General features: G+C 45.6%; 1 long non-coding RNA gene across 1 annotated transcript; it reads right to left on the reverse strand.

The window, feature by feature from the left end:
- Positions 1-39,016: 39,016 nt before the first annotated feature.
- Positions 39,017-60,446, reverse strand: LOC119381367 (uncharacterized). Its single transcript, XR_005181412.2, has 2 exons — positions 60,047-60,446; positions 39,017-39,198 (listed from the first exon to the last, which is right to left on the reverse strand). It is a non-coding gene; the product is annotated as an uncharacterized LOC119381367 (long non-coding RNA).
- Positions 60,447-71,643: the final 11,197 nt, after the last annotated feature.

The raw sequence follows: 71,643 nt of genomic DNA on the forward strand, positions 1-71,643 counted from the left end.
CATCGATATACATTGAAGCTCACTAGCGCATTGTTATTATGGTGTTTAACTTTATTTTTGTGTTTGGTAGTTGCAAAACCGTTCACAATTTGCGACACAAATGTTAGTCCTGTTGTGAGTCACAACAGGACTAACATAGGATGGGCTGCATGCGCCTTGTGATTTAAGTTATCACTGTTAGGAAAATTTTTACATTCATTTCCACTTGATAGTTATATTAATTGCTTGTCTAGTTAGTGTTGGCTAGGGGAGATTTAAGGTAACAGCAAGCAGTAAGCAGCATATAAAATTTTCAGTATGCACGCATTTCATAGTTGGCAGAAGCAGGATGGTGCAGTGCTTACAGGCAGGTGCTATGTGCACAGCTGGTTTAGTCCGAAGTGCTGTGAGAAAGACATCTAGATGTTGCTTTGGCATAAACAGAGCTTTATATTTAAATGTAAATTAAAAAATCGAGGCTGTCCACTGTGGCATGCCTCATAAGTACTATATATCTATATTTTGTCCCGTCTAGCCTAGGATTTTAAATAATTTATTTGGGAGAACTTGCACTAAGTTTTGAGGATAAATGAATTATTTTTGTAATAGGAGTTGCCTCCACAAAACAACAAGCAACACTGCACACTAGCTATTGTACCTTGTTCTTTTGCTAGGTGTATAAAAACATGGCAGCAAAACATGGACAAGCAATTGAGCCTCGTCTTTCTGTATTATAATGCTGCGTCTTTCTAGATATTACAAGAATGAAAGTGTGCTGCACACTCATTGCATATCTCACAAGAAAATACTTGGCAGCTTCTTAATTTTGAATTTTTTTGTTTTTTCGGAAAAGTCTGCAGTAAGAGAAGACAAGTGGGTATTTTGTATGAATGCAGAAAGCTTAAGACTTCTTTGCTTGATATCTTTTTCAGGGAGACTGAACACTTTTGGCAAAGCAGCAACAGTTCTGGCCCCCCTGTTTGTCTACAAGACGGTCTCTTCTGTGAACACTCCTGTGCCTTACAGTATACTATACTGATGATCTTGTACATCTCTCAGTATTTAGGATTGTCAGCACTTGGACTGCTGCACTGTGTTATGCACGGTGCTGAGTCCAAACTTTCCAATAACAGTGTGCATTTGAAAATTTTACATGGCTTGAAAAGATGCTGAATGTAAACTCATTTAATTTACTAAGCATGGTTCTTTACTGTTTTACAGCCGTTATTTATTCCCTGTTCAATTTTTATTCAACCTCATGGCATGTCCAGTCCTTGGCTCTAATGTGCCAAGCCACCACCAGTATTGATGGGCAATTTTTAATTCAAAGCGTGTTATTGCCTAACTCCGAGGTAACTTTCCTGTCACGGTATTCGCGGATTCATTTTCAATGTGGCACTTCTGCATGAGCCATAAATTGAGCTGTTGAGGGTGACGAGGAACCAATTTTCCAGTCGCATTTCATGGCACTAGCTGGCATGTAAATATTATAACCATTGGTCTACTATTTATGCATAATAATGCGGGTGAATAGGGTTGCGAAATAATGCCATGTTCCCAAGCTTAACTTTATAAATTTACATTATTTCTTAAAAATATGTGAATAAAGGCGACTGTGTTTACAAACCTTGGCAGATGGATCGATGTTCGACACCACAGGTCTTTATACAAAACATTGAACTGCACAATCATGCGTAACATGTTTTCATGCCTGAGGGCAAACTAATGCTATATATAAGAAAAATGGTACACCACCATGCCTAAGTGTTGCAAGCCTTTATTACTTATCGAGTTGCCTTCATGTGTAAGCAGACACCATGTTCTCTGTGCATCAGAGGCATAGGCAGAATTTTTTTTTTTTTTTTTTTGGGGGGGGGGGGTCGTCTCCTTGATTTGAAGTGGGAGCCGGGCAGGCAGATGTGTTCAGTTGTCATTTTGGGCTCTGTATGCCATAGCAAAAGAACATTTCGAGGGGGGGGGGGGGAGGGATGCCCGGTGTGCCCCCCTGGCTACGCCACTGCTGTGCATGCCATCTCTTTGGATTGTACTTGCATACTGCCATTTCGAAGTGTATGTGTCTTGCTTTGTGATGAATTTTCGAACTATGCTTTCATAATATTTTACTGCTGTGAATTAGTGCTCAGGTTGCATTGTGTATGTTGTTTCATCTGTTCAATAATGAGCATAGGTTCTGTGGTAGATGAGAATGTATAATTTACATTGACATTGTGAATGTTATTGTTTTGATCCTAATAAAGTGCTACAACCAGCATTTATTGTATCATTTGAAGTTTTAAGAATTTGTAATGAATTCAAACAAAAAAGTCCTTGTACATGTAAAAGAAATTGTTCAGGCTCTTATACAGGTCGTGGTTCTCAGCCATGGATGTTTTGGAGACCCCTTGTGGACTGGTGGAAGTGATGAGGGACCCCTTGCAGTGAGAAGTAAGGAGGGGGGTGTGAGGGCTTATAAATTAGCACAACATGCAGCGTGAAATAGGTGCCTTGCGTTTCTCCGTGGCAAAGAATGGTCAAACTAAAGTGCCACGCCAATTCAATCTCAACAGCTTGTCACTAAGTTGTGCGATCTGCTGCCACATTTCAGCTGTTTCTCGCTACGCTTTCTCTTCAAATATGCAAGCCTGGAAAAGCACATGTGGTAGAAAATTGCAGTAAAAGCTTTACAGCCATCTCATGGAAAGCATAAGTCAGCTCCGCCGCAATGCATAACCGTTATGCGGTGAAGCAAAACAAAAAATAGTGGGGGCCGCTGTCATTGGACATATTGTTTCTTCAAAAAAGGCGTATTTTCTTTTTTGTTCGAAGATGCGTTTCGCGGACCCCCAGAAATGGCTTCGCTGACCCCCCCCCCCTCCTTTAGAACCACTGCATGCTATAGATAATGCTTGCGTTACCAGATGGGTTTACCGATGATTCTTGCAAAACATCGTGCAAATAAGCGACAGGCAGTAAACGGAAAGAGATCAACTGTGATCGAACATTGATGGGTTGATCACTTATCAATGGTCGCATAATTTGTAGATTTGGAATCAACTACAGGTACACGAGGTAGTAGGAGTGCACATGGCACCCACTTTTTTCAGGTTTTATTTATCTGCTGCACTCATGTTCGTGCTATGTGTAATCCTGAATCACGAAAAAGTCAAGTTGTGCCCTGCCGTGACAAAAATATCCTAATTAAAATGACACCTTATTTTCTGAAGAACAGCTGTTTCACTGAGGCATACAATAATGTCTTTTTTTTAATAGGTACTGCACAATCTCTTCAGGAGTAGTGCCAACTACACGCGGACGTTCGCAATACAGAGGCGCAACAGTATTTTCTTTTCTATTTTAAGGGAGACATGTCACTCGCGAATTAATGGACATCGTGCTTAACCTTGGTGGACGCCTTCGACATACATTTGAACGACGGCGTGATACGGAAGAGTAAGAATTACTTAGTAAAAGGTAGCTAGTCTCCGAGTATAAAAGCAAATAAATACTGACTATTACTAATTCAGAAGCACTGTATGTCGTGCTTCAGCGCGCGTAAGTGCTCATCACGCAAATATTCGTCTAACTGCTCAGAGGTGCCGCTGACCCTGCGTGCAGATCGCAACAGCACCTACACGCGCAATAAATGCACATGCTTGTATAGGTGCACGCTAAAATACCCTTGGAACTCTGACATCGACGTATGTAACAAAAATATGCGACATATGATGGTCTTCGAACAGCTGAGAACGCACTGCCGACACTTGCCGCTCGCGGCAAAAATAACCAAAACTGCTCCAACAGTACACGCTCGTAGAATACACATACGTGAGTTTTGTTATCTAAAGGTACTTTTCACGCCGGTATGGGCAAATGTTTGGGCGAGCGAGACATCCACGATGTATGGTGAACACACAAAAAACACACGTTTATCATTTCTCTTGCGGCACGACAAACGACGAACAGAAGTTGGAGCTGAAGGTGCTAACGGTGGCCTTCGTGAGTTCATGGCGCCGCGCTAACTATTTACTAACCCAACGTTACTAGAACAAACTCAGTTTAAAAGCTCCGCCGGAGAGGCGGTCCACGTGGCGGTCGTGGGAACTAGTGGCGCTGCAGTCACGTCTAGCTCCCGCGGCTGGCGCTTGTGATCGGCGCCGCCGATGTACGAGCGCACGTGGGTTACAGCGTCGTATGCGCTTTGTTAGCTCGTCATTTTTGCGACTGTTGACCAGGCTTAGCGTCTTGTACGAAGACACGTGCATGATGTACGAAGCGTAACGAGGGCGAACAGATTCACAGTGCGGTATGCCGACTTGCTTTGCGCCGGGCTGCAAGAGCGCCTACCGCAACGACGACTCCGCTTCACAACACTTCTTCGGACCTCCAAAAGACCCTACGCCATTCAAGCTTTGCATCGCAAAGATAGAAAGCTTACTGCGAAATGCAAGGTGTGTGACGTTCATTTTGAGAGTGACGACATTGTAAAGCACTATCGTCGTGTCGTTGCGGGACAAGACGTTTTGATCCCACGTGGAAAGTGGGAACTCGCGCCCGGTGCCGTGCCGCGCTTGTTCCCAGCACTTCTACGCCACATTTCAAAGCCAAAATGTTCGGGACCGAGGCGCAAATCCCCCCAAAAACGCACGGCGTACCGCGAAAGTCCAGTGCCCAGCTTGGAGGAGCCGCCAGAAATAGAACAGCAAAACGAAAGGCAGGCGATTACCTATATACGCTACCGAGACTGAGAGTTGCATCACACTAACATTCGATCAGTTGTCAGCTGTCGCTATGCCTTCAAAGCAGTGGATTTTCGAGAGATTTTACGACGAAGTATTGAACAAGATGTGCGGAATATTTTACACTCGCCGGCTCGGGAACGGGCTGCTCAGCGCAAAAATTTGACACGATACACATAGAAAAGACGAGGACCAGCGCTGGTCCTCGTTTTTTCTATGTGTACCGCGTCAATTTTTTTGCGCTGAGCAGTTTAATAATAGAATATCAACTAGCCCAATCCCACACCATTCTTCGAAAACGCAGACGTACTTGTGCAAAAGATAATTGTAGTTGCGTAGTGAACGGCTACAGCACGAAACGCAAACGGCTGTCGCACAGTGTAAAGTGCTGCGGGCATGGAACATGTGCTCGGTGAAGTTGAAAAACTGAAATTGAATACTGACGACTCTTCTAGCGACAGAGTACGCGCGAATAACTGCTCGGTGTTCACATCACGGCCGATCTGTTCGAATTGTTTAAGGCACCGTAGAAGGATGCGACGTAGAAAGATGAGACACCGAAAATACAACTATCCGCTGAAAAAATTGCTCAGAGACGACATCTATTCGATGTAATCGCACAATGAGATTTCATTTACCGAGTTCTCGTAAAATTTTCCGATTTTGGGTCAGTATCCCTTTAACCGTCGCGAAAACGTGTCTTGTAAACATTGCAAAGCATTGGTGATGTTTTTCGAGAAAGTTTTTTCAATAAATTGTAGCAACATGAGTACTGTTTTTCTAGAACGTTTTTGTATCTCGAGTAAGTACGCTTCTTTGTGCACTATAAATGCTTTTAGAAACGTGTTGGGTTGTTCTTGGTCTAGATAAGACGGCAGCCGCTAAAATTGTGGTGGTAGTTATAAAAATTACTCTGAAAACCCTCATTCGCTTAGAAACTCCTATGCTTGGAAGTTAAGCGCAATGTAGACAGCTCAAATATTGTCACAGGGTCGTGAAGTCGACGAAGGCAGCAGTGTCAGCAGGCCAGAGATGAAACTTTTTATTTGGCCGAACTTGTGGCCGGGAAACAAAGTCAAACTACAGCAATACACTGATAGCGGCGAACAGAGCGTCGACCGTCGATCAACTGACAAGCGGTCAAGTGCGTCGGCTTTTATACAGGCGCTATCGAACTTTCCAGCGATATCGCTGGTGGCGGCATTATCTCTCGACAAAGCTGGAACATTCGCGTGCAGCGCGCAATCTTACCAAAACGATCTATTACAATCGCGGAGCTTCTCGAACACTGCTTCGCGGACAGCGTCGAGCGTTGATAACCGTCCTTGCTGGTCAAACCCGAATACATCAAAATAAAACAAGAACTGGGCGTGGCAATATAGATCGAACATCGATTCTTAGCCAATCAATGAACAACGCACGCGGGCCAATGCATACAGACGACCTTATGCATATCCACCTAAGTATCCACCTAACTAGTACAATAAGAAAGTTGCCGCACAATTGCCGCGAGCAACTGCGCGGCGGACCGGAGCGTTATGCCGTGGCAGCAGACGACGCGCCGATAGTGGCGCAAGACGGAACTGCAGCGCCGCTAGTTCTCGCGACCGCCGTTCGGACCACCCTCCTCCGCTGGCGGAGATACGGAGCTTTGAAACTGAGTTTGTTCTAGTAACGTTGTACTAACCTAATCCACGCGCAAACACACGCCGGTGATACAAAAAAAGAAGCAGCAAGCTCCGCCCTCTCGTTGCAAACCACTTGGTAAATATATAAGGCCGTGAAAAGTCAACGAAGCACGCGGTGGCTCTGTGGCGTAGTAGTTAGAGTGTCTGCTTTCGGTGCTTGTGGTCATGAGTTCGATTCCTGTGTCGTGTGCGATTTGTATGTGTTGTCATATGTGCGTGTTTACATTGATGTCTATTTTCTAATTACCCCTAGAGGTGAGCATTACAGAAATTATTCCGTGAGACGCTGTTCGAGTGCCAAAATTTTTCTTTTTCGCAGCCGCTTTGAGTGCCGTAGCTGCCACCACGTCAAGTTGCGCCAGCTATGGAGGATAAAAACAACTAACCGATACATAATGTATGACCTTCGAGATTCCGGGATTTTCACTCGCTAAGCCTACATCGTTGATTATTTGAGTATGGCTCTCGAAAACGGTGCCGAATCGACACGAATACCTTGCTGTCGAAGCTTCAGGACGTGAACCTAAAGCAAATAAAAGCATCAGTTCGGAGATAACGAGCGACAGAGTGCGCGACGACCACTTGATAGATTCGAGGTGGACGGCAATCGCTTTCAGCGGCGCGGTCATGTTTACCGGGCGTGCGTATGCGCAGTTCACACCTGGTATTCCGGTGCCGGACAGACTAAAATCCTCTAATGTATGCGTTTCGGTTGCGAGCGCTCTACGTGTTTTGGTTGCGTGAATGTGTGCGCGTATGAATGTGCCATTTTCTGTGCTCGATTAATTTTATTTCAAAGCTGTTTCAACGTGATAGCTTTACTCCCTCGGAGGAGTGCTTTCACTCTATCGCAGACGGAGTACTGTACTCCATGAGGAGGCGTTGAATCACTCCCTGTCTAGAGGGAGTTGTTTCACCCCGGAAAAGGGATTGCCCAGCGGGACAAGCCAAAACTCTCACAAAGGGAGTGCCCCGATGCCCTTTCTTCTAAGAGTGTTGGATTGATCAAAGTGAATCCGAACCTGAGCTTGCACTAAGCTTTCCCTTACTTTCTCGAAGGCAGCACCCTGTTGCCCTCTCCACTGCCATAATATCTCCTTTTCGAGGAGTTTGCTCAGACATTTTTCGCAAAAATCTGGCATAAAACATTAGCATTCCTGAGAAGGAGCGCAGCTCACAAACGCTGTGTGGGCGAGGTGCCTCAACAATAGCCTCCAAATTTTTCTCGGTGGGAAGAAGACCATCTCTTTCTATTCGGTGGCCGAGATGTGTGACAGATGGCTGTCTAAAGCTGCACCTGTCGTGCCTTATCTTGACTCCGTATTCACAGAAACGTTCTAGCCCATTTTTCAGGCGTTCACTTCCGTCTTTCTGAAGTACCGGCACAATGGGAGTGGACCAATAGGAACGTTGGACTGCCGAAGTACGCCGATAGCTACCAGACGGTCCAGCTCTTCCGACACGATGTCCCTTAGAGCGTGGAGTATGAATGTTGTCTTACAGTATTTCGGCACGGCTGACTACTTCAACTGCAAGGTGGCTGGAGGCCCCTTTATCAGGCTGAGATCCCTGGAGAGCACGTCGTGGTAGTCGCCAAAAATGTTAAGTGGTCTTGTGGATTCTTGCGTGGAGTGCGGCGAGTTTTTGGCGACGGCTGTAAAGCTTGAGCCCCCACTCTGTGAAGCAAGGATATCAGGTCACGGCCACAGAGATTAGGTCCCGAGCAGCTCAGTACAATAGGCGTGCAGTGCAGAGAGACAACCTTGTATTGAACACAGAGTTCCAATTGCCCCATCACTGGAATAGTCCAACATGACAAGTTCACATGAGATCGTTTAAGCGCCGGCCACTGTTCACGATGCTTGTCAAACACGTCCCGCGAAATTAGGAAGACAGGCGAGCCAGTATCTTCTTCCATTGTAAGTTTCACACCGCTCCATGTGAAATTGCGCCGTATACGCGGCTCGAGGCGTCTTTTTCGTGCAGAAACTGAGGTCCATATGTGTGTCGCTTCATTATCGTCAACTTCAGTTACAGCTTCTTTGATAGTCAAAGCTTTCGCCTGCGTCACACGCGGTGCGACGCGGTCCTTCATTACTGGCGATACGGCACATCTTTTCAAGATGACCGTGGCGGCCGCCGCGGTAACACCTTGCTCTGATCCAACGACACGTTGCCGTCGTGTTTGCCGCTTCCACATCTATCAAACTGCTGCGGCACATCACGAACACGAGAAGCTTGAACCATGTAGGCCTCGGACGGTCGCAGCTTAAGCAAAGGCATCGATTCTGATGTCATGCTATCGGCTTCGTTTTCAGCGGCTTTGGCAGAAGCTACGCATGCTTCGGCCTCTTCTAGAGTTAAATCCTTTTTTCGGCAAGATTTGTTTTCTCAATGCAACGGAGCGTACGCCGCAGACAACGCAATCCTTAAGCATGCGGTCAAGGGACCTGGCGAAATTGCAGTTGTCTGCTATTCGGTGCACAGCAACAAGAACATGGTAAAGCTTTCGCCTCGAAGTAGTGAACGATTGATGAAGTTGTAGCTTTCGGTTATCTCGTGCTTCTTAGGATCAAAGTATTCATTCAAGCTCTGCCCGACTTCCTTGTAAGTCAGTTCATTTGGTGCACGTGGGTAGCCCCACGCGAACCAAATGTAGTGCTCTCTGAGACGAGCCCGTTACGCTGTGCGCTTCGAAATGCGCTTGTGTTCTGACAAAGTAAGGCTTCCACTTATCTTTACTTTCATCGTATTCCGGCAACTGTAGGCCGGCCGTGGTGGTCGTTCCGGGGTCGTCTCACGGCAGGAACTTAGGAATTCCTCTGGTATTTTGAGTAAAAGCAGAACTCGTCGCCACTCTTACATAGCCGGCGGCGCAGCCCCGGCAAGGATACGCAGAAAACCGGCTGCCAGGAAAATGATAGTTTATTCCCTTATGCAAGCTTACTTTGTTACTTAACCTAGAATGGAGGGAGAGAGGAAAAGGGGATGAAATGTATCGTTTTTTTTAAATCTTGCGTCGTAGTATTTTCCAATTCCGTCATTTTTCGAGCTGCGTTGCAAACGTATTTTTTATATGAATTCGTTTTTAAGATTGTGACAGCTATGTACGCGAAGATTGTGCCTTGTAGGCGCTTCGTTTATCGTGCGCAAGAAACGCACCGTTTTGTTCACCATTCTCACGCGCGTATCTTTTCTACTTGTTGAACTGTAATATTTTCTGTTTAATTTTGTAATTGTTTCTTTTCCATTTCATCCAATTTGATAGGTACATATATTTTGCGTATTGCCCCCTTACTCAAAACCCCTCATGGGGCGTATAAGGTACCTTGAAATAAATAAAAATAAACTGCTATCGCTTCAACCAGCGACAGAAACATGGAGGGGGGAAGGGGGACACAGCAGTGGCAGAGCGCTGTTTACAACACTAATAAGGTCCCGTCAAAATGTGACGTGCGCTAATGTTCGAATCTGGAGCTGGAACGGTTATGCTTCAACACGCATGCACGAAAGCTTGGCTCAGGTCATGTAATTTCTAAACTTACAGCCATGGAAACATGCTCAGTGCCAGCTTTAACGAAGCGGAAAGTGTTTTAGCTGCTATTTCATGTTGGCAATACCTTCGATGAAGTATTTGAAGCTCTTTTGGCTTTGCAAGCAATAAACTGCGTGACGACGCCAGCCGGCTACGGACGTCTACGGAATTCAAACCTACATTATACGCGCGCATCCAGCGCGTCCTCTATTTTTCTGTGCCTGGGCGAAGGAGCGGAGCGCAATGGGAACCGACCGTCGGCGTTAGTGCGGCTTTTAGCCGCCGGGCGCCGCCACCGTAGTAGACCTGCCGTCGCGTCGTCGCTCGCGGAAACGAATGCCGTGGCTGCATTCGAAGCTGCTGTATGGTTCAGTTTTCGGCTGTATTCGCGTTCTTTAAAGTATAATGAAAACTTGTAAACTGGAGTCATGAAGCACTTGTCGTTCTGGGCAACCAGCCCATTTCGAAGGCATGTGCCTTTCGCGGCTATTTGATCGAGACGCTCGCGCGTCGTCTGCTAGCCCGACTCCAGAGAGCGCATGCATGCCAGGGATGCGCGGACAATTGTTTTGTCACGGTTACGTTCGCTTCACTGAGAGTCGGTTATTGACTGTCTGAAAGTCGATTTTCGAAAGCAGCATTTGCCAAGAGCTAATACTGAAAGCTTGGGCGCTTAAAGTTCACCGATGCGTACTACCGTCTACTGGTGTAGCACACTATACGCAAGCCATGAGTTCATGCGCTAAATAGCATGAAATGTCACTAAGCTGCTTCCAGTGACAATGCACATAATGATGATAGTTGTTTTGCCGGTAGTGCATGTAGTGTCCATAGGCTCCGATTCTTCAGCTTCGGTACCTAATGTCAGCGCTGCATGCACATGGCGGCGATCGCGAGGCAGCGTTGCTACTGGTACTACATGCATTCGTTGACTGTTCGGACGCAACACGGTCACGTTTAGGGATACTTGCCATGCTTGGTTCAGTTGTTACCTTGGGCTGCAAACGTGAAGGGTAGTCTGCAAAGAGTGACGCTACTGCATTCTTCGTAAGCCGCCGCTTCTTATATTCTATGAAATCTTCGTGTCGTAAACGACGGCTGCATATTCTAGTGTAGTTTGAAGATGTATTAGGAGACCAATTATCCCGCCTAATTACTGCAAGCCACCTCTACCGAACACCAGCCACAGCTGGAATTTCATGGAACGAAGGCCGAATAGTGTATCAAGGCGAAAACCTTAGATGCCTAAAATCCGAAAATTGACCATCGGCGGCGTCAGCACGAGTGATGCAAAAATAATTACTTGATAACGTCATCATATGACGTCACAGATCATAAATTTTTGTGACATCGTCGTGACGTCACCTAACATGACGTCGTCATATTACATCTTCGCTTGGTAATAATGGGCCGATCACGGAGGCAGTGCATGCCTCCGCTGATGTGCAGAAAGCTTGCACTGCCTCCGATTCTTGAGGCTGTAAGAAAACCACGTTAGGCGTAGAAATATCTCGGAGGCAGGCAGGGAATGTTCAATACATTGATTAGAAGATAAAGAAGAAGATGGCTTTCGCCTTTCAGTCGTCTTATATGAATGCTTAAGGGACCCTGTGAGATTTTGTTTCATTATCAATGAAGGGAAATAAAAAAAAGACAATCGTGATTTCTTTCAGTTCCATTTGAAGAGTGGAACACAACAGTATGACGTACTAAGGCATTGGGGCGGTTGCAATGGACTAAAATAGAAAATAAAACGCGAATACTATCAAACCCGAGTGCAAGTATCGAACCGCAGCACGGCCTGACAGTCTGCCTGCGGAATACTTACAGCGGGGATGGAAAGACACGCGAACATGCGGAATCTGCATTCTTTGCTGTTTCGCATCTATTTTCAAGTAGTTATAGCCTGGATGATTGTTGAAAAGACGACATCATCCATGACACAATAAAAGACCATCTAGCATCTTTTTATTGCCACCACGGTTAGAGCGTGAAAACAGCGCGCAGCTATGTCCGCGTTTCTTTCCATCCCCCTGTACCTGTGAAAGCCTGCAAGAAGCACAAATGCAATTAAACTCGGATGTATACATGAATTCGTAAGCTTGGTGATACGCGCGGCCGTTCAGCGCCAGCTTCCCGTAGTCTACTTGCACAGCGCCACCACGCGGCAGCGGTGAGCGGACGCGGAGCGCGCGCTCGACGGCCCGAGGAGAGCGTTCGCCCAGGCACTGAAAAATAGAGGAGGCACTGGCGCATCTCACTTAAGCTACAACCCAGCTTTTAATGGGTTAATAGATTAAGTGCTCAATTGAGTGTACACTGGCACGTCTATAGAAAGTGGAAACTTGGGCAAATTATGGAGTGTCTAATATATGTGAAACTGTAGTGTACTTCGCAATGTATTCTAAGAGAGGATGTTTTAATTATAGTGGTAGATGCATGGCTTCTCAAATATTAATGCAATAGCGTTAAGAGCCCGTGTCGCAGAAATTCCGGCGTCGTTGGTTACGAGCGAAAAATCATCATTTTCCTTGATCGAAAGATGACCGTGGACGCAAATAATAAAACATGAGGTACCCGAGGTGGAATAGAACCCAGGCTTTCGGCGTGACAAGCAAGTGTTCCACCACAGAGCCACGTCAGTGCTTGGAACTACGCTGAATGCAACTGTCATTCTTCACAAACATAGGCGTCCTGTGTACAGGCATCGCAGCGAACTGCATCACGAGTTGGTGGTTTAAAGGAACACTAAAGGCAAATAACAATTTATGTCAGAGTGAAAGCTCAATATATGGCAACTTCTAAAACGGCAATATTATCAACAGCAGTGCCCACTTGCCGAGAAATTAAGCTAAATGTATCACACGATGAGCGCCACGAGTGGGACATTTTCGAAGGGATCCAGATGACGTATGAGAGTCTGCCTACAATAAATCACTAGTAATCAAACTAGCAGCAATAAAAAAAGAACCTTCCGTGCATCAAAAGACGTAATAAAATGCTGTTTATTCGTTTCCGTTTGATTCATAGAAAAAAGAACCTCTGTGGCGTTGCCATGGGGAACGGCGCTCGTGGTTCAAAAGTTCCGTTTTCGCCGCACTGCCCTTCGCCCGGTACCCTGCTTCGCTCACGCGGTCGCGTCTCAGTGGTAGTTTCGGGATCGCGTACTGCCGCGTGCGTTTTGCGCGCCCGTGAAAGTCGCAGGTCCACCACAGCTTCGTCGCCCGACACCGCACGGCTGGTTTCCTCGCTGCTTTCGCGCTCGGGCTCGGGAGAGTCGCTGCCGAGGCTACAATCGTAGTACGCAACGACGCTGGCACTACGAGCCCTCAGCAGCATACCGCGTTCATCGGGGCTCAAGTCACTGAATTGGAGCCAAGCGTCGCGATCCAATGTCTCGTTGTCAAGTTCTACGTCCACGTTCATTGCGGCAAGCTTCAATGGCCGTTGTTGCTCCTGTGGGTCCCGCTACTTTCGCTCTGCCGGTACTAGTGTCGGCGGCCGCGCAGTAAAGGCGGGCAACGTAGGGCACGGCAGCAGTGACGTATGAAAGTCGGATTTCAGGCGGGTGATTTGAAGAGCGCTAACGTGATGCCGACCACTAAGACGTGGTTTTATTTTTAAAAAAAGCACTTCCTTGGCATAAAAGTAGCACTACGAGGTTTCTGGACCGCTATTTCAACAATCAACGTCGATTTAATATTTGCCTTTAGTGTCCCTTTCAGGGCGGCCACCCATTACTAAAGGCACACACATTACTGCGCGTATTCCCCTACCAACACGTAGTGGAGGCGTCTCAACTTCGAAAAACTTGAGTCTCATTATCACGCGCGTAATTGCTGCTGGTTTAATGCATGCCACCCAATACAAAGGGCACATCCATTAGTGCGTACATTATCTTAAACACACGTAGTGGGTGCACTGTTGTCATAAAAGTGCTGCTGAAGATGGCGGAAACCTTAACCTTGACTACAGTTATGTCGTGCGGGTGTGTGGCTGGCTGGGCGACTGAACATAATGACAAGCAAAGCAGAGCGCAATGAGGATGGGGACGGATATCGCTATCGCGTTCAACGCTTGAGGACGAAGCTTAAGCATCCCCCACCTTTTTCAGTGCCTATAATGTATTTAAGATTGCTCTTTGTCGTATTCACTCAATAGAAAATCGCAGTTCTTTCTCTGTATATGGCTAAGTGATGAAAATGAAATGAAAGTTTGTGCCAGTACCATACAGTTTCATTCTTTTCAGGAGTGAGCACGAGATCAACATGCCTGTATTTCTCATGAAATAAACATCTATTCTATTTTATCTATCCTATTATTTACCATGATGAACAACAACAACAGTATTTCGCCTACCTTACGGTTGATTTGACACATTCTCTTGCATTACGCTCCAGGGCGTCTTCTCGGCGGTCGTCGTAGCATTTGAAAGTTTGCCTGTGCTGCCCGTCTGGCTTGAAGTTGCGCTATGTGACCTTGGTTGGGTATTTGATTGTTTCTCCGTCCGGGCGGTGCGTTGTGCTGTCCGTTTAGTGGTTGTTGTCGATATATGGTCTGTTGAACGCAGCGACCAACGCATCCCCCAGGACTTGGAAATGCAAAAGCTATTGAAGGTCCCCTCTTCCCTGTCAAAGAAACAGGAAATGCGAACGAAGCAAATACGAGAAGAATGCCGAAATAACAATATTGCCTCATATTAAAGAAACTTTGCCTTAGAAATGGCGCTTTCTATTCTCCAAAATTGTGCTCCAGTGTACAAAAGAAACCTAAAGAGTGACGCGTGACTTCCACTTCACTACTTTATCTGTACTGCAATGATTTCTTTCTCGGTGCCAATGAATAGTTGTGGTGAGGCCAATTTTCCAGATCGCATACCGTAACATCAGTCATGTTAGTTTTAAACACTGGATGACATCGATTTATCATAGTGCCAAATGTAAGAGCTGATGCAACATCGCTACTTAAACAATACATTGCCAAAAAAGCTCTGCTAAAGCATTAGCAATAAAACTTCCTGTTGTAGAACATCTGGATATATCAAGATACTACATTAAGAACTATTGTCTCAGTAAGAATCGTGCCCACATCAATTCTTGCACAGCCGCTTCCGTCCGCCAGCACTGAATTGAGTACATCGTTTTAGTGCACACGTATGATATCAGAAGGAAGTTTTTAGCGCAACAGATGGCATCTTTACGTACTTCATAGTCGTCACTTATCATTACTTCACAATGAGGTCCCATAGTAAAAGTCTGTCGGGTGGCGGGGGGGAAGGGTCTTCCTGTTAGCCATTTCACAGCCAGTAAATAATGTCCGACATGAGCATACACGCCGACAATAAAATAAATATTCAAGTACAACGGTACTTACAATAACTGACGCTTGAGACAAGTACAAGCAACTGAGATAAATACTGCACGTGGTGAATAAATATGTAGTAATTATCAGGCTATAGAAACATAAGAACGCCAATTTAGTGAGCATTAAGTTAGTGTAGCAAATAAAAAAAATAAAAGTATCCTTATAATATATGAAGTAAAATATGTCCTATGCAACAAAATATTTAAATATAAAAGAATCGCAAGCATGACAAAGTGCGTAAATCCAGAATAAAAAAAAACAATAACTACGAAGGAAAATACCCATCCATACAAACAATTGAATATATTGGGCAATATACATATATATATATATTCATACTAGCACGTATGTAACCAGAACTGCAATAAGTAAATACAAATTCGCATCTCTTTTGAATGTTGTTGTGCAACAGGCTTTAATATGGTGCGGTAGTTTGATGCAGTATTTATTGGCCTAGAAAGGGCAGAAAACATTCCATTCAATGATTACAATTCGCTCAGTCGAGTAAATTCTTGTTGTTTTAGGAAAACCTTGTACTGTTAGTGTTTGTAAGAGTAGCTATATTAAATCTATTGAAATTGATTTCATGATTTAGAGTGCAGTTTACTAGGCTGGAAAATTAAACATAATGGTTGTATTTTAGGGAAGCGTCAGTTACGGCTGTCGGAGGCATGTAACTAAATCAACTGATGGTCTTTAAGCATTCATTTTGTAATGTAGATGTGTGATGTTCGTAGAGTATGTGTTTCGCAAACTGAGATCAAATATAGTTAGTGGCAATGAATAAATGCGAAGTAAAGTTATGTGTTGTGGAAACTACGAGCGTATTAATATTAGTAATCTTATTTTAAAAGCACTTTAAACCGTGTAAGCAAGCAAATTAAACTTAAGATGACAGTCAAGATTGACGTCAAGAACGACCACTTCATGTGCAGGTGTAAGAACGTGAGTTGGTGACAAGTTTTGTGTATGAAACATACACATAAATATGACACGTTAATGTGTATGAAAATGAATAAACCGCATGTTGCAAGGATTGATGAGAAGTTTTTAGTTGCGCACCACGCAGATATGTTGATTAGGTTCAAACTTAGTTGGTCTAATGTAGCACTTACGCATTTGCTGTTCGTAAACATAGCTGTGTTGTCTGCATATATATTAGATGACGTACTGGTTAAACAGAAAAGGACGTAAGAGCGAGCCTTGTGGGACAACCTAAGAAACTGATTGAGTACGCGAGAGTGAAGCTCTGAAACATATCACAATTTCTTAAGATAATGGCCGTCGATTTGATATGTGATGCATATGAATGTAAATCGAATTTGTTTAGGCGACCTGTTTTCGCCAACATTCACAATGATTTACTTCAGTATACGCTAAACTTTGAAGGATATCAATTCGTTGTTGGAGAAGGCAATCAAAGGTTACCCCACGCATAGAAGTCCCTCAGTAGTGAGTGGTCCTGCATTAACCACGAGACACATTTCTTTCTTCTTGTCTCCTAATCGCTTTTGGATTTTTAAGCTCACAAAATACAGAAAAAAAAGTCATCTTATGCTTGTGCCTTTGAATATCAATTCTGGAGGCGCACGCGGTAGCCAGGCTTCGAATGCTTTGCGGAGAGAATGAAAATCTTAAAATTTTATATCTCGCATAGGCCCACAAGTGTATCAGATAGCCAGATTTAAATGGCGTTTCTCAACAGGCTCACAATCATTTTCTGTCGATATTATTTTCCACCAAAGAGACACCTTTCTGCGGATAGTCGGTATTAGTGGTGTTTAATTTCGGCACGTTGCAGCGGCGATCTCGCCACTGCCACCATTTGTTAGATTTAAGGTAGGTGTGAATATCAGCAGCCCCTGGTCGGAGCTCGCAGCGTGTTGATCATCGGAGAGTGTAGGGCAGGGCAAACTGGGCAACGTAGTAAAAACAGCCGAAGTTTAAAATATTCCTTCGCGGGAACGGTGCCTTCCGAGGAGCATTAGAAAAACGAATGGCATACTTCCACCTAAGCGCGCGCGCAGAAAGAAAAGGAGAGCTGAGAGCGAAGGTGCCCTCTCATCCTTTAACATTTTCTTGTTAATCCAGTGCTTTCTGTGTCCCGATAGTCACGGCCTGATCTGAGTCTGAGTCTGAGCGAGCCATAACAGGCACTCCCGCCGCGGAAGGAGGTACTTATGGACAGCGTAAGACATACGCTGTCCTGAGGGATGACAGTGGTCACTTCTAGCAGCCTTGTTGTTTGTCGCCGAGCTCTCATGAACACGAAAGTTAGACGAGAGAAGGGGGATTCGCAACAGCAGTCCCGTATCGACGTAATGAATTTTTATAACGCATCCTCTGTCTCTGCTGTGAAGATCGTCTTTCTTGCCCCACAGATTACGCGGTAGACCCTGCGCGGTGCCAGCCGCCGATCCAAAGCTTTCGCGCTATGGGCTCTGATGTTGCAGAGGAGACCAGCAGCGCTGAGCACATGTTTTATAACGGAAAAATATTCTGTCCTGTTTCTATGTTCTTCCATCAACATCAAAATTAAATATCCGGTGACGTCAGTCAGGACGGGCTAACGCAGCCAGCCGGGTTGTAAACCATTACAAAAGGCTCACTCATATTCCATCATCGTCATTATCAGCCGCCGAATCAACATAGCGTGCAGCTATGAAGGGGCACACTTTGCCTTAGCGACGCCTATAGGAGAGTTCGCCACTTCGCATAAGTATGGTAAAATATGCCATAGCGAGAATTTCGCAACTGTATTTGCATCAAGCGACCTAAACGAGCATACAATAGACTCCAAGGCCCCTCCTCAGCCTTGCGCTGTGACTGGTCTACGTTCTGCGCGCAACACTGGCGTTCCTTCTCTTTTTTGCGATGAATGTTTCAGGCTGTTGAAAACCCAACCTAAAACTGCAGTCAGAAGCTTTTGTATTACAACGTTCCATCTTTATATATTTTTTGTCTTCCATACCATAACCCACTCCCCTCTTTAGTATCTCTGACCGTGAAAAATTTCAATAGTAATTACATAAATAAATAAATGAACAAATAAATAAATAAATAAATAAAATAAACGCTTTACCTGCTTGCATAAAATTCTTTATTTCTCACTACGAATGCGAATAACGTGTGGTGTGGTGCATCTCGCCGGCTGTTGTGAGTCGATGGGTGCGAATATGTGCAGGCTTGCAGTTTGGCTCCCCTCGTAGAGCTAATCGGAACACAGGGGATGAAGGTTCTATCCGCGTCTTCAATTAATCCACTTCGTCTTGCTTATCGTGTGGATTCTGGAAAAGATAGCGGAGGCTTGCTACAAGGTTAACAAGCGATTCCTTAGCCAAGATGAGCTTCCGGCACGTTCTCCTATATGCGCACAAAAGAATCATAAGCATTGCAATACCACCCAAAACATATTTTATACATAAATATATACATTGTTGAGAGCTGCGATCAAATACCGCTGCAAAAATTATGTTTCAGTTGTTCTCTAGTTCTTTTGAAACAATGTACTATCCTGCTCTTCCGAAAAAGGTTTAGCGCTCACAGCAACGACAAAAAATAATGAGTTCGGAAAGGGGCAAACGGGGATGCGCTATAATGTAAAATAACAATAATTGTTGTGGTTCTGCGCCCAAAAACCACAACAGGAGTATGAAGCACACCATAGTGGACGGCTGCGGAAATTTTTAGCATCTGCTGTTCTTTAACGTGCGCTTAAACGGGCCTCCAGCATTTCTCGATTTCATACCGCGACCTTCGGGCCTGCAGTCGAGTTTCAGAAAGACTAGACCACCCTGGCGGTTAGAACGTGAAAAAGACCGGGCACGCGACTACGCAGCCGTCGTTCGCCTCGAGCTCCACTTCTGCGCTCGTTAAGCAAATCATTCCTTTACTGAGCGGGCTGTGCAAGTCACATCACGTCGTAGCACACACTGTAAGGCAAAGCGGAGAGAAAGGCGTGTGAGGTTCAGCCTTTCCGAAAATTAAGGGGCTGGCGCAGGAAATAATCTCTTTAAAGACAAAAGACGCCTGGTTAACATTAAATGCCCATGCATTTACTCGTCAAGAGTAAGTCTACGCCCTCGCAGTTACACCTCAATGGGAAAAACCTAGTACTCACAATTATACCTTGCGCGATGAAATGCTAGTCCCTACAGTTCCAGCTCATCAGACAAACAGTTAGCCCACTCAAATAGCCCAAAATGGTGATCAGTTTATCACCAGTTTAGACATACGGGTATTACCGTGGCATTTGCTTCCCCAACTACTTAGCAAAAAAAGACATTGTTTTATGCGGCGAGCACAAAAAACTACCCGCGAAACAAATACTCATTCTTCCGCGTCTCATGGCTCTCGCAGAACCTACAATACGCGGGAAGGATAGACAACAATAATAGAAATAATTGTACTTCGCTAAATAAATGAAAATTTCCTCTTTTGTTCAATGAATGCACTGTGAAATCTCTAATAAAGGCAAGCTCCTTTGTCACACCTTATGACGTCACTATCACTTTTTTGTAGCTCTTGCTCAGAAAGCAGCTCGTGACAGGCATCGCACACGCAGTTGGCAGACAGCAGTTGGCATATTGAGAACAACGGGCGCGCCCTGGAAAGCACAGAATACATGGCTTATCCTTCCGTCATCGGCATCGGTACAACACGAGTATAGTTGACTTTTTATGCTACATTGACGTATTAAAGCTTGCACAATATCTATTGGTGTTAGGCAGCTATAGCACCGTTTCACGTGGATGCGCACACGTTGAGTGGCACCTCTCCATACCGACTTCTAACGCCAAAGATCATGATTTATCCCTCGTAGTAGCTAAAATAGCTAGCATACACTTAGACATAGTTTGCTGAATCCCGCGCAAAGATGGCATTACCAAAACCATAACCTAGGTACACGGTGTCCACTCATTCAAACCGCCGTCATTTAGGGATAGAAACGCCGTGGTCCCCAGTAGTAGCCTAATCTACGCCTGCGCTCATGCGTGTACCAAACGGCGCTTCAGGAACGCGATAACCAGAGTTCGCAGCTCGAACCCTGAACGCGGGAACGCGTTCCGCCTCCCGCATGCGTCTCTCGGTGCAGCTAAATCGAAATCTACCGAAGCGCTTCCTCTCGGCGCTCGTTAGTGGCATGATGCAGTACTTCATCCCAGGGATCACAGACGGCGACACCGGCCCCCTGGCGATCCGTCTGTGTGTGGGTTATTCCTTTAGTCCGTCGTCGTCATCGCGGCTAACACCTCAAATACCCTCCAACTAAGGTCACTGTGAAAGGGAGAAGTGAGAGATATGAGGCGTGCTTGTGAAACCTCATCGATGAGCATCGGTAGCGCAGTGGGTAGGGCACCCGGCTCCTATCATCGCAGACAGGGAGGTCGTGGGCTCGACTCCCAGATAGTGCAAATGAATGAAATATTTTCTTTTGGTTTTCATTTCTCATATGTTCATGTGCATTTTATTGACGTCACATCCGTGACGGAAATGATGTCAGTGAAGTCCTAGTGGACCCAGGCATAAAGTACTTTCGTGTTAAAATACTGGGAATTGCTAGTGACAAGTTATAGAGAGCAGTTAAGATGCACGAACATGGGAAATATGTGGAAGGCGCAGTAAAAGACAACGCCTAAAATATCAGGTGCCAATGATTTCATCGTTAAAGAATGTTACCGTTACACGCCATCGAAAGATGTAGTACCGCAGTTTAAGCGCGGCCGCCTTAGCTATCGCGCGGGATTTTCAGCCAGCGGCGTGGTACAACTCAAGCACGCACGGTGAGAAATAAAGTTCTTCAAAATTGGCTAGCGCGAAAATCGACAAGGACTAAGAAGTAACACTGATGTACAGGACAAGAGATTCAAGAAGTTAGCAGCTCAAACTACGGAGTTCCAGTGGCAGGCCCTCGTTCTCCGTTTACCGAAAGGACCTGGGCGCGTGCCACCAAAACCTGGTAACCTCACTGTTCTCGGGGATGTTCAGCTACCACAGGGCGTCTCCACAACCCTCAAAAAAGGTCCCAAGTTTAGCCTTCAGCCAGGTTTGCGTGCGCACGAACTTCTAGCGCTCAACAGGCGTGTGGCTGACAAGGCAGGGAATGAGGACAAGGAGAGGTGCCTTTTGGACGGCGTGGACAGCCTATTGAAGACTGTGAAGCGCTCCCACCTGAAATCCAGCGGAAAAATGAGTGATGTGAAATTCTGCAAGGACAATGAACTTCGTCTTCTACAAGCCGATAAGGACAGTGGTTTTGTGATATTGCCTTCAACGACGTTTCGTCAAAAAGCCACTGAAGCTTTGACCAAGAACTTCGCTCCCGCAAAAGAAAACCTGAGCAAGCTAAAAATAAAAGCCGTTTCTTTGTGCAAAGAGATGCAGCTTTCAGGGTTGTGTAAGGCTATTATGAACAGTAAGCTTTTGTCATTGTCCCTATTCTTCAGTGTTAAAACCCGTAAGGTCGGCATGCCTTTATAAGTATAGTTACTGAGCAGAATACTTGGCAGCAGCAGCTAAGTCAGTTTTTGTTTAAGAACTTAAACACTGTAGGTATTGATGATCCATTTATTTTTAAAATTCTAGAGAAGTTACAACGTTTATGGCAACTGTTGATTCCTGCAAGTCTGCCTTTTCGATAGATGTAGAGGACTTGTTCTACATCGTTTCTCACGATGCCCTTTTACCTGCCGTGCGCTCTTGTATAGAAAAGAACGGAGATGTCGCTTTCCAGAATTGTACCGGTATCTCGGTCGATAATTTGATGACCTTACTAGAGTACTACCTATCCTCAACTTATGTTGCTTCTGACAGCGAGACGTTCATCCAGCGAAAGGGAATTTGTATTGGTTCATGTGTTGCCCCAGTGCTCTGCAATATTTTTAGCTGCTATTGACCGCGTCTTGAATGACCTATTGGACAGCGAGAAAGTTCTACGAATTTTTATATATGTAGACGACTTTCTCGTGATTTTAAGCACTAATCCCTTCCAGACGAATACTAGTGCTGTTGATGATATTTTAAATCTGTTTAGACGACATGGAAAGGGTTTAACCTTCACCCATGAACTTCCTAACAATGACACCTTGCAATTTTTAGATCTTAATATGCTTTTAATGGGGCAGAATATTTGCTGGAAGTACTCTCCGCGAGCCCAAAAAGAGCTTTTACCCCTTGATTCTGCTCATAGTAAGGTTGTAAAACGACCTATTGCCTCACAATGCCTTGAATCGGTGCTGGCAAAGTCCTGCGTTCACTTGGCTCAGGATAGTTTTATTTCCAGATTGAGCGCCTACAGGCGGCTGGGTTCCCCTGCTCGAACTTGACTGCCGTGTCCGAAACCCTCCTTCAGAAACTGAAGGGGAAGAAGAGGCCTGGCTCGGCTCGTGCAGAAAAAAGGCCGGAAGTGGTGCCGTATGTGCACAAAGTGGCACACATTTTAAAAAATGTGGCACATAGGTACAATTTACCTATAGTTTTTTTTCAGCGCCGCATAAACTGGCTGGGCTATGCCATCGCATTTCGGGACCACTTAAAAAACCAACGTGCGGAAAAAACCACGTTCGGCCCTACGTCACATGCCCCGTAGGCGCCGTGTACGAAATCCCACTCGCTTGTGGCAAGATTTATATCGGACAAACTGGTCGTTGCGTCAACGATCGAGCACGGGAACACGAGTGATTTGTTAAAAATAATTTGACTTTTCATCTGCCTATGCATTGTAGGACCTGTGCCTGTGAGCCAGTGCTGTCTAGCATTCGAATTCTGGGCAGAAGTGGGAATGCGCTAGCGAGAGAACTAATGGAGGCTTAACATATTAAAAAGAAAGACCATGAATGTATCAGTGACACTTCTGTTGTTCTGCGCAGTAATAATAATAATATCTGGGGTTTAACGTCCCAAAACCAAGATATGATTATGAGAGACGCCGTAGTGGAGGACTCCGGAAATTTCGACCACCTGGGGTTCTTTAACGTGCACCTAAATCTAAGTACACGGGCCTCAGACATTTTCGCCTCCACCGAAAATGCAGCCGCCGCGGCCGGGATTCGATCCCGCGACCTTCGGGTCTCTGCGCAGTAAGGAACGACTGTTCTTAGATACTTGGTTATGATGCGAACATGTTTTAGTATCCCGATCCTGATTAGCATTGTCGACTGTCATGTACACTGCGCCTGCGCGCGCCATTCGGCTGTGTATATATGTAGGAAGACATTTCTGAATAAAGCTTAGTTGCGAGTAGCGCCTGTCTTGTACATCAGTGTTCCTTCTTGTCGATTTTCGCGCTAGCCAATCCTCTTCATGGTTGGCGGGAAATCCATTGGGCGAACTACACTTGTAAGACTTCATTTAATTTATGTACTGTAGTGCGTAAAATTGTTCCTGGCTTACGCGTAAAATGCTGGTGGCAAATGGGATTTTGAGTCTTGGCCCTGACTGTTTAAACACAAGGCCACGTTGGTGCTAAGATATAAAGAGATTTACATCCTAAAACATGAGGAGCTAAGGAGATTTCCTTTCTAAAAGATGCTTTATGCGGCCTCTTTATGCCACTTGCATGCATGTCAGCCGCTGTTTTAATAAATAAAGATTCCGGGAAGTTACAGCTATTTCTGTCTGTGTATTCTTGCTACACAGGTGCGCAGTTGATTATCGTTCACTCTGATGTTCCAACAGGCCCACTACCCTGCTGTTGTGAGCTCAGTCAAGATTACACGACGCCAGGCACTGCGTGCTTCCCACACGCTTCCTTTCTCGTTTCTCGTCGGTTCGCTTTGCTTGCCGGGTTTTTGTTTCCCACTTTGCGCATCCACTGTGCACTAGGGGCAGGTTTGAATTGGCAGGGGGTTCATCAGCGAAGCATGCATCACTTTTATGTTAAAACGCATGAGTATGGCGCCAGCCAAGAGCAAGTTTTCGTGACAGGTGACCGCGCAGCAAGTAGTAGCTGTCACATCTTTTCAAAATTAAGTTCCTAGGTGTTATCATACCAGGGACGCCACACTGGAATGCTCCGAAAAATTCGGCCAACTGCGGTTTTTAACATGTACGTATATGCACGAACACGGGCATTTTTCATTTACGTCGCTCTGAAACAACACGGGAAAATACAGCGCAATATGAATGCATCATTCTGACGTTACTTCAGGTGGCCATGAATTTTAAAATGGCAGGGTATAGATCCGAAGGATAGAAAAAAGGCCACATATTACAACTAAAGTACTGTTTGTACTTGGTGGTGAATAAATACTTGCTGTAAGTGCACACGATTACAGCTTATAAAAGTTGGTAGGATTTTTCTAGAGCAATTGATGTGTCATTCTTGAACGAGTTGGCTGGGAGACATTTTATGCGCCATGCCCTTGAATGGGTGTCTCCCCTTCCCAGCAGCTGCTTTATCAGATACTGGGAGCTGCATGGCTTTCCGACTGCTCTTCCCGATTACTTGCCTTTTTTTCTTTTAAATTTGAAAGGCCCCTGCAGCCCAAGTTACGCATGTCGTTTTTATCGGCAGTTTTCTTTCTGTGTGTCAAAATGAGTGTTGTGCACCAGTGAAATCGGCGAGAAAAAAGTGTTTGATATTTTAGTTTGTTCCCGAAGTGGGTTGCCGCGCCGTCTGCAACGTCGTATCTCAACGATTTCTGCTGCCAGAAGTGAGGTATCGCTCAGCTTGTGCTGTTCTCTTTGATTGGCTGCAAAATTTGGAGGACGCTTGAGCTTCGCCGTCAATAGTAATCGGGCCCCGCGCGCACCGCATTCTCCATTGCTAGTCTCGCTTCGGCAAAGAGCCACGAGCCTGCAACTCGTGCGTGAGTACCAATCCCTTCCCTAGTCGGCAAAAGGCCGCTGAGTTGTATAGACGACAGTGGCGTTTTTTGCCTTCCGGAATGCCGCGGGAATGACTGTAGATACACTTATCGCCCTTCTCGAGTTTTATGTTCAAGTCACCTTCGACAATTTTAATGGTAAGTTTTATGTCCAAAGACAAGGCATTTGCATAAGCTCCTGTGTAGCTCCTGTGTTGTGCAATTAGTTTTGATATTCTATTGACCATGCCTTGCACCAGCATTCTAATGGAGGGGGATTTTTGAAAGCATTTGGATACGTCGGCGATTTTCTGAATATTTTAAAGCATCTAACCACCGCTACATATCAGCCCAACGGTAACAATGTCTTAGTGGCCTTTTGCCGACTGGGGAAGGGATTGATGTTGATACACGAGTTGCCGGCTCGTGGCTATTTGCAGTTTTTAGATTTGAACATTACCCTGCACAGGTGTCACGCCTGTTGGCTTTATTCGCCTACGTCTAGAAAAAAATCTACACGCAATATTTCCTATGGTGTGGAAGAATGAATATTTTGCATACCTTAGACTTGATGTGCCTTATATTTTGCGTCATGTTCCAGGGCCTCTTCTTGGTGGTCGTCTCAGTAGCATAAATGCTGGATGTGGTGCCGGCGGTCTCGGCTGTGCGTGCCCTCCAGGGCCTCGGATAGGTACCTGATTGTTACTTCTGGTGGCCACTAATCGCTCTTTGGGGAGGGTGCTGCGGTCGGTTTTGTTGCATTTGCTGATTATTTCTTCTGCCTGGAAAAAAGCGACTTGGGTGTCCTCCAGGAGTTGGAAATGCAAAAGCCAGTGAAGGTCCATTTTTCTCTTTGAACGAAGAAAGGCGAGCGTAGCAGTGAAGAGAATAATGTATAGAGAAAGCTTCCTCATCATAAATGTTTTACCAGAAATATTGCTTTGTGTTAGAGGCAAGTTATGCTCATGTGTGCAGATAACACTTCAAGAAGGAAATGTGTCTGCCAACTGCTTCATATACACTGAAATGATCTGTTCTTTGATGCCACGGAAGGATTCAATGCATGGCCACTTTTCAAGTATTGCGCGTATTGTAACAGTAATCCTGTCAGTCTCAAGCACTATTTGAGAACGAGTAGTTACACAACCAGATGCAAAACCATCATTTGAGCAATGCCTTTCTAACTAACCCTGCGGTGTCATTATCAAGAAATTATTCAGGCGAAGAATACGAAATATGGCCTACTAAATGACAGACTTGCGTTGTTTGTTTCGATTAGTGTTCAATGACCCCATCAACTCCTCTTACGCTCTTTCAGCCAGCCGGTAGCAAACTGGTCACTGGTTTTGCACTTTAAAAAAATTTTGACGCGATTAATTGAAATGATCGCCGCTGATGTTCTCTCATGCACACCGATGAGAATAAATGTCGTCTAGACAGTTTCGTTTCAACAGCTTTTGCAATCATTTACGTTAGCTTAGTCTAGATATTTAAGCGTTCACTTCCTCTCCAATAAAGGTCATCAACGGCTGCCTCTGGTATACACATCCCTTAGCATTGAAATACAATGCCTAAATCATTGGACACCTCATTGCGTTCCTCTGTCTGTTCGGTAATGGCGAATTTATGAAATAACAAGAATTAAGTAGTCGTGCTGTATTTGAGGCTGAGAATATCAAGGTTAGTTGACGTGCATGCGTTAACAAGCCTTGGAATAATTTCCCTAAATACGAAATCGAATAATTAACCTTCTACCTCTCGCATACACTCACAGCTGTGCCAGAGTGACAGATGTCGATGGCATTCCTGCGCATGCACCCCCGTATAGGTTTTCTATAGATATCTCTTACGACACAGTGCGAACTTCCTGTTGGCAATCTTAGAAATGGCTAAAAATGGATTAAAAATGAAGTTTCATCTTTCCAGCACTGTACTATATATATTTCCGCCATCGCTGATAAAAAAAAGGTTATTGTTATGCGTGGCACACACAACACAGTAACAGCGTAAGCTAGAGGAGCGGCGTTCTTAGGCCCATTGTAGACTCTGCTAGGGCACCTACTACAAGTAACAGTTCCCTATCTTACACGGCGTGATAATTAGTCATCATTTCGGGAAGTAGCGAAACAACCACTACGCGCCAGTAAGGAAGTTTGGACACCTACGCAGGCCGCACGCATGATTCATCATCATTTTGAGAAGTAGCGAGGAGTCTCTAGGAGTCTGTAAGACAAAGCTAGCACCTACGTAAATGTGCATTTTGTTGATGGTGTCGCTGGTCATATTGTATCACAGCTGAAACTTTCTTTGTTGGGCGGCAATTGAAAGTAAGCTTCTAATTACGGTAGCACGAAATGTGCACGATCCCACGCGTAGGTGGTAATCGACGAAAACAGAAACGTGTTAGTGATGTGTGGGCAAAAACTCATACAGAGAGTATGCAAACTGTAGAAATGCTGCAAACATCTTGATGGGATTGTATCGCGCTGATGGAAAATTAAAGCAATGACGCATAACTCCAAATAACGGTGTGTGAATATTGCAAGCGTGAAGTGTATGGTTCGAATATTTTGATGTCAGGTTTGATTCCAACGACACTTTTAACATTCGAAGTATTCGAACACTCAAAATTTCTTAACATAAGCATAGCGTGTTTTAAAGCGCCGAAGCGATATTTTATCAGCTAAATTGGCGCATAATGCTCTGGAAATGGACAGGAAATGGAAATGGACAGGATAGGCCGTAACTTCCGTAACGGCCCCGCTGAGAGCTTCCCTCGCTGCCATCTTATTCGTCAAAACGGTATTCACCGGAGCTAGTTGATTCATAGCTGACACTGGTTTGAGCAGCGGAACTTAAAAGGAGGCAGACAAGACGTCGCTGTCAAGGAAAAGCAACGTCCTTGTCTGTCCTGTTTTTGTCCGTCGTTTTAATTTCCCCCGCTCAAGCCAGTTTTAGCGTCTTATTCGGCCCGCCAGGCGCATTTCTCCTTTTTCAAGTATACCGCATCGCCCGGCTCCACCAAACCGAAAAAAAAACGCCGAAAAAGGAAAAAAGTTCGTTCCAATGTATTCTACTTCCCGCCTTCGCCACGTGGTTCGGGTGCGCGTCCCGATTGTTGAGGTATCCTTGGAGCGCAAGCGTTGCTCAGAAGAGCTTGGGTGGGGGCTAGTTGGAACATGCTGTAGAAAAATTTTTTTAGCGCTGCAAATTTTTTTCGTGCTCAACTTTGCAGCGCTAAAAAAATTTCTAAAGCGTTGCTCGTCGCGTGTTGACGCAGGCGCTGGTCCGTAGCTGTCATTTTGGGCGGTACTTAGTTCACTGTTCAGGGATCCACAATCTTAACTGCGAATCAGTTTCGCAGCCGTAAACGAAAGTTATTTTATGGCCAAAAAGAAAGTGAAATCGCTAGATTGGTTAGCGCGATGCTTTCATTGCAAACATTGCAAGAACGCAGTCAACTTTTCAATTCCTCGTTGTATCCGACTACCGAAAGGATCGCGCGCTGACTCCGCGAGCCAGCCGTTAAAGACTTCGTGCATAAATTCCCCGTGATACACGACGAAGCGCAGCTAACGCGGATGTCTTAAAAACCGCAATCAAGCGAATTTCGCAACGAGTATTGAGACTTACGTCCTGGAATGACACACATTGAACCCCATCGGTGCCTCAACCTGCGCGATCAAAAAAATCCCACGCAATCCCCAAGCGCTTGCGGGAAAATATTTAGCAGATCGGCGGCTAGGACCGCCTGACGAAGAACGTCGTGCACCAACGATCCGGGACCGTAGCTGCGAACTTTACGCGTCGTCGGCGTCTCGAACAGCACGACCAAGAACATCGCACGTCTGCATTTCACACTCGGTGGCCAAGAACTTCGCGCTGCGACTCATCAGACACGCGACTAAGCACTGCTGCGACTGACCGTAGTCACGCTGGCAGGCGATCGTGTAACCATATACTTAAAAAACGCCGAAGTCTAAAGAAATTGAGCCCCAGTGAACATGGGCCACTGTTCATATGAGTTTTGAGCATTACGATAAATTTTTCGAAATAACTTCACCAGAATAAATGAAGAGCCAGATATCTGAGCTTGTGTTTTTGTGGGCATTCATTCACTCATCTCTATCGTTCCCCAAGAAGTAATGATAAAATCATTATGCTTATCGAAAGAAAAGAACTAGTAGAGTAGCCTTACAGCTCAGGATAGGCCTTTTGAACATAGTGGCATAAAGTCTTGGGAAATATTACTGAATGTGCTAATACGGGTAAATTGGGTTCTGCATAAGGAATTGCATAAATGCGCTGAATATTATAAAATTTCTTACACATGGACTCATATTGCTTTCAGTTGCCGCATACCCCCTCTGTATACCTTTGTAAACGCTGGAGCATTGTTTCAGCGCAGTTATCAACGCGGGAAAACGTGTAGATAGCTATCTTTATTTCTTTCGCACGAGCCGCGTGACTGCCGCACATGCCCGAAGAGGGTTCGTATCTGATGATGTTGCAATGAAGCCAGGTGCACGCGCTGCCAGACCGCTGTAGACGAGTTCAGCAAGCTAAAGGCAGTGGCAGAGAAAGCTTCGATTTAAAGATTTCGCTTCTTATTCGGTCCTGGTGGTTGTTTTATTGCAATAACAATTACGCTGCATTTTGTGCTCGTCGTTGGTGTGAGGTTCCTCATAAAGTGCAAGAGCGATAGCGTGATCCCGCGAGTCGAATGTTCTATGTGCGAGTGAAAGCGCGCGAAGGTGGCCGACGGTTGCGGTTCAAGCGCAGAAGACACCCGCCGGCCGTCTTCGCACAAAGGGCCCACAAGGCCCACGTGGTCTAAGGGGAGCTCGCATCGCTGCTCCGGTAGGAAGTGCACTCTTAGAACAGCCAGGCACGATTTCAGGCGCCGCATCATGACAGGCTTTAGCAGGCGGTTCATACCATTGTACATGTCGTGTTCTCGCCGGTAAGCTTGACGTGAAGCGATAGAGTGCAGGAAGGTCTTTTCGCTCGCTGCATCCGCCCGTTAACTTACGCGAGCTTAGAATTTCGCTTCTAGCTTCATTTCGTATAAAGCTACAATTTGTTCCTGTCGCTGTCATTGCATCCCCCTTGCGGCAAAACACTGGCTCTCCAGTGTCTCCACTGTTCGTACAGGAGAAGACGTCGAAATAGAAACTGTGACCTCACGGCCCCACTGCGTCGACGGGGGTTGAATGAATGCGGCCAAGCGAAACGTGTGTTCCACCGAATGCGGCCGGTGCCTTAGCTAATATTCCTGCTGTTCTTCCAATGGCTACTTTAGTGCATACCACTACTGTTTTTTTGCAATAAGACTAAATTATTGCTGCTCGAAGTAATCATTTTGTAGCAAATATTTGCTACAAAGTAGTGCACATTTCATGAGGCCACTTACGACAGGATAAGGAAGCTTTCTAAAACGCGCCTTATCATTTTCTAATACCTATACTTTCACCTTCTTTTCGTAAGTAGCCGTACTGCGATAAGTTAATCTAGTTTCGTGGCTGTGGCGATTAGCATTTCCAGCAAAAACTTAGAAGAAGCTAGGTCGAATATTTGCTCCGCTGTTGGTTCCAGCCTTGCGCCACCTGAGCAAGCCGAGCTACGCACAATTCTTTTTTTGCACAAGTGAGGCATTTACTCTGGCATGCAAAAAATCGTCACAGTGGCCCATTAGGCATCTGCGTGTTCTCATATTGATATGGAGACACCCTTAATCCGTATATCGGTAGATATACAGTGTCTACCAGCTGCCGCGTCTGCTCCTACACATTCTACATAATTGCATGAACGATAAAATATGAAGCTAGAAGATTTTAAATACCATTAGCATTCACAATTCAGTTAACTAAAGATAATCTTGTCTGCACTGGAATGATAATGAAATGCATGGTGATGTAGGCCGGCCGTGAAATGGAATATCTGTTTTATATGAAAATGAAGGTTGACTAGAGCCTAGAAGGATAGCGGCTTAGGCTAGTTGGTATGTCATGACGATTGCTATAGCACGGACTGAGATCTAGGACACAGAGACAAACGAGGACGAGCGCTCTGTGTATCGGTTTCCTTGTCCTCAGCTCACGCTTTAGCAATCATCATCTTGACTAGAGCCATTTTATTTTGTGCTGTAGAACATCTATACTGTTTTAGCTGTGTAGTGAAATGAGCTGAAATAAGTTGTTCAAACGTACATGAAATCATAAAACGAGTTGTTCACAAGTACGACGAATGCATCTGACACTGTTTGTCTTGTGACCTACACTTCAGTGTTGCAACTTCAAATATTATCAACAGTGTAACCTCTAACATTCTTCATTATTTAAATGTGCCCATAAACAACGCTCTGTTCTTTTATACGTTGACAGGAAGCAGTAAGAAATATCATATTATTTGTGTCGCAAGTTATAGAGCGCGCAAAAATGATTATGCAAAGAAGTGTGCAACCCTCCTCTTTGCTTTCTTATCCGCAACTTTGAATCAAGCTACATATCTATTTTTGAGGTAGTAATGCGGAGACAGAATCTACATTACCGTGACGGGCAATATATGCCCCTTATATTGTTACACACTCGATGCACAAGCCAGCCCGCTCATTTCATGAAATTACAATCATTACCGCATATGTTCTTGCACACGTCATGTTAACGAAACGTGTGCGTTGGCGTCACGGCGTATGCCGCTAAACATCTGCCTCATTCACCTATTTGTCATTGCATGCATGCCCCATTTTTTTACAGCGAAAGCTGTTATGAGATCATTTCACCGGGCGTTTTTGGCGCCGTAGTTGTCCGCCGCCGCCGCCGGTGTCCGTAACCAGTATCGCTCGAAATAAGGAAAACAAACTAAATAAGAAAAAAATTCCAGGATAGAACGAGGTTCGAACCCGGGCCCTCTGCGTGGGAGCCCAGTAGTCATCCTCTGAGCCATGCCGGTGCTTTTTTTTTTCTTTCATGGTATTTATTATAATGCGTATTTGAAATTATCACAAACGCTATGACGTAGTGATGCATTCACTTAGCGACAATAATCGCACAAGCACTGCACAAGCATTCAAAAGCTTACATGCATATATACTGGGCAAGTCCAGAGAAGCAGAAAAAGTCACTCTTCAAAGCTTGTTACACGTGGAGGCTGGTAAGGATGAACACCTCATCAAGATGGGGTGCCAGTCCGGTCTTATGTCAAGTTCTTCGTAAATGTCCTTTAGATGGAGAGCCATACGCATGAAATGCATACTTGAAGCAGTGGTTAGTTCTGCATTACGGTCTTGCATGCGCGTTTTCCACAGACTGCGCAGCCCCATAAGGAAAAACATGTCAAATGGCACTTCATCAAGAGACGTTGGGAGAAGGTAACGTATAGTATGCGAGTTAATGTTAAAATATTTTTGAACAGTTCGTTGAAGGATGTCCCAAAACAGAATGGCATCTTTGCAGCTAATAAAACAGTGTTCTACTCTCTCTGGTACATCGCAGAGACGACAGTTAACTGAAGAAACAAAAATACCTTTCCTCTGCAACCATGATTTCACCGGCAGTGTATCAGTATGGAGTTTGTAAAAGAAGGTTTTTGTAGCAGGAGAAAGATGCATTTTCCGAACTCGTTTTAGTACATCATGTCCTGGAAGGTGAGAATTTAATGAGCGGTAAAGTGGAGGTGGAAAAAGCATGGATAACAAATCCTTGTAGAGTCGCTTGCGTGATACTGTGTATAGATATTCTATGGAAAACCGGACCTTCAGAAACCGTACAGCGATGAAAACTTCCTGCATAAATCGCCACAAACACGGGCGTACAGAGAAATCTGAGGAAACAATCAAGTCAGGTAAAGCATTAACAAACGTAATCTGCAAGAATGATCGAATAATGAGATGCGAACTGTCGCGAAAAAAGTAGAACCGTGGAACAATTTGCCATAGATATAAATGAACTAAACCCAGCCCTCCCTCCTTAACTGGCCTGAATAGGTTGTCCCGTCTCATTGGTTCAAACGTCGAAGACCACACGAAAGTTGCGAAAGTCCGATGAAAGCGCTGTATGTAAGATCGAGCGCAATGAATAAGTTGCAATACATAGTATAGCTTTGTGGCTAAAAATGTATTGCACGCCAAAGTTACGTCATGAAGACTCTCCCGCAGTCGTTTTGCACAAGCCATACTGTTCTCATTCCAAAAAGTTCTGAAAAGGAAAAACTTCGTACTGTTGAAGGCTACAGGCCAATAGCGTTGACAAATGTTGACTACAAAATTTTTGCTAAGATATTATCAAATCGGTTACAGTTTGTGATGTCAATACTTATTGGTTCTCATCAGACATGTGGAATTAGGGGTCGCTCCATACAAACAAATATTCACATCGCTCGAACACTTCTTCAGTATTGCTACAGTTGTCAAGGACAGCTTGCTATGCTACAGGTAGACCTTGCCAAAGCTTTTGACCGTGTTAGTCATTCCTTTCTGTTTTCCCTTCTGCAACATGCAAATGTTGGCTCTGTTCTGCTGGAAGGCGTTAAACTTTGTTACAATGACTGTTCAACGCGACTAATTATTAATGGCCATCTGTCAAGACCGGTATCTATTTGCTCTTCTGTGAAGCAAGGCTGCCCAATGTCCCCACTGCTGTTCGCACGTTATCTTGAACCGCTATGCCTGAGTATAATACGATCGAATAGTATTCGCGGCTTCAATATATTAGGCAATGAAGTTAAGGTATTGGCTTATGCAGATGACGTAGCTTTCTTTTGCTCAGACAAACGAAGTATTGAGAATGTGGTATCTGCAATAAGTAAATTCGGCATTGTATCAGGTGCTCGTTTAAACACATCTAAAAGTTTAGGATTATGGTTTGGATCATGGGGTAGTACGCCGGAGAAGTTCGCAGGAATTAATTGGACTCGTATTCCACCAAAGTACCTCGGTGTGCCGCTAGATGCGTACAGATTCAGCGCACGATACTGGAAAGAACGTGTTCCTAAGCTTGAACGACAGGCCCAGACTTACGTTCCACATCGCCTTTCCATCTTTGAGCCATGCCGGTGCTTGAAACTGCCTGGCAAAAAGGTCCTATACAGGCTTCATGTCGGGAAGGAGCCACAGGAGCATATGCAATATAGCGTGGTAGAAGAGTAAAATAAGCACCAAGCGTCGCACAACGCGAATTCTGTAACCAGGCGTCACACAATGCGAATTGCGCAACGAGTAGGTTGTTGAATGCTTCCAACCCATTACAAAGGGCTCTGCCATAATTCTTCGTCGTCATCAGGCACAGCATCAACAAAGTGCGCATAATGCCTTACATGCGTTTAGCAGGTACCACGGCTCTCCGTAGAATGACGAAAAATGCCACTGTGCCTGCTGCCCTACTTCTAAAAAATTACAATGATTTATAACGTAGTGCGTTCATCGCAAGTGCACTTGTATTGGTTGCCAAGGAAGTTCATAAGCGCATGATCCATTTCCTCGGGGTCTCAGTGAAGTTCTTCGCCCTCCCCCCCCCACTCTGTCTCTCTCCCACGTCAACCTATGTTATACAGCATGACGGGGGAGGGAAATAGCGACCGGGCGTCACCCAATGCAAATTACATAACTTGTGGGCCGTTAAAGCTTCCAACCCATTACAAACGCTGAGCCATAATTCTTTATCGTCATCAGTCGTCGCGTCAACAAAGTGCACATAATGCCTTACAGACGTGTAGCTGGTGCCTCGTTTCTCCGTAGAATGACAAATAATGGCTCAGTATGTGCTTCCCAACTTCACAAAAATTGTGGTTTATGGCGTAGTGGGTAGCTTTCTAGTGTACTTGTATTGTAGGCCCAAGAGAACTTACAACGGGCTTTAGATACGCCGCTCTTCCAGCTTTCGTTTTGACTGTGCTGCGATTTCAGCGAAGGCCTGGCGTTTTTATACTCGTAGTTGTCATTCTGTTTGTGAGGCAGACGCGCATCATGATTTCGTCATCCGCCACATCGTAATAAACTCAGTTTACCTCCTAGCCACCACTGTGATAACATTTATTTATTGCATGACTTCTACGGTATGCATAACACAATAATAATGTCGTGGTCTGTCATTCATGTTCGTCATTCCCTCAGAACTTACACTAGTTATTTTGGTATGCGCAGCTTAACAAAATGACTGTGAGTGTGCCCACATGTAGATAGATAGATAGATAGATAGATAGATAGATAGATAGATAGATAGATAGATAGATAGATAGATAGATAGATAGATAGATAGATAGATAGATAGATAGATAGATAGATAGATAGATAGATAGATAGATAGATAGATAGATAGATAGATAGATAGATAGATAGATAGATAGATAGATAGATACTACAAAGTGCCTTATTTGCGCAGAAAGGCTTCGCGATAATTACGTGATTTAATACCAATTCAAACTATCACACCGCGCGTTCGTTGCTTTATTGTCATGCATTGGGGTTTCACCCACAAGAGTTGCTAGCAATCCTCGGCGCAGATCGCGTCGCTATGTTTGGCAAGCTTCGCGATTGTTTGAGATCGCTCTGTCAAGATTACGCGTAGGACTTGGAAAGTGTAGCTTATTCGAGAGCTTACGCAAGTACCAGAGATAACGGTGGAATGTTCCATGATCGATGTATACCCTTTCAGTCACGAATTATGATGCACTGTCTTCAAATGCATCAAATTTCCATGGCGTGATCTCAAGGCACTCAGTATTATATTTCAAGAAAAAAATGTAGGAATGTGTAGGCTAAAAATGTAGGCTTCGTCGTTGCTTGTTCGCAAGGATAGGAAAGCCGACGGTAATGCGACCACTTTCCACAGAGTTCCTAAGCGCAGCTAAAGCCGGCTAGTTAAAGCACCTGCCAACCCATGCCGGTGCATTTGAAGCTCACGACATACAATGGAGCTCGTTGCTGGCGACCGCAATGCGTTTTCATCGACTCGCTGTGCAGTGGTAAGGCCTCTGCTCAATATCGCGATCTCGCAGCTAATCACCACGGTGAATCCTCGGTGATCGAGCGTCCGGGCCGCCGACGACAACGGAGGCCAATGTCCAGGCAGTCACAAAGCACATGCGAGCTGAAGCCCAAGCCGGCCCTCGAGTACATTTCGTTCGCGATATGCAACGCGATTGAGTCCATTGCCGGCAATCGCGATCACTTTCGCGCATGCAATAGGTACATGAGAATAAAGAGTGATCACTTACTTGTGAAGGAATCCAGCGCCGATTTATGCCCACAGTCAAATTGAAATCCTCGATCCGATTAGCCTGCTGTCTTCTCGGCCGCTGTTTCCAGCCGGTGGCGACGCAGTGCCGTGACTGCGCCGGAGATACACAGCGCAGCGTCGCGACCTGTCGTGACCAGCTGCAGAGTTGATGGGTGCGGCGAAACGTAAAGCAGCACCACACGCTGATCCACACATACGTGTATATCTAAGGAACCGCACCGTAGTTCCTAGATCGTCCAACTCTCCGAGCGCAACACAACCGCCTGCACGAACACACGTGGGAATACTGACCCAAGAGCGAGGAGGACGGTTAGTTCCCTTGACAACGGTTTGGACACAGCACGTATCTCTGCGCACGTCCTGCATCCCCCGCCCAGTTGATCCATTTGCAAACTAACTGGTTTGCACACGGCACGCACCCTCTGCGGTTACTTATCAACGGTCTATCCGTTCATCGCGCGCGCCTGTTGGGCTGCGTTACTCCTCTTTCGGGTAATTTCACTTTAAAGTGTAACATTGCTCTTGGTAATTAGTTGCCGATCCAGGCCATCTTTAGGAATAGCACTCCATCGTATATCGTTTCAAACATTGCATGTGCTTGGCAAAGAGGCGTATTTATCATTGGTCATTGACACCCTTTACACAGGTTTTAGACATACATAACCAAAATTTGTAATTTCTTACCTTTGCAAATTGAATTCCTATATTTTATCTAATTAGAATATATCATTTAACCTCTTCATCGGATGTTTGAGTATAATAAGAGAACATATCCTTAAAATTTCCATTCTGCTCTCCTGGTGCAAAGAGCATTTTCGCAGATTTCTCTTCAGTGCTACAAAGCATGCGTGTTGTTTTTCCGTATACTACAATTTAGATCGGTTAATTGCTGGAGGCGTTTTGATATAAAAGCCTCCGAGATATCTTTGCGTTCTTGCTTTCATTACCCTGGCGAATCAAACTGGGTATATTTTCTCCCCAGAAAACGCAGTTCTCATGACCGCTAGACAGTGTCCGCATCAATGAGTCGCGCGCTATGAGAAGCCAGAACTTGGCGAACATTAATACAAAGTTCTTCGTTTCTCTGTGTCAGCGAAATATACCGAGAAGAGGAGTGCTCATCCTACTGAAAGCGCACTACGGCAGCCAGGAGGAGACAGAAAGCTCACTCGTGACAAGCACGAAATCACCTTCTTGCTCGAATGGTGATCTTTTAAATAAAGCTGGGTTTATTGGTATCTTTGACATTTATTCTTATCAGAGAGCTGAACTAAGCAGGAAAGCGACGGACGCCTCTGGTGGGCTTAAATGCGTGCAGGTTTTGATATCTGCGAAAGATGCTGTTTACAAAGAGAGTTATATCTACTTATCAAAATATTAAATGGCAACCTCTCTGAGCCGCTATTCTTCGTAAAAAATATAAGCCTTATCTCGGTGCTGCATGCAAGTAAAGCTGATTATCATGCAAGTACAGCTGACAGCTGGCCTTGTACGGAATCGGCCTAAAACAGTGGGTGAGATTAAAAGGAGACAACAGCGAAGGAGCGGAAGCTACAGCAAAAACACGAATACGATCAACTCGACGCGGGGACATCTGCAGGCGCTGCTCTTAATGAGAGCTCTTTTTGGCAACAGATCCCATAGGTTCCGCGCGAAACGAAATGAATGCGTAGGAGAAGCAAATGGTGCACCTCCACCACAGGAATTTAGAGCTGCCTCCGTGGCAGTAGTATTGCTCCAGGAACCCCGGCACCCGTTTGCCTCACCCGAGCCTTTTCGGCGAGCTATCATATCATTTGAACGCCTGCAGCAATCTTTCTATAGAGGCGCATTAGTACCAGTCATGGCATTCCGTAACAATAAGGTCCGAACCCTCAGAAAAAAATAATGAGAGGTTAATGAAACACGACCGGTCAATGTTGACACATTACGTTGAATAGCAATGGTCGCTCTATTAAAGTTTCAATGACCACATTGTTTTCACCTCTAAAACTCTAATTGAGCACATTGTGCTCACCTATTAAAAATCGCCTACCAACATCTTATTGAATTTTTTTTTGAGGAGATGGCGTTCAATGTGGAAACAAATAGCGCGAAAAAACGTGGGACTAGTAGAAGAAAGCAACAGGACAAGCGCAGAATAATTGTTGAACGTACACTGACCATTGAAATTTCATTGTAATAGTTATATTAAATATTTATTGAGTTAAAATTGGAGCAGTATTGAAATTTTATGACCTAGAGAGTTGTACAAAGTATTTTGTGATATTTGTTGAGCCGTCGTGATATAATTTAAAGTATGCTACCTCAAATTGGCGCTGCATCAGCTCAGTGAAAGCTTAGAAGTCAATAAAAAGCACATGACGCTTTTTATTAAGGTGGCGTTCAAGTTTCATGGCGTGCCGCTCAAGTATTGAACGTCTTTAAAGCGTTATCCAGCTACTGTGTAATAAATCATATTGTCACAAAAATTTACTTTCCCGAACATAAATGAAAACATGCGTGGTGCTTTCATGAACTGCACTAGCAAAAACTTTTTATTGCCTCCTATGATCCTTGAATTCTTCAAACGCGTACAAACGTAAAATCGACGTAAACTGGAGGAGAACTAAAAGACCAGGACACGGCACCATAACTCAATAGAATGGCACACATACAGACACTAGGAGAAGTCAACGGTTTTATAAGCTGTGCGACTTTTTGATTTATTTCAAGTACCCAAGATAAAAGGAAAAGCACGAATCTACGGACATTCATCTTTACCTACACAAACCCGCAAATAAACCCCCACCAGAGAAAGAATGCATAATTTATTATGTCTAGCGCTTGTCTCAAATTATAAAGGGTGAGTCCCACCTGCAAAAAATATGAGAAAAATAATTGTTAAGCAAATTAGTGCGTAGAAGAGGACAGTGTGAAAAGGAGAAAAGTCGATAACGCCGTACGGCTACAGAGGGGCTAGCGTGCTACATTGAAGCAGCCTTAAGCGACGCGTGAGAGAACTTTTTGCCTGCATTTACTCAGAGGTGTAAGCTTTACAGAGGGAGGGGGTTAACATAGAAGGTGAACGTTAAGCCACAAGTTCGAAGGCACGCGTCGAAACAGTCGAGGCAAAGCAACAAAGACGCCCAACTCGTACCCGTAAAACGCGCCGACGATATAACGCCCTCGCCTTCGCACCTTCGAAACTATAATGGAAGAACCCACCTAGGCTTACGTTGCAGTGATACAATACCGTACATGAATACAGAAAGCAACGCTTCACTGGTGTAAACAGTATCTGATTCAAAAATATGTTGCAGTGATAAAGTGCACGACATATTCTCTAATTTCTACAAAGTCAATACGTGGCACGGACAGCTTCGCGGAGGAAGAATAGCAGTGCATGCACTCGAGTGTAAAAGGTAATGACTACCATGAAACAAGCTCTAATAAACGCGGCCAATAAATATCAGTATGTTCGAATATGAACGCAGACAGTTACCTACATTTATATTAGGACAGCTTCGTCATGTATGGTGCAATAATTACGCAGTCGCGTACTCTTGAAACATGTTGAGCATGCGACTCGTGATGCAACGACACAGGCTATTTCATTATTCATCTGCAATGTATTTCACAAGTTTTATCTGAATGTAATCAATGTCTTGACGTCTGCTCTATCGTAAACTGAGCATAATTGATATTATTTGATCTGTTGCCGCAGGGTTTTAAAATTGTGTGGTAAAGCGAAACTTTATGTGCTCATATGTTTCCGGCAAAGAGCCGTCCGTTTTCATTGCTCTGAAAAGGTCATTAGAGGCGTTTGCAGCTCTGTCCCCCTAAGGTATTTTCTATCAATTAAGTAAAGTACGCACGTGGTTTGTGACTGTTTAAGTTGAAGCAATGAGTTTAAACAATTCAAACCACATCATGACGACCATTCCTAACTTCTGAAAGTGTAGAGAAATATTACGCTCGAGCTTATCGTAGTTTCCTATTCAACCTATTCCGAAATTCTTTAAACACAAATCGTCAGCCGTGCGCGTAATTGGAAACTTCCTGTATACTTTATTTTAAATACTCATTTCATTACGCAACTCAGGTGTTATCATGGTTTGCGGGTTTTTCGAGGTGGTTTGCATCTTGTGAAGAGAAAATGGAGTGATAACGCTATTTTAAAATATCAATAAATCAAGTATAGGCTTGGTTGACATCATAATGGTAAAGAATGTGGTTGAAGTCAACTCTTTTAGGAGGATTCCGAAAAGCACCAACTGTGGCATCAGTTATACCCTGTTAACCAATAACTTTGGGCGGTGTTATCATTGCAGCCGGAGCAGAACACTGGAAGATGGTTACTGATGGGGCATACCTTTTTCAGAGAGAAATGAAAATGAACAAATTCAAGGGTAGCCGAGATTTCAGTTGCTACATTTGTGGGCATTTCAAGTACATTCGCAAAACAATTCGAAGCCAGAAACATATTCAAACCTCTAATAAAGTTATTGTTACCACCCATATCAATATTGAAATCACCCCCAGACATAAGTGTGTAGCCTCCATCAGCTACAAAACACAAGTGTTCAATAATGAGAACTAAGAGACAATAATGCCAAAGAAAGTATAGGGGATGTTACTCGTTGTTATTAGGATAACGTGTGAAGACAGTAAAGCGGACGAAAAGGTAACTTGCCGCCGGCAGCGACCGAACCTGCGACCTTTGAATAACGCGTCCGATGCTCTACCACTGAGCTACGGCGGCAGTCATCCTCCCGTCCACTTTATGGGGTATATATGTGCATTTAAACCTGGGAGTGTTAGTCAGCGACAGTCGCAGCCGTGGCGGCGAGTGTGGAACACTGTTTTTCTGCCTTTTGGCGTCACGTAGCACGTAGTAGTAGCACGTAACACGTCACGTAGTAAGCATATGCTTTTGAACTGTTACCGAATTGCGATGCGCGCTGTCCTTACTTTTTATCCATGGCTAATATCTCGCTACTTGCATTGTGCCGTAACCACTGATCTTTCCTGAATATATGTGTGCTATTCGCTTTTCTCTTCGTGATTGTTTATATTATTCTGTGTATTACTGTGCAGCATATAAACATCTTGTTTCTTTTCCCGCCTGCGACCCATTTACTGCACCTGGTTGCGAAACGAGTGAACGAATGTTCATGCAACTAATAAATACAATAGGGGCTCATTCGTAAAAGTTCGCGTCGTCTTAATAGCGTAACGCATTATCCTAAAGTCCAACGGAAGTTTTACACTTCGCTCATTGTCCTTGTCACTGGCTTGCGGTCAAGATAACACCTCACAATTTTCTTTGCCGGCAGTACATCTTTACATTACATACACCACTCATTATTCGGTTCCGCAATACGGGTGCATATTTACTTAGTAATCCTGCAAATAAATCTTATTAGCAGCGTCTTCCAATACGATAACCTCGCAGTATATGTTTAGTAAAACGTCTGGTGGAAAGCTGAAGAAAGTTACCTAATGGATAAAGAAAAATACGTAGTCTTGCGCTGCAGCGCGCACTAACAGAAAATAAACTTTATTACCTTGTCTATGACAAGGCTGGACGTAGCGCAACTTTTTTTATTTGTTTCTGCAATAGTAAGCGGGCACATGTCTCCGGCGAGGTTGTTTCACCAACGAGGAGTATATCACGTAAGAAAAACGCGCTTACACGGTGTACATTTTATTGTATCACCGTTTTCAACAGATATGGATCAATTAGCCTGTCGTGGGACTAAGAAAAATTATAACGTTCGGTGCGCATTCTACTCTACCGATTACGTAGATGGAGCTAAGAACTTATTCTAAAAAGAGACAGGGCGTGCAAACACGGACACAAGAAAGAGATCAGGACACCACAAACGGCGTTTGTGGTGTCCTGATCTCTTTCTTGTGTCCGTGTTTGCACGCCCTCTCTCTTTTTAGAATGAATACGTACCAACTAGCTTAGCTCTCTGTTATTCTGAGCTAAGAACACGGGAGCAAAAATAGGAACACACAAGTGCGTAGTAAAATGCAGCCAGGGTTAATTAACCTTATTGGATTATTTTCCATCCTTTACATGTACAGTAATAAATTTGTGTTTTCGAAATGACTTCCTGACACGACGGATCTGAAATGATCAAGTTAACGTAATTATATGAACTTTGGTGCTGGAAAGTCGCAGTAAGACTTATTTCCAGTAAATATATAAAGCATGCATGACGACTGCGGCCGTGTAATAGATCCTCGTGGAATTAACGTTCGAGGTGAACTGCTGGAGGGGAAACTTATGAGAGCCTTCTTCTCCGGAGACGTATTATGCACCAACGCCGTGTCGCTAGATTTAACAGCGAAATGTGAAATTTCGGTTTGCCTCAAATGCCGTGCCCCTTGCAATGGTAAGCGGGCATAGTCCATCGGGGAGGTGCGGCGAACGATGGGGAGTATGACCGTGCGTGTAAGTTTGCACAAACACACGCACATTTACATATATATATATATATATATATATATATATATATATATATATATATATATATATATATATATATATATATATATATATATATATATATGCAGAAGGAAGGGTCCGATCCAGCGGTAGAACCAATACTGCGAATCAGAGGACGTGCACAACGAAAACTTTTATTTTTCCAACGTTCCAGCCGGGGCCCGGACTTCATCAGGCATAATTGGTCTGCTGACAGTGATAATTATCATCTTATTTTAAGTGTCCCTGGCAACATGACTCATTTGCACAGATGGTCTTCGCATGCCTCTCAGTGCCTAATATTAAGAAAGCTATAAAGCCTAATTCTGAACATCCGGCAAGTACCGCAACTCTAAACATACTGTCTATTACTATTTTTATCAATCACGTTTGCTTGCTCTCGTTATCTCTGATGGGGTCGTTTGTTACGATTGTTCTTCGAGCGCACTAATAACACACAAAAAATTAATGCTGCAGCTTCTGTTTCGGGCTCTATATGGCGCAATCTTATACTGAAATGTCAGCAGATTCACGGAAAAAACACTTCCAGATTTACTACTAGCTATGAGTTCGATTTAAACTTGCCTGGAAATGGTCAGCGCATATGCAAATAAGTGATTCGTGTGGAATTGAAAACTTGGCAAGTTGGTAATGATTCGTAGCTGGTCGAAGTAAACAGCGCAAAAAAAACGAAGACAGTAAAGGAGGGACACAACACGAGCGCTGGTGTCCGGTTAAGGAGAAGCCAGCCAAGATTAAGCAGCGGGCCGTCGAACTACTGAATCACCTCAACCTCAAAACCGTTGCTGGTGATGTGAAAAAGACAAAAGATCTTCTGTTGGACATTTACTACACAGCCAAAACACACAAGTCGGACATGCCGTTCAGAGCAATAGTTTCTGAGCGGGCCACCTGGCTTCAAGCCCTATCTGGTTACCTGCAAAGACAGCTAGATTGTCTTATTATAAAGGACCCGTTTCTTATACCAAATTCAAAGACTCTAGTGAACTATAGTGTCGATCATCATCATGATAGCTGCAATGCCTTCAGTGTTGACGTGAAAGACTTGTACTATTGGCTGCCTCAGGACCAGTTACTCGAAAGTGTGAAAGAGTGTATAGTGAATGGCAATGATGAGCAAAGTTTTAGAAACCAAAGCGGGATCTCCGTGGAAGGTTTCCTTGAGTTTCTGGCGTTGTACCTCAAGTCCACCTTCAAAGGGTGCGAAAGGGGCGTCTATGTACAGAAATCAGGGGTGTGCATCGGGTCAAAAGTGGCTCTGGTTCTCAGCAACATCTTCTTAGCCAAGGTCGACAGGGCTATTGAAGCTAAGCTTCACGAACAACGCGATTAACATTCTGAAAATCTTCAGGGAGAAGGCTCTTGGTTTAGAGTTTGCATTTGAAATGCCGTCGCAAGGTGCGTTGCAATTCTTGGACCTGAACCTATCCTTCCATGATAAGCAAGTATGCTGGCAATACCAACCCCATAGTTCCAAGCCCCTGCTTTCCTTCGCTTCTGCTCATTCGAAAATCATAAAAAACTGCATCGCCTTTTCCACCTTGAAGTCTGCATTAACTAAGTCATGTGATCATAAGATGCAAGCGAGCGTACAATCACAAATCCTGAGGCTAAAAGAAGCTAATTATCCGGAAGGTGTTGTTTTCCTAGGTTGCGATAATCTCGTGCGAAATTTGAAGAGTGATTTGAAAGGTAACCCAGCACCAGCCAAAGAAAAGGAAAATAAGGAATTCGTCATTTTACGTTACGTTCACCAACTGTCACATGGGCTTAAGAAGGTGGGCTCACGTCATGGTATTGAAGTAGTTTTCGCGGCCAAGAATAAGGTCGGCAATGCTTGCGCGGCGGTGCGGAAACGCGCCAAAAAAGGCCCGTTGATGAACAATGCATGCCTCATCAAGCACAAGAATATGTTTGTACCGTGTGCCATTGGAGTTGTATACAACATACCCTTCACGTGCGGAAGCGTTTATATTGGTCAGACGGGGCGTTGTGTAAATACGAGACTGAGGGAGCACCAAAATTCCCTCGGAAGTACAGCGCCTGTGACACACTTGGCCACACACTGCCGGGACTGTGGGTGCACGCCAGAATTTTCAAGGACGAGGGTGCTTTTCCGTCACTGGGACCAGCTGGCAAGGGAAATATTCGAGGCCCACAAAATTCAAAAGGCAGGAAAAAATTGCGTCAGTCAGCCGTCAATTGCCCTCCATGACAAGGAAATATCTTTTTTAGATTATCGTAACCGCTAACATTGTTAAGATAGCTGCCTCATGCCACACAGAAGTGTTTTGTTCTCTCTTTTTTTCCTTGCCCTGTGAGAGCATGCGCAAGAAATGTATATGCTTGGTGTTTCTTCATTAACATTTTCAGTTGAAACTAAAAAAACAGCGCTCGTGTTGTGTCCCTCCTTTACTTTGTCTTCGTTTTTTTGCGCTGTTTACCTGGACAAGTGATTCGAGATTGACCGGTGTAGCTGCCTTAATGATACTTGATTTAAAAGAGATCATAGTAAATGTATATAGAAAGTTAACCAACATGCATCCACTGAACCACCTCGATTTTTCTTTCGGCTGCCAACAAACAGTTCAAGAAATTATTCTCTGAGCTGTGAAATTACATTGGGTATGGCCTACCTCTATATAATATGTTCTCTTGTCCCCTCTTTGTTTTATTTTTATTTGCTGCCCGTAAACAAGCACTGGTGTCTATTATCCGTCTGTGCGTTGGCAAAAAGAAAAACAAAGAAAAGTTATTTTGTGACTGTAACCACATCACTGTGACCGGCTCTGACGGGCCTAGTCACACAAGTCTTCGGAGACTTCGACAGGCCCGTTTCTTTGTACTTCTTATGGATGTGTACAATAAAGAATTATTATTATTAATATTATTATTATGGTGATATACGGTAGTTGGTTGTTTTATGGAGTATAACCTCCGAATGAGACTCAAGGTGTTAGGGATGCCGTATCAGATGGTAAAAGAGCACATCGACCACCCGAGGTGCATGTTAACTGCATGAAGCTTACCATGCACTGGCATCGCAGCATTTTGCCGCAATCAAATTCGCGCAATCTAGCAATTAGCTGCAATCAAATTGCGGCCGTGGCGCAGGGAATTGAAACCGCTTCTTTCGGAACAGCAAGCAAGCACCGTAAGCACTACGCCATCGTGGTGGCATATAATTTATTTCTACTAGCAGTGAGCGGTAGCACAACAACATAAATACCGCATACAAATGCGCCAATGTGTGCAACGTACGTCTAACCAATTTTTCAAAGCTACCAGCAACAGGCCACACCGAGAGAACACTGAAACCACCTGTGAAGCTGCGTCTTTGGATCAGGGCTGGGCAGAGATACTCGGGAAAAGTATTCCGGAATACAGATATCGAAATACATGCACCAGAAGCCTAAAATACAGATACTGAGATACATTTGGCTTTAGCGTAACTGGATATTTCGGAGATACTTTTGCAATATGACGAAAAAAGTATTCCGGAATACAGAAACTGCAATACAGATACTCGAATACTTTTTTTATTTCAAAGATGCTCCTACTCAGACATAAGTGCAGCATAATGGTGTAAATAAACTTGCAGTACATTGAAACTTTTAGTTTATTTGTTTATTACAGTACCCTCAGCGCCATGAAGACAACACATAGGGGGGGGGGGGCTTTCAAAGTACATAATTAATATTAATGACATAATTACATATCAATCGCAATAAAAAAGTACACTATTTCACAGCAACAGTAACAAGCATTCGACACCAAAATCGACATCCTTGGTGACAACTAAATGAGCTATGCTAGAAATATCACAGTTTAAGCATACCACTCGAATCACTAATGACCACCAGTGAATTGAGAAAAAGTATGCATTTACTTTGCACATAAGGTCGGCTTTGCTGAGTAGGTTGCTGTGTGAGCTTCTGAAGCATGTTGTCTTCTAGACAGCGTCGATTCGGCCTCAGCACAAGACTCGCGAAAGAAAAAAGTCTATCTAGCGGTGCAGGCGGGCACAAATTAGTGTTATAGTGAATAAATACCACCTTCATAGCCGGATAGCCCTCGGGCGCGGCGACATCTCTTCTCGGGCCATCTAGATACCGAAACACTTCCTCCCTCACGTGGGTTGATCTGACCGCTCAGAAGCCCACGTCGGACCCCATCTTCGATATCCCCAGCCGTCTGGCCCGGTCGGCGCCGGGTCAGACGACTGAGGATTCCGCTGCCCATATAGGCAGGTCATAATTACATACGTGCAATGGAGCCCAATATGTCGAAACTGCACAATCCAAAAATTGGCTTCCTAAAATCACGTTCTTTGGTGGTGAGAGGGTGTAAGCCCTCCCAAGTCGCTCCTGCAAGCTCTCTAAACAGACGTGGAATCAGGGACAGCTGCTCAGAGCGCTCCATCAGAAACTACAGCAAGAATTCGTCGCCTGGGCCGAGAGGGTCACTCTTCAATAAAGGTGTCCCCACCACCGAAGCTACAAGCACTCATTTCAGTAAGCCGCAACAGGCGAAGTTGTCTCCGGCGGTGGGGGAGCCTGGTACCACAAAAGACCGTTTCACGCTTGTGATCAATTAGGAACACACCCTGACACGCTGGTGAGGCGGGTGAAAGCGCGATAAAGATAGCCATCTTCTAGTCACTTCCGCCACGACCATGGAAACTGCTTTTCGAAGTGCCGCAGCTTTGAGAACTGAACGCACGCGAAGCATTGCAAAGACTCTGTTCCAAGGCGGTATCCGCGTGGGGGGTCGCGAAGTAATGGTTTCCCACCCGAAAAAAACTAGGCGAGCTGCACTGGCCTTGAGAGACATCGACTTTCGTCGGCGGAGGCCGACAACACTGCCGCCGCGATTCTGCCGTCTGCGGCGTCGTGCGCTTTACCACATGGGCCATTTTGCCCTTGAGGTGAAACCATCGCCGCCCTTTCTGTCGGCGACCGGCGGCACGCCTTTGCTTGTCTTGGAACAAAACAAATGAAAAAAAAAACAGTCAGACCCCCTTGGAAACACGCGTCAACTGATTTCCGACAAAAACAAAACGTAACAAGATACCCGTGTCCTGCACTGTATCGCGATACAAGCGATACATGGTGGAAGTATTTCACTACTGAGATACAAATACATTTTTCAAATGTATCTCGATACAGAAATGCAGATACTCAAAAGTATCTCTGAAATACTCTCGCGATACTGCCCAGCCCTGCTTTGGATGAACTCCTTGATGAGTTGCGCATTAGGCTGTCGGAATGTATTTAGACACTACGCATCTCTTCTCTAAAATGAGTAGTCGATAGATAGCATATGCCATTCCAACAACGCTTTTGATCGGCAGTTTTATCGTTACCTTCAGATAGAATCAGAATCAGATATGCTTTTATTTTCCAACGAAATGGTTGGGGGTCCTTCAGGCGAAAAGCTGCACAATACAGCTTGAATGTGCCTGAAGGCCCTCACAGGGCAACAGTAGCACTAAAACCAGCACATATATACGTGTTTAGCATATATCCAAATATAATACACCATTTTAATCCAATTGAAAAAAAAATGCAACATATTGAATAACACTTGTATTTTCCTACGAACACATGGTATTTAAACATAACATAGAAATCTAATACATTTAGTGAGAAGAAATGTGAAAATGCATTGTCATACATCATAAACAGTGGAATTTACAACACTAAGAAAAGCGTTGCTGTAAACATGACTATGGTGCACAATATGATGATACTTTGTATATTGAAACACTGAGCGCGAAATATACATTACAACAGAAAATGCGAAAATGTAGTAACGATTTTGTTAAGTGTTCATTCCGATTTACAAAAGTACTCTCTAATTTGTTTGCGAGTCAAAGTATTTGGAATCAATCTTCCCCTTCCAATTTATTTAACAACGAAGGTAGGCTATATCGTAGTGACTGCATGAGATAATGTGTGCGTCTGTATGGTACGGACCACCTGTCATGGCTACGTGTGCGCGAGTCACTTTTCTTGTATTCAAGTCGTGACGTATGTTTTAAGAAGGATTTGATATTGTCGGAGCCGAAACAAAATGTATATAAACGTCGGTATTCGTAAAGGCTTGTTGCACGTTGCAAAAAGTTGCGCACTGGGATGAAAATAGGGTACATTGGCTATTTGTCGAAGCGCGCGTTTTTGCAGTTGAAGAAGTGCACGAATATTAGCTTTTGTGGTGGTGGCCCATACAAGCGCACAATAGGTAAGATGAGATTCAAACAATGCGTAATATATTTGCAATTTTACCTTCTCAGGAAAAAAAATGCCGACAGCGAGACAACACACCAGCGGCAGATGACAACGATTTTGAGATTAGTTCAACGTGATGGGTCCAGTTCATGTTTTCTGAAAACGTAACGCCTAATACTTTGTATTTCCTCAAAATTTAATGGGAGCACCATCCAAGAATAATTCTTGATTGAAACAAGAATGCCTGCCTTTCGCCTTGAATAATATGGCCTTCGATTTTGAGCTGTTAAATGTTAGAGCATTATTACGAGACCATGCCGACAGATTAGAAAGGATACTGCGAGATTTCTGCAACAGATCATCAAGTTCATGGCCAGAGACAAACAAATTTGTATCGTCAGCATACAGCACAATGGATGCATGACTAACAATTTCAGCAATATAATTTACATAGACATTAAATAAGGTCGGTCCCAATACGCTATCCTGCGGTACTCCAGATTTAATTTCGCGATACGAGGAACACAAATTTTCGATAGCAACGCACTGAGTCCGCCCAGAGAGATGCGATCGAAACAACAAGTTTCCCACGCCACGAATACCGTAGCCGTCCAGCTTTTTAATTAAAATTTCATGATTTAAACGATCGAATGCCTTGCTATAGCCTATAAATATACCTAAAGTTAGTTTTCCTGCATCAATGATACCAATTATTAGCTCCTTTTGGCATAACAACGCTGTCTCTGTCGACCTGCCTGGGCGGAATCCGTGCTGACAGTCAGACAGAATGTTATTCTTTTAAAAAAAAAATATTTGATTCGAGCTGAGATCACTGTTTCTAAACCCTTAGAAAAGGCGGACAGAATAGAAATTGGCCTGTAGTTCCCCAAGTCATTTCGATTACCTCCTTTAAAAATCACCGAAAGCCTAGCTTTCTTCATAGCACTCGGAAAATGGCCAGTTTCTAGAACAAGATTAAACACAAATGCAAGGTGGATTGCGATGACGTCAATAACAAATTTTATTGGTCTGATTTGAATACCATCTGCATCAACAGCATTGCTGTTTTTTAGGCCCAAAAAAGTACGACAAATCTCAGTGTCATCAGTCGGCTTGAAAAAAATGCTATGCATACATCTTTTTACAACAGTGCCAGTGACTGCGCTATCCGATGACGTCATCATGTTGACAAAGTGATTATTGAAGCGTTCAGTTAAAGCGACGCCCGTCACCTTTTGATTGTTTAGGGTGACTTCATGAAAAGGCTGTTTGACATTTTTTGTCTTATGGCGTCGTTGATAATTTTCCACGTTTTTTCTGGATTTTTTTTTTGTACCGAAGCAAAAAGGGTTTCATAATAGTGGGCTTTAGCCTTTCGCAGTTCTTTATTTCATTTCGTAACTTCTTAAATGCAACGAGATCGCTTTCCTCACGCGTGCGTAAAAATCTATTGAATAGCCTATTCTTCTTACTTATCATCTTAACGTGTTGAGGCTGCACCCAAGGCTTTCTAATACGTTTCTTTACTTTGCCTGTTATGAGGGGAAAAGATAAACTATAAAGACGAGTGAAAATTGACAGGAATTCGCCATATGCCTCACTAGCATCTTTTTTGTTATATAGTGAGGACCAATCTGTGCGCAGTGCAAGTGCGCGAAAATATTGCATATTTTCCCTAGATAGACATCTATAACTGAACGTGGTATCAGGCAAGCATTTTTCATTAACATAAAATGATGATAGTACGTAAATTGGGCAGTGGTCGCTGATATCATAGCTGATGGTCCCGGCTGTATAAATCTGTGTACCAGCGTTAACTATGAAATTATCAGAGCAGATTGACAAGATGCCGTCACACGAGTAGGTGTTGTGATAACGCTGCAGAAACCGAGTGAATTGATAAGGTTAGCAGTTGCACGGGTCGAAGTGCCATCATCGAGCATGTTAATTTTGAAGTCGCCACCAAGAAGCACTTTGTAATTGTGAAAAGAAGCATGCTCTAAAAGCTTTTCAGTGAATTCTAAGAAGTTAGATATGTTACCAGTAGATGGTCGGTAAATCAGAACAAACAGAATGTTGTCCGATTTAACGCTGAGCACTTCATAATGGGGCGCGTTGCAGGTGAATTCATCAAGCATATCGCACTGTTGCATGCTTGCAACAAAAATACTGACCCATAAAACATGTTGCCTACGGTTGGAAGTTGAGCATATGGTAAACGTTACTTTTTTGAGTTGGGCTGAACTCTTAGAAAAAAAGAGTATAGGTGACTCTTTTCGGAGAGTTCTGACTTGCCAATATACGATTCTCTTTTAAGAGTCACGCTGCCTCTCTGGGTGGGTGAGAGTCGGCGCGCTCTAGGAGAGTACCCTGACCCTTTAGGGAGAGTGGAAGGACTCTTATCCGAAGGATCATTTACTGCTTATGAGGGAGTCGGACAACTCTTGCTGGTAACACTCCTACAGGGGTTAAATGACACAACTATATTAAGTTACACATTGGATCCATTCTCTACTTATGCGCGACTACTGCTGGAAATAGTGAAGTATTCATTTTAAGCGTCCAGTAATACTTGCCGTTGTGGCCAGGTGACTGCGAAAAACGAATAGTTCAATTTTAGCATATGTTTAACGAAACCCGCCAAAACAAGACGCCTTTTCCAGCAGAGAATTCTAGAACGTGAGAAAAGATGGCCTGTGATTTCCATTTAAGCCGTTCAGGTCTTCCCTAATTATTTACATGCTTGTATGAGTGTAGCCAGCTAAAATGTGTGACAGTGATGTGAATGGTGTCATATTGTGCAAAATAAACTGGAGTAATCGGTATCATGTTTATATATTTATCCCTTATGATTACGAAGAAATGAAAAAGTGGGGGCAGCTGGAGGCATCAGACTTGTGACTCGCTATGTTGTCGCTCCTGCTCAGCGTGACCAGCCATGAAAAAATGTATCTGAAAAGCAGAACGTGGTGTTATGATCAGAAAACGGAATTGCAGCCAGAGTTTGCAAAACCTACACGAGGCCCGTAGCTAGGGGGGGGGGGGGCAAGCCCCCCACCCGGAATTTTGATGGAGGCGGGTGTTTTACCGAAAATAAAAATAAATAATAAAAATAGGCGTTGTTCTTAAATTGTCAACGCTTCCAGCAGGTGGGTAACAAGTGATTTACACAGACATAATGAAAGTTCTCATAAAACAACAAAAGCAAACAGGCATGGTAGGGAACTACTTTTTTTGCCGTTATCGTGTAAAACAAAACTTGCAAATAGTAGCTTTTCTAATACGTCACTTACCGACAAATTTGCAGCACAAGTCGATGCGACCCTCTTTGGTGGGCGCCACTAGCCTCTTTTCCTACGCCATGTTGTCCAACCAAAAAGATTGTAGGACCGACTGCCTCGTTGAAACGGCGAACGCTGCTGTTGTTTTTCTTATCACGAGTGGCGAGGCGCCAGACCATAGCGCCACCTTTGTTTCCCCGAGTGTGGCCGTCAAATGGACTGAAAATGAGGGAGAAGCGATCCGCGATTCTGGGAATAATCAACACACAAACGCTGATTATTTGCATTTAAAACAACCCTTTGTTCAACACACCGTTATTGTAAACACATTCCATGCGCGTGTTTTGTTTTAAATAATTTTTGCAACGAAAACAAATTTTCACGTAAAAGAAGAAGGACACCCAGCGCGCGCGCACGCTGTCTACGGCGAGATCAGATATGTCATACGCTGGAAGTACCGCATATAGCTCCCACAACCACGTGCACTCACTCAATTCTGTTACAACGTCAAACGTCATCGCAGATGCAGGCAAACCGCGATAACAGCAAACAGAAACGAGGGAAAAGAGTGCACGGTGGCGGCGCAACAACGCATGCCATTCGAAAGCCTCAAGCTTTCCACCTTACCGGTGAGGCGTGTCTACATTAAGTGACTACGCGTACGCGTTGGAAACATCGTAATTTATCTGCATCTTAAGCTAGGGTCTTTAGGTCAACAAAAATCATTATATATAGCGCGTCTAGATGTTCTGTACACAGACATTTTTTTTCACTTTCCCAAGTGCGGAAGCATGCTGCACGCTCAATGTCGATGTAAATGTCATTATGAAGTAGGCTAATGCGCATCTCCAAACGACATTTTTCACCTTTAGCAGGGCAGACACAATGTGCGATCAGCAAACAATGACCCTTGATAATAGTTACATTGCTCATTTTATGGGAGATTGTACAGCAACGCGCATTAAGGCGTCAACTCGTTACGCTACAGTTTTAGTTAGGCATCCCCTGCAGCTCCACGAAAGCAGGGTGCAGTTGGTAACGGCTGGTTGCCTACTTCCGCAGAACTCCTGCAGACGCCCAGCTAAAGCTGTATAATTAGTACCTACGAAATTAGTACACTCACCATTAACAGGCGCACGTTGTCCGTGTTCGCAGCTCCAGGAATATTCCGCCCTTCGGGCGTCACTTCGAGCCCGGAATCTGGCGATGCACAATGAGCACGGATTGCGGCGAACAAAGCGGCGTCCGTCGATCAACTCACAAGCGGTCAAGCGCGTCGTCTTTTACACAGGCGCTATCAAACTTTCCAGGCGCTATCAATCTCTCCACAAAGCTGGAACATTCGCGTGTGGCGCTCAATCTTAACGGAACGTTCTAAAACAATCGCGAAGCTTTTTACATATCGCGAAGCGCGTTACCCGCAGTCTTTGTGGGCGAAGCTTCAACTCATGAAAACTAAGACGCGTGGTAATGCCCCCCTCTGAAAAAGCAACTTCCCGATGCTTAAAAAACAGAACATGAATACATGCAATACCAAAGAAAACTAATAAAGCAAGGAAACATTACAGTACTCAGGTGCGTTAACGAGCATAGTACGGTTTAAGGCGTAACACATGCACGACCTCTGGTTGAGCTCGGCGCCTCTGAGAGTTCGTGATGCCGTCGGGGACAACCTCGTAGCCGAGTGCGCCGAGATGTCGAAGTACCTTGTACGGTCCGAAGTATCGTCGAAGAAGCTTCTCGCTTAGTCCGCGTCGTCGTATTGGCGTCCAGACCCAGACACGGTCGCCAGGCTGGTACTCCACGAAGCGTCGGTGAAGATTGTAGCGACGGCTGTCGGTGTGCTGCTGGGTCTTGATGCGCAGGCGGGCGAGCTGTCGAGCTTCTTCGCACGTTGTAAGTAAGCGGCGGCGTCGAGATTTTCTTCGTCGGTGACGTTGGGTAGCACGGCGTCGAGCATCGTCGCTGGGCTCCTTCCGTAGACCAATTGTACGGCGTCATCTGCGTCGTTTCTTGGACGGCCGTCTTGTAATCGAAGGTCGCGTCCGGAAGGACGGCATTCAACGTCTTGTGCTCAACGTGGACGTACATGGCCAGCATGTCGGCAATGGTCTTATTAGACGCTCAGTGAGGCCATTGGTCTGCGGGTGGTAGGCGGTGGGGCGGCGGTGACTCGTCTCGCTGTACTTGAAGAACGTCTGAGTTAGGCCCGCAGTAAAGGTGGTAGCTCTGTCTGTGATGAGGACCTCTGGGGCGCCATGACGCAACACGATGTTCTCCACGAAGAATTTGGCTACCTCGGCGGCACTGCCTTTGGGCAAGGCCTTTGTCTCGGCGTAGCGGGTGAGGTAGTCAGTTGCCACGACGATCCACTTGTTTCCGGTATTGAACATCGGGAACGGCCCCAGTAAGTCCATCCCGATTTGCTAGAACGGCCGTCGAGGTGGCTCGATAGGCTGCAGAAATCCGGCTGGCCCAGTGGGCGGTGTCTTGCGTCGCTGACAGTCCCGGCAGGTCTTTACGTAATGGGTAACGTCGGCGGAAAGGCGCGACCAGTAGTACTTCTCCTGTATTCTTGCTAGCGTGCGAGAAACACCCAGGTGTCCAGACGTCGGGTCCTCGTGGAGAGCCTGGAGGACCTCTGGCCGCAATGTCGAGGGTACCACGAGAAGTTATTCGGCTCGAAGCGGTCAGAAGTTCTTCTTCAACAGACTACCGTCGCGCTAGAAAAACGACGTCAGTCCCCACGTGAATACCTTCGGAACAACGGCAGTCTTGCACTCGAGGTACTTCATATGGCGCCCCAGTTCCCCGTCGGCTCGGTGCCTTTCGGCAAAGTCGTCGGCACTTATAGTTCCGCGAAAGCAGTCATTGTCGTCTTGTGCCGGCGCGTCGACGGGGGCACGAGACAAACAGTCGGCGTCAGAGTGTTTTCGTCTGGACTTGTACACGACGTTAATGTCGAATTCTTGAAGCCTCAGACTCCATCGTACGAGACATCCTGAAGGGTCCTTCAAGTTAGCTAGCCAACATACGGCGTGATTGTCAGTGAAAACTTTGAAGGGCCTACCATAGAGGTAGGGGCGAAACTTTTACCTAGCCTAGATGATGGCAAGGCATTCCTTTTCTGTTGTGGAATAGTTGGCTTCTGTCTTGGATAGTAACCGGCTAGCATAACTGATAACCCGTTCAAGCCCATCAGTCTTTTGCACAAGGACGGCACCGAGTCATACGCTGCTTGCGTCGGTGTGTATTTCCATATCGGCGCAATCGTCGAAATGCGCAAGTATGGTTGGCGTCTGCAGACGTCAAATAAGTTCTTGAAATGATTGCACTTGCGCCGTTCCCCACCTGAATTCCACTGTAGCCTTCGTGAGAAGCGTCAGTAGTTCGGCGATCTGTGAAAAGGTTTTGACGAAGCGTCTGTAATGGGCGCATAAGCCGGAGAAATCGGCGCATGACTTTCTTGTCGGTGTGTGGCGCGAAGTCGGCCATGGCAGCTGCTTTCCGCTGGCCTGGGTGTACTCCAGTCTAGCTCATCACATGACCCAGAAACAAGAGCTCGTCGTACGCGAATCGGCATTTTTCTGCCTTCAGGGTCAGTACAGATGTCTTGATTAATTGAACTACTGCCTCAAGCCGCCTGAGATACTCGTCGAAGGTAGAGGAAAACACGACGACGTCGTCCAAATACACAAGGCACGTCTTCCACTTCAATCCGGCAAACGCGGTGTCCATGACCCGCTGAAACGTCAAAGGTGCCGAGCAAAGACCAAAAGGCATTACCTTGAACTCAGAGGCCGTCGGGTGTTACAAAAGCGTGCTTATTGTGGTCTATTTCGTCTAGTTCGATCTGTGAATGGCCGGTATTGAGGTCCATCGACCAAAAATACGTGGCGTTGTGAAGTCGATCCAGGCTGTCGCCTATCCGTGGGAGGGAGTACACGTCCTTCGTGATTTTGTTCAGGCGCCGATAATCAACGCAGAAGCACAGTGCCCCGTCCTTGTTTGCTAACACCACATGTGACGCTCACGGACTCTTGGACGGCTGGATGATGTTGTCGCGTAGCATCTAGTCGACTTGTTTCTTGATCGTGTCACTCTCTCGAGTCGAAACTCTGTAGGGGTTCTGACAGAGGGGCCTCGCACTTTCCTTCGTTAGAATTCGGTCTTTCGCCACCGGGTTTTATCGAATTCGTGATGACGATTTGATACAGTCCTTGTATTGTTAGTGCAGGGATTTGATCTGTCCTTGCTTGCGCTTGGGAAGACTAGGGTTGACGTCAAAAACAGGTTCCGACCTGGGTGTTTTCGCGAAATGTTCGGCTAAATCTGTGCGGGCGAAGGTATTACTGGCTTCCAGAATTTCTTCAATGAAGGTGACTGTCATACCCTTGTTCACTTGCTTGTATTCGTAGCCGAACTTCGTGAGCATCATCTTTGTTTTTCCTCCACTGTGCTCGACTGTTCCTCTTGCGACGCAAACGTCTTGATTGACCAACAGGTGCTGGGGACCCTCGAGGAGCTTTCCAAGTCGGTGGCTTTTTCGGTGCAGACGGAAATAATGACACTGGAGAAAGGTGGTATGCTGACCAGCTCGTCGAGCACACTTAAGGCCATCTTGCCGTCGTTGGCGGTGGCAGATTTTCTTCTGAGGATAGCGTTATGGACTCACATGCCAGGTCTATTACGGCACCATGTTCACTTATGAAGTCCATCCCAAGTATCACGTCCCTGGAACAGCGCTGCTGGATAAGAAAGCTCGCAGGATAAGTTCGGTCACTGATGGTGACTCTTGCTGCGCAGACTCCAGCCGGCGGATTTAAAGTCCTTCGCAAGCAGTCTTAACTTCCTTCAACTTCGCGGCGAATGACCCACTGACGACGGATAGTCGGGCCCAGTGTCGACGAGAGCGGTAATATTGTGTCCGCTCAATAGTACGTCGATGTCGCCAGTCCGCCGTCTTGCGTTGCGGTTACGTCGTGGCGTCGGGTCACGAATACATCGGTTTGCACCGCTGCTTCCGCGCTGCGTTGTCAGGTCTTCTTCCGGTCGTAAAGTTTCGTCTTCAGGACGTCGTTCGGCGTGCGGCGGGAGCTCGGGACTTCGTCGCGGCGTCGTCGTCGACGGCGGAGCATCTTCAACATTTCGTCGTTCAGAAACCGCACGACCATCGGTTGCTGCCCTTAGTTTTCCGGGTGGGGGCTAGGCGACTGGCCCCGGGAGGGGCTGTTGTGCTGCTGGCGGTGCGGCGAGCTGCAGCGGCCGGGCGACGATGATCGGGAAGGTTGCGGGGCGTCCACTGAGCCCCCGTGAGGTAGTCGGCGATGTCGCGTGGTTTCTCACCCTGCTGTGGACATGGCGCGTCGACAGCGAAACTACGTAACCTCATCTGTCGGTACTGGCAGCGGCTGTACGCGTGGCCGGCTTCCCCGCAGTGGTAGCAGAAAGGGCGGTTGTCTGGGGTGCGCCAAACGTCGGTTTTTCTTGGCGCGTAGTGCTGCCCAGCAGGCTGATGGTAGAGCGTCGGTGGTGGTGGCGGCGGCGTTTGGAGGCGGAACTGCGGCGGGGGTGTCGGGCGGCGGTACTGCGGTGGTGCAGTACCGTCGCCTTGACCAGGGCGGGGAGAAGGGGCGGCACGGCGGGCTGCAGCTGCGTAGCTCATGGCTTGAGGCTGCGGTGGGGCTGTTTCACGGATGCCCAGCAAGTGCTCAATTTGCTCTCTAACGATGTCTTCAATCCAGGTCACGTGAAGCTGTGGTGAGGGTAACACCTTGAGCAGTTCCTTCCGCACGATCGCTCGTATCATTTCGCGCAGATCGTCGGAGCCGAGGGAAAGAGCAGCTGGACAGTTATGAATGGATAGCCTTTTGTACTGGCGGTTTCGCATTTCAAGAGTTTTTTCGATGGTGGTCGCTTCCGCCAGGAATTCCTGGATGGTCTTGCGTGGGTTTCTCATCATACCAGAGAATAGCTCCTGCTTGACTCCTCTCATGTGGAAGCGAACTTTCTTCTCCTCGGACATGTTAGGGTCAGCGTGGCAGAACAGTCGGCTCATCTCTTCCGCGTACAGCACCACGTTCTCGCTGAGAAGCTGCACACGGGTTTCCAGCAGAACTTCGGCCCTGTTCTTCCGGACGACATTTGTGAATGTGGCAAGGAATTTCGTGCGAAAAATGTGCCACGTCGTGAGGCTTCGCTCCTGGTTCTCGAACCAAGTTCAGGCAAAGTCATCCAAGGCGAAGTAGACGTGTCGAACTTGTATTTATTGGTTTTTTTGCTAAAAACGGCGATGCGGTCGTACTTCTCCAACCAACTTTCCGGTTCTTCAGCAGATGATCCGTGAAAGGTTGGTGGTTGCTTTGGGCGCTTTAGCAGCACGTGTGCAGGCGGCATGGTTGCTGTCATTGTCGGGGTCTGCCTGGTCTTGTTGGGTAAAGGCTCGTATTCCGGAGGTAGTCCTTGTTTTCTGCGGCTCGCTCGCTGCTCGGGGCAGGCATCAATATCTTCGTTGCGGCCCGGAATGGGTTCACGGACTGACGGGGGCGACCGGAACATGAGCAAAGCAGCACCTCCACCAGATATCACGGGGACGTGACGTCGACGCGGACAGACGGCAGCAGGATAAGAACGAGTCTTTTATTTGGCGAACTTGTGCTAAGAAATGAAATAGTCACTTTAGAAGCGATGCACAATGAGCACGGATTGCGGCGAACAAAGTGGCGTCCGTCGATCAACACACAAGTGGTCAAGTGCGTCGGCTTTTATACAGGCGCTATCAAACTTTCCAGCGATATCGCTGGTGGCGGCCTTATCTCTCGACAAAGCTGGAGCATTCGCGTGCGGCGCGCAATCTTAAGAGAACGTTCTAAAACAATGGCGAAGCTTCTTACACATCGCGGCGCGGCCTGCGCAGCGCGTTGCCCACAGTCTTTGTGGGTGAAGCTTGAACTCATGAAAAATAAGACGCGCGGCAATATTTACGGCGTATACGGCAACGCTTTCATCACGGAAGCTAACCGATATGCACCTCACGAGTGTCTCGTAACTCCTGCAGAAGTTCTCTTTTTCTGCTTCTATCTTCCAAAAGGGGTCAAATAGATCCCCGAAGAGGGTCATAATGCCGTGACCCTCTTTTGACTCTTTTGTTAGAGTGTGCAGCGAAATGTTTGTGGTCGGGTTGCTGAGTTGCTTGAGAGGGTGGACTTATTGCAACCCAGCAAGACAATTAGTTATTCAAAAAACACATAAGAAATGTACTGCCTAATAAATAATATATAGCAGCGTACCCCCCAACTATTCCCGGAAAAAAACATATTAAACATTGTGCTATGATCAATGCTAAACAAGGAAAGATTTGGTGTCAAGAAACAATTACTTGCTGCACTGTGTCATCAGGTAATAAAAAAGTAAGTTACGAAAACTGAAATACTTTATTCATTATGACTGGCGAACTACGAAAACCAGTTGATACGAAGCGCGGACACAATGTATAACAAGCTATTACAAAGAGAGAGAAAGAGAAAAAGAAACGTATAGGAAAGGCGGGGAGCTCAACCAGGGTTTAGCTCGGTTGGCTACCCTTCAGGTGGAGTTGGGGAAAGGGGGAATAGCACATACGCTAGAGCAGAAGGCAGTCCGAAATTGATGCACATTGTTTTCTACGGTGCCTAAGAAAATTATATTTCGCATACCTTATAGTCGATGCGCAACATTTTTGGCATCATGAGCCTTGTTTTCTCAGCGGGCGCGGTGGTCGCTGCAAAGGCAGGGGTTGTCCTACTGGTGGTCTGGCTCTCGGTCGCCCTAAGATACCCGGATTTCTTCCTCGTAATGGATTTGGTCGTGGAGGATTTCGTACGTTTGGAGGTAGCCGTCTACTTCTACTGTGTGGAAAACAGCTTGTACATCCCCCGGGATGTGGATATGCAAGAGCAAGCGACTGTTTCTTCTTCTCATTTAGAGAAAGTAGAAATGCGAAACTAGCAATAAAAAGCAGAATCTTGAAGCAAGAAAGCTGCTTCATACTAAATAAAACTCGCCCTCGAACAAACACTTTGCCCTTGCAGTAAGTTAGACTCAACATTCGCTAAGCAATTCAAAGAACCAAAGGCGTCTTCCGCCTGATCGCTTTTTACTGCTCTGGAATGTGCGGTTTCTCGATGGCACTGATTGATTTCGCTGTTATTTCGCACAATGCAAGATTAATCATTTCTTTCGCAAATGTCATATGGCATCCAGCTGTTCTTTGAGGCACTGCAATGACTGATGCTCAGAGAAGTTGCTGAACAATGCTTCGTCAGTGGCTGGCTCTGCGGTACTGTTATCGATATATTATTCAGGCGTAGATCACGAAGATGTCAATATACAATATTATGACCTTTCCTGTGCTATACCTTGATTTCAATGAGGATGTTGATTTCCGTTAGGTCTTTTCAGCCCTCTAGTGTTTTTTATGGACCCTACTTTATTCTTTCCTGAAAAATATGGATGTTTCTTTCTTGAAAAATATGGACATTAACTCCCGGAACCGATTCTGCAGAATTGCCCTCACTGCAATATCCTTTTAAAGCATAAGATCACTTCAGAGTAAATGTCGGCCTTTATGTGAGAGCATCATTGTAATCACATGGTGCAGTATACCTACCTAGTGCACAAGAAATCACGAATCTTGAGGGGTTGTGAGTGGATTTTTGACATGAAAAATGAGAGAAAATAAGGCTTGAAAATCCGCAACCCACATAGCGAGATACCAAGGCTGCAGAGACTTTGCACGGCCAGTGTAATGGCAGAAAGTCGAACTTGCCCCTAGCAACATGATGTCATTCTCAAACATATCACAGAAAGCAGGCAGCTGAAGAAACTGCTCGGGATGACCAAGGAGGCCGGTATGGGGCTTGGCACAATCAAAGAGCTTTAAAAAAAATTGTAGTGGAAGCTCCCGCAACGCCTTGCCAGCAAAAGTGAAGCCAGTTTTTGCCCACCAAAGAGCTCGGAAACGTGCTCTTTTCTGCTGGTGCCTACTTAGAGATCAAATGACTTTGATCTGTTAGTGCAAATACTACGTTAATTTACAATCAAAGACCGTTGCTGCAGACAAAAGCAACCCGTCGAGAGACGTATTGGCGACTGATCTCCAATAAAATTTGCCATGATTCTGAGGCTTACTAACGAAAACTAGTAACACAAACACACACTTGGAGCAGTATCTGACTCGTAAAAGTTGTCATATTAAAAATTCGTCTATCATGCGACGAGAACGCTCGCTTTCCTTCACCGAACCCCCATGGTTTAGCGTGCCCCTACTAAGATGGTGGGCGCAGCCGCCATCTTTTGGTGGGCACGGCTTCACATTTGCGCAATAATCGCCACTCCAGCAATTTTTTTTAACCTCCTTGGGCACAATACATTGAGCTTTTGTTGCGATACGATACGAGATATTCGGGCAAGAACGGCTTGTAGGATACTTTCTAATTGTACCCTAAGGTACTTCGATACATTTGTAAATTCGTTCCTATAGATCCATTTAGTGTAGCAGCACACGCCTATGCAGAAAAGTTTGCTTCAACATTTGTTAACTGCAACCAACTTAGTTTATTTGAATTCAATGTCTGTTGCTACCTCCAAGGGTTGTACTTTTTTCCCAAACTATATTAGCTTCATTTTGAAATGTGTCATTGGGTTTGCTTTAGCGGCTTAGCATCAGTGGCATAGCCAGGGAAAGGGGCACACCAGGCCCGTGCCGCCCCCCCCCCCCCCGATTTTTTTTTCTGCCGTGGTATCAGAGCACAAAATGACACTCGGCTACACATACCTGCCGGATCCCACATCGGATCAAGGGCGTGCCCCCCACTACCCCCGAAAAAAATTTCTGCCCACGCCACTGCTTAGCACCACAGTTCTTTATATACTGCGCTCTCGGTGGTTTTTGCTTGCTGCTGTAGTGGTTGATGGCAATCACTACTCTGCTTGCCGACAAGCTAGCGGGTCGCCATCTAACCGCAAGAACTTTTAAAAACGGCCTCTGCCGGTTGTGCGACGAAGTGTCGAAGGAAGGGGCGCGACGGCGCGACCGACTGCGCTGTCGGTGGTGCCTGTGTGTGTTGTGCGGCCTTCGATTTTTCGCGAGTGGCAGCTTTCAAGCCTCGTTTGGAAGCGAGGATACTATTGTCATCATGCAAGCTGCGGTGAGCAGACTGTGTGCGATGTTGTGGCGGAGATGATCGTGCACGCCGGGATCCGTAACAAGTGGGTTCACTTCCCGTGAACGCCGGATGAAAAGGGGGCCTTGAATGTTTCCTGCGGCTGCCGGCGTCATCGGATGCGTGGACGGCAGCGTTGCCGTCATCATTGCACCGAACGGCGACCATCACAAGGTGGCATTTTATCCCCGCAAGGGACATTATGCCCACATCGTCATGCTAGTCAGTATCGGTCTACCCATCCTTAAGAGCGCATGTCCGCGTAGCGAAATGTGGCTCATAATTGTTCACGCTTTTGTCAGATCTGCGCCGCAGACATCGGAATCCTGCCGTGAACCCCTGCGTCTGGGGTCAGACTACGACGCCCACGCCTGGCGGGCAACGCGACTGAGTGAGCGCTTCGAAGGGGCACGGATTGCCGCGGCCGTACCTTCTGGCCTCTAGGTGAGCTGAACAAAAAGTTGGGATATTCACAGTTTCAGCTAACGGAATATTTGTTAATGCCCTGTTTGATTAGCTACAGTACTTGGTAACTGTAACAACTGACAGGATGTCGCTCGCTCCATGTGTATCATCTTGAAGCTATCGGTTATCCGCTCCATAACATCGTCAAATGACTCACATTATCATGACAGCCTATTTGTAGTAGTCATGCTTCGCGTAGTATGGGTAAGTCAGACTGGTGAAGTGTAGCATTACATCATGTAGATCATTCAATCATTGCTATCTTTGTGTGGCTCAGCCTTGTGGATCCCTGGCATTGAAGTAGTATTTACAACACACCACTTGTATTTGTGCAGGTGACAGAGGCTACAAACCAGGGCCATGGCTCCTGACACCTCTCCGAGGCTGTCCTCTCAAAAACAGTGTTAAAAAGGTAAGTGTAACACCGCACATGCTGCAGTGCAGTCTGTAATGAAGCGTTTTATTGGGGTATTGAAGAGCTGCTTTCGCTGCCTTCAGCAGTGTTGTACCCTTCATTAGGAATCAGAATGTGCATCTCACATTGCTGCAGCATGTGCAGTGTTGCACTTGCCTTTGCATTGCAGAAGGTGACAGAAGTGTTCACGATTTCAGCGATGATTACAATAGTGAGCATGGCAGTGTTGTCAGTGATGACCCCCAACCACTGCTTAGACAAGGAATGGCATTACGCTCCACATCTATTCCTAGACAAGCTGTCTGCAATGGTAATCCACTATTTGGTTAACTGCACCACTGACAACAGCACTAGGCAAGTGTCATTTCAGTGAGAAACATGTGCATAAGAAGTAAAAATAATATATGGGGTTTTCCGTGCCAAAATCATGATACAATTGTGAACCACACTGCAGTGGAGGACTGAATTTATCTTGACCACCTGTGGCTCTCATTGAATCTCAATGCAAGTACAGCAGTGATCCTGCATGTTACCCTCATGGAGATGTGTTTGCTGTCAGCAGGAACTGACCCATGTTCTGAATGAAGTTCAGCAGCGTGACTTCTCTCCTGCTAAGATGTTACCTAACAAGTAGAAGAAAACGTTTTGAAGTTAGATTTTCTGGTAATAATAAATTTCTGCGGGGTTTCGTCACATGCTGTATGACCAGGTCTTTCCCACAACTTGACTACACGTGACTGGGTAATTTTTATAAGGCGGTATTCTTTTCATTTAGCAACTGCCAATATAACGCACTGTACACGGCAGCTGAGTGCTATATCCAATTCACTGGAAAGCAAGGGTTTGGTATTGTTTTTGTTACTGCTGATCGTCCTCTGATCACGAACACTCTGGCCATTATTGCACTATGACTGGGAGCGCACACCAAGTCTTTGTTTCCTCTCTTCCTGTATAACAACACATGGTTTGCCTTTTGCTTCACGTACAACGTGTGGGCACTGTGCTCTGTTGTTGCACATCCACCACACTGTTCTTTTTGAAAGGGCCAACTGATGCTGAAACAGATCGTCTGACATTTCAAGTACCTTTTTCTCATTCAAAAGTGTGCTCATTTGTGAATGCAGAGGTAATGTGAAAGAATATGTACGCAGTCTCATCAAGACAGAACCTTGCAAAAAAAGAATTTATTCCTGTTCACACCCATGCAAAGACGGCATATACTTTCTGTAAATAAACGTATATTGTGAAACTGCAGTCTCATGTTCCTAAAGCATTACTGACATCTATTACATGCACATGTTACAGGAAACATCATGCTGAAGGAAGCACAGTGTGACATCGTACTGCATGGGTAATTAATGACTACTACAATGCAAATATAAATGACATCAGGTTTCCTTTCTACTATGAACATGTTACGTTGCTAAAAGCGTTATATGCGTTTCAAGGAGCACCTTTGTGGTCTCGTATGGCAGAGACCTATACTGTAAACAATCTCTGCGCACCTCAAATTTTGGTTTAAGTTCGGCACGTGTTGTCTCTGTTTATTGCTGCGTCCCATCGTACCACACGAAAAAAAAGAGGGACACATGAAATGTGTACAGTATACGAATCACAAGGTACGTGGGCAATTGTGTGCACAGCTATGCATTTCAGATATATTAGAGTAGTATATTACCCCTAACAAGATGGCGGTTTGTCAGTGTTTATAAGAAAGAACAGTTGCATAACCAATGATATTACATGAAGCAGCAAAACATACCAATACACAGCGTGCAAACACGCCTGTGCTATTGACTGGGTGCTTTCTTGATAGCAATAGCAAAGTTTTTTCTTACAGATAGCGCGTCAACATTACATAAATGTAAAATGCATGTTGCAATGTAACTGGCCTAATTCGTTTGCAAGAAAAGTATATGTTTGGTTTTCGAGGATATAACTTTGCAAGGATTGATAGCTGTGACCCATGCAAAAGTCAACTGCAGTTTCAAAAAGAACACAGATAGTAGACCCGTGTGATTATTTTGGTCAGTTTTGTAAAAGCACTTGTGCCATATACATCCCTACTTCAAGTGACATCATGAAACTACAGTCTTTTGGCGTACAGTCAAGCCTGGTCTGCATGTAGTTTCAGACAGCTGACTAGCACATGTCAAAAAAACATATGAAGAGCAAGCACTGCCACGAAATCTTGCAGTGTCAGTTTCACTGGAGAGAAAGGTTATGCTTACAGGCTTGCCGCATGAAATGAGGCCACATGATATGTGTTGTGTGCATGATTTGAGAAGGCTGACGATCACATGTCAAAGCAACTTGTGAAGACGTGCTCACACTACCGCAAAAAAGTGGAGTATCGATTTAAAAAGACTTATTCACTACATTTGTCCCACCAAAAGCTGACACGCAAGTAAAGAAACGCGAAACAAAGAACAGAAAAAAGAAGACAAGTTAAAACGGCAATAAAGTGTCAATGCTCACGGCCGAAGAGGTGGCTACAGCAGCAGTGAAGACTGGGGAACTCCAGGCCCAGTGGCAGCCAGGAGATGTTAGAGGGTGCCTGCGATGCATTGGTAGCCGAACGCATGCCCCTCACTCCATCGACAAGCTCCGTATGCTGCAGCTAGAGAAATTCACATAATGTATTACAGGCCACTTAATGCAAGAACACACAGGAAACCAAACTAATGCTCCATCGGTTTGATTCGGATAGGCAGCGATGACAAGGAATTTGTCAGTGAGCTCAAGAAAAAATCAAACCGTTCTTTGTTATTTATATGTTTAAACCAGGGCCCAACCACAAGAAGTCAAATATATTTGAAGAGTTGGTTTCACTTATTTTTGTTTCATGAAAATGTGACCCCTAATTGACTCCACTTCTTCCTAGCCTCGGTACAAGCACTTTAATGTAGCATCGTAAAATCCCCACACTTGAGCCTCCTTTACGTGGCAAAAAAATCTCGGACCTTGGCGAAAAACTCGTAGCACTTCTAGCCACACGCACCAAAACCAGCCCGCCGCTGCTGAAACAGCCTGATAGGTGGTTCCGTAAATTTTCCCTTCTTTTAAATGCGAAGCATTTCTTAGCTAACTTCTGCGACTTTGAGCGTATCTATCTATCTATCTATCTATCTATCTATCTATCTATCTATCTATCTATCTATCTATCTATCTATCTATCTATCTATCTATCTATCTATCTATCTATCTATCTATCTATCTATCTATCTATCTATCTGGCACGCATGTCATGTACAGCATGACTTACGTGCCACGCTCATGGGGCGCTGGCGGCCGTGTCGCTAGCTTGATCTATCCTGAAATTGGTATTGCGTGACATGCCTGTGTGACGGACATAAAAACACGAGTTAACATGAAAATCATGACACGTATGTCATGTACAGCATGACTTACGTGCCACGCTCATGGCACGCTGGCGGCCGTTTTGCTAGCTTGATATACACCAAAATTGGTATCTTCCTACGTGACTGAGTGACGAACATAAATAAGACGAGATGACATGAAAAGCATGACACGCATGTCATGTACAGCATGACTTACGTGCCACGCTCATGAGGCGCTGGCGGCCGTTTCGCTAGCTTGATCTATCCTGAAATTGGTATTGCGCGACGTGCCTGTATGACGAACATAAAAACACGAGTTAACATGAAAATCATGACACGCATGTCATGTACAGCATGACTTACGTGCCACGCTCATGGGGCGCTGGCGGCCGTTTCGCTACCTTGATCTATCCTGAAATTGGTATTGCGCGACGTGACTGTGTGACGAGCATAAAAACACGAGTTAACATGAAAATCATGACACGCATGTCACGTACAGCATGAGTTACGTGCCACACTCATGGGGCGCTGGCGGCCGTTTCGCTAGCTTCATCTATCCTGAAATTGGTATTGCGCGACGTGCCTGTGTGACGAACATAAAAACACGAGTTAACATGAAAATCATGACACGCATGTCATGTACAGCATGACTTACGCGTCACGCTCATGGGGCGCTGCCGGCGGTTTCGCTAGCTTGATCTACCCCAAAATTGGTATTGCGCGACGTGCCTGTGTGACGAACATAAAAACACGAGTTAACATGAAAATCATGACACGCATGTCATGTACAGCATGACTTACGTACCACGCTCATGGCGCGCTGGCGGCCGTTTCGCTAGCTTGATATGCACTGAAATTGGTATTGCGCGACGTTACTGTGTGACGAACATAAATAATAGGAGTTAACATGAAAACAATGACACGCATTTTGCGCAATGACATACAAGACGATGTATGCAGCTCTTTGCTGGCTGCTTCGCATTACATCGATTTCCACAATGCGTGGGATCTGCCGGCTTTTTTTTTTCAGAATTCTCGCCGCAACGCGGTAAGCCATTGCAGCATATATCATACAGTTCTTTGCCAGCTACAACAATTATACTCATCAAATCTATTAGTTATACCATCACAAATGAAACACTGTGGTGTGCATTTGTTGCCTAAAACACAAGTGTTTTAGGCAACAAGTTTCTCCTGTGCAAGTTCGCATCAGCAGAAATGTACGTAAAATGCACAGGGGAAACAACTAAATATGCACGTCCATGTACGCAGTAACTACGCTCGCTCACGCACTATCGTTCACGAAATCAAAAGGTGAAGCTTACTGGATATCAGACGATAGTTCGCGGCTGCTATTTCCCCTTCGTGCGGGTGCCAGCCAACTAATTCTGCACTGGCAACTGCATGAAAGGTGCGAGCCTCTACGAAAGTGGACTTGTGCACGATGTTTGTCACGAACGAGTGCTTCGCCGTCGCCGATTTCGCACGTCGCCGATTTCGAACGACGGCATGAAAGCCTGGCGCCGACGGTTCGTGCGCGACAGAGCGCGCGCATCGAAAAAACAAGTATAGGTAGGTAGGTGTGGTTTGTAGAAGAAAAGGCGCCTAATTTCTGCAGCCCGGTCGGGAGCACGGCGCAGCGCCTAAAGTATAAAAAGGCGCCGGGAGCGCGCCTGCGTGCTTGCGCGACTCTTACCCTCTCCGCAGAAGACGCCACCGACACAGCCAACGAACGCGTAAGATCAGGATATTCGAGAAAGCAAAGCCGAGGTAGCCAAGCTAGCCGAGCCAGCGGCGCCGTCTGATTCCGCAGACGAATCGGTGAGAGGATCTCGCCCATTCCCTAGCTTTCGCTGTGCTACGCACAGACGAATCATACGCACCTTCCCGAACCCAGGCGCGAGCCGATACAGGCAATTGATGCAAGCGCAGAAAGCGCGCGGGCAGAGAATATCTACCACTTTAGAGAACGGAAACTGTACCTTTGACTGTAGTACGGAAATAAGGGTAGCGGCGGCGTACTGAACTGCAATAGAGCGAGGCGAGATGGCGCTGCAAGTACTATCATCATCATTGCACAAACGCGTTTTTGCGGCTGGTTCGCCCTGGTCGCGCTACTGCGGTTTTTGCTCCTTATGGTATTTTGTTCTTTGTCGTTGCTAAATCGCGGCTCGCGTGTGTAACAGTTATCGCCAGGTGACCAAACTGGCAAGGTTCTATCTGGTGTCGCAGAAGTCTGTTGCCAGACTCGGGGGTCAATGTTGCCAGACTGCCGCCAGATTTGGCAGATAAATTTGCCCCTGCGGTTTCAGCTTTCCCGTAAGGCTTCTGTGTCATCCGCGGTGCAGTTCGAAAGTGCCTGTGCGACATCGGCCGTTTTAATGAGCGGAACGAACGGACCCCGCGTGTTGCAGAAGTCGGGACGCGTTTTTTCGCTGCGTGCGCCGTACAATTAAGATATCTGACTCGAAGTAGGGAATCCAAGCGCAACGACTCGTTTGAGTCGACGTACGCGTAAGGGAAACTGCAGAAGCCCGGACACGCGTGTGCGCCGTGTTGCAATACATCGGACTCGTGTCCCCGAAGTACAGATTATCTCCGTAGCTGTGCGTGCCGTGTCGACGATGCCCAACGACGTTCACACTTCCGATCGCATCACTCGACGAGTATGAAACATACATACCACGGCTGGAGAATTGATGCACGTCGCATATATCAGTGCTAGCTACGCCCGTAGGCTGCTTTATCGCCGCTGCTGGACGACACTGCTAGGTCTGAGCTGGTGGTGGGAGGCGCGCGACTCGTGGAACTGTAAATGGGGGGCCCTACGTGGAAGAGGGGCTCCACCCACAATAACCACAAACAACCAAAATTCCAATTAATGCGCGTTTATTTTCTCCGGGCTTCAAAGAGCGCTATCAAAAAGTAACAAAGACGAATGAAAACAAAACAAAAAAACGCACACAGCAGGTTGATCAATCTGCATTTGTCGCACTATCGTCTTCAAAGGGGATACCGGCGTGCGATGGCCTCGATGAGCCGACGGAACTTGTCCTTCACGTTGGGACGTGCGTTCACGGACCTCCACCACAGCCAGGCGAGGTGAGAACGCATCAGAGCGGGAGTCGTTTTGTTGCCGTTGCGAACGAGTCGTCGTTTTGCTTTCTGCCACTCGCTTTCGATGCGTTGCGTGTTGACGCCTGTTGCAGGGTTGATGAAGTTGACGCTGTGGTTCACGGTGTGCCAGTCGAGGTTTAGCGGCGTCCCATTGGCATTCACGAGGCCGGGTATGCACCGGTATGCGGCCCACTCGTCACTGAACACCGTCGTGCCGGGAAGAACGTTCTTTGCGATCAGAGGACCAAGGGTGGCCGCGTCTCTTTTGTCGACCTCGAACAGCCTTAGCTCCTTCGTGGACACGTACAGCATGCCGAAAATCCACGGGCCCTTGTCTGACACACCACCGTAGTTGTTGCGGCGCCTGGGGGGAACATTGTCGCCAGTCAGAAGGCGGCCTCGGTTCGCCTCGGTCGACACGGCACGCACAGCTACGGAGATAATCTGTACTTCGGGGACACGAGTCCGATGTATTGCAACACGGCGCACACGCGTGTCCGGGCTTCTGCAGTTTCCCTTACGCGTACGTCGACTCAAACGAGTCGTTGCGCTTGGATTCCCTACTTCGAGTCAGATATCTTAATTGTACGGCGCACGCAGCGAAAAAACGCGTCCCGACTTCTGCAACACGCGGGGTCCGTTCGTTCCGCTCATTAAAACGGCCGATGTCGCACAGGCACTTTCGAACTGCACCGCGGATGACACAGAAGCCTTACGGGAAAGCTGAAACCGCAGGGGCAAATTTATCTGCCAAATCTGGCGGCAGTCTGGCAACATTGACCCCCGAGTCTGGCAACAGACTTCTGCGACACCAAATAGAACCCTGCCACCAAACTGGCCTCGACTGGCAAAAACAGCGTCAATCAAGTAAGGTTTGCATCGTTTATTGTGAGTCACCAAGGTGGTACAAGCAATATATACAGTCAGGTCCAAGCAAAACAAGTCACTCATACACGTCGAAAGCTTTCAACCCGTACGTGTGTAATCAGTCTGAAAGCTGACAAATATGTGCATATAACTGAACACCGAGATCGCCGAAAGAACGTTGCTCTCATTGTGTAGCGGCGTCCGAGTTTAACAGCGTAGCTTTAGGACAAGGGTCTTATCCTTCCGTTAGTTATGCGGCGCTTGCCAGGTTGTGTTTATCTTTGAGTGCATGGTGTGGAGTCGGAAACGAAACGTGCGCTCCGCCGACAGATAGTTGGCGCAGTGAGAGCAATGTAGTTTTAATTATTCTTTTACGTAAACAATCGCGGATGCGTACAGTTCTACATCTTTCTCGCTCTGCGATGTCACCTTGAATGCGTTACAAATAAGGAATATTGCCTCGTGTCTACAGGGCAGGCACGAATTTCTCGGCTAAATTATCGGCCGTGAAGCCATACCATAGGTATTACGTATTTAGGTAATAGGTGGAAGAAAATATTTCAGGCTCGTTTTGTTCCTCGTTATTGTTCAGTTACACAGTTTCTGCAGCTACATTAAAACGTACTTGTGGGCTAGTTGGTTGGTCATATTCACGATAAACGGCAGCGCACACCGGGTTAAGACAGATACACAAAACACGAAAAAAGGACGACACAAGCGCTGATTTTTGGCGCTAGTAGTAATCGGACTACTGAGTATGCAGCGTAGATGAATGCTAAAGAAACAGAGATATAAGGCGAGTGCTTACGGATTCTAGAAGCACAATTCTAAGAAAATAACCTTTAGGCATGCAGTGTACATCTTTGTTGGTGTTCGCGCAGAAC

Source organism: Rhipicephalus sanguineus, chromosome 2, assembly GCF_013339695.2.
Source record: "Rhipicephalus sanguineus isolate Rsan-2018 chromosome 2, BIME_Rsan_1.4, whole genome shotgun sequence".
Classification (NCBI taxonomy): Eukaryota; Metazoa; Arthropoda; class Arachnida; order Ixodida; family Ixodidae; genus Rhipicephalus; species Rhipicephalus sanguineus.